Source organism: Aegilops tauschii, chromosome 6 (assembly GCF_002575655.3).
Source record: "Aegilops tauschii subsp. strangulata cultivar AL8/78 chromosome 6, Aet v6.0, whole genome shotgun sequence".
NCBI lineage: Eukaryota > Viridiplantae > Streptophyta > Magnoliopsida > Poales > Poaceae > Aegilops > Aegilops tauschii.
The window spans coordinates 341,290,064-341,362,152 of record NC_053040.3 but is presented as its reverse complement, the minus strand read 5'-3'; the positions used below and the strand labels follow the sequence as shown (position 1 = coordinate 341,362,152).

The window sequence follows — 72,089 nt, the reverse complement described above, 5'->3', positions numbered from 1 at the left end:
GTAGGTCGCGTTTTTTGTCATGCATGTACATCCATGACAAATTTATGACAGAATCAAGATAGTCATACCTGTGCTGTCGTAGAAGTGTTCCATGACATTACCAAAATTATCATCACGGAAGTGTCCACTTCCATGACGATAAATCGCGTCTCACAGAAGTGCTTTCGTCAAGGGTGACCGACACGTGGCATCCACCGTAACGGAACGCCGTTAAGCTATCGGGTCGGGTTTTGGATCCGATAACCCGTTAACAGCCCCGACCAATGGGGATTTTCCACGTGTAAAATCATCATTGGCTGGAGGAGACACGTGTCAGGTCCGCGTTGGCACAGGTGTCACTCATCCAATGGGCGTGACGCGCCTATGATATGTTGACACGTGGACCGGCCCATCAAGTTTAAATGGGCCGGCCCAACTGAAGGCCCACAAGATTTTGTGGACCATAATGGGCCGGCCCAGCTAAAGGCCCACGAGATTTTGCGGACCATAATGGGCTGGCCCAGCTAAAGGCCCACAAGATTTTGCGGGCCATAATGGGCCGGCCCAGGTAAAGGCCCACAAGATTTTTGTGTGCCATAATGGGCCGGCCCAGGTAAAGGCCCACAAGATTCTTACGGATCATAATGGGCCGGCCCAGCTAAAGGCCCACAAGATTTTGCCGACATTAATGGGTCGGCCCAGCTGTAGGCCCACAAGATTTTGAGGACCCTAGTAGGCCGGCCCATTAACTGGCTGCCATGTTTTGGGCCAAATGCCGGCCCATATTTGGTCCGGTCCATTAATGGCCTGCCATGCTCTGGGCCTAATAGTGGCCCATATGAGATCCGGCCCGTTAAAAGCCTACCACGTTCTGGGCCAAATTACGGCCCAGATCAGGTCCGGCCCTTTAAGAGGCTTTGGGCTCAATTATGGCCAATATCAGATTCGGCCCGTCAACTGGACACTATACTTTTGGGCCCACTTGCTAAAGGCCCACTTAGTAATTCGGCATGATATTAGTTTTGGCCTGTTAAGGGCCCGTTCAACATTTCGGCCCTATATTAATTTCGGCCTGTTAAAAGCCCGTCATATAGTTGGGCCTAACTACGGCCCGGTTTGCATCCGGCCTGCTCGCAGCCGATATCTGATTGGGCCAAACAAGGACCGAGACAATTTTGGCCTGTTAAAAGCCCGTGATTTGATTCGCACAATCATGGGCCGGGGTTCATTTCGGGCTGCTGCCGGCCCGTGAGCTGTTCGGCACGTTTCAGGCCCAACCTACATCGTGATTGCATGACGGCCCGATTATGTACCGTAATTTTACGGTTTGGCCGGTTTACTGCGAAGACAGGATATATATACAGTAAAATAACTGCAGCATCGTGAATAAGAAAAAACCTAGACTATACAATAAAGAAATTACGGCATATTACATCCACTGGGCATCAAAGTTCGCCACTATGATAATAAAGCACAAGCAGACAGCAGATTACATACACTGGGCATCAAAGATCGCCACCAGTGCAAATAAACACGCCGACAAAATAATATACAAAACCGACAGCACTTCAATAGAGTTCAAGAAAGGTTAGCCCTGCTGGGGAGCTGCAGCGCAAGCAGCTGAGCAAGATGATGAGACTGCGCTTGTTCAACACTTATATCTTCGTCACTCTGAAAGATAAACAAGCAGACAGATGACAGGTTTTGCACATAAAAGTATCAGTGCTGACAATTCATCACATTTCTTACTGACGAATAAGTGACATAGTTTAAAATTGCATTAACACAATATGGTATTGTTCAGGTCAAGACATGGCAGGAAATGACATTATGAAGGAGTTGGCAGCTTCACGACACCACGGGATTACAGATCAAGAAATCATAAGTATCAATGGTTAGTGTGCTGTCAATTTATACCATTTCAGATTGGCAAATAAAGAGACGGTTTAAATAATAGTAGAATGATATGACATTGTTCATAGTTAAGACATTGCAGAATATGACATTGTGTTGTAGTGGGTAGGTTCACCACACCACTGGATTACGGATGAAGAACAGAAGCATACATGCAGTGCAAAAGAAGATCACTTGCTCTGTATAGTTTAATTTACATGGTATGAAGAAGGAACTTGGTTGTACAACTGAAAACTTAAATTGAGAAAGGCCAAACTTTTGTTTATGAACTACATAATAAACTTTAAACAAGCAATTTGATGCAAACACCAAAAATAAACAGCTGTTGCAGTCATGCCTAACCAAATATATACAACAAAGTTTGAAGGCTTGAGATGGACAAACTTACATTATTGGTGAAGACAGGCTCTATAAAGGCCTTGTCCATGCTGATGGGGGGGCAATTCAAGAAGTTTACCACAGAATCTTCTTCAAAAGCATTGCCTTTATTCTACATTTTGTTAAGAGTAAATATAGATGTGATAATATACGAAAAAATGGAGAATATTTAAGATAAGATGAAGAGTGATGCTACATAACCAAGTAGCTATAAATGTAAGTGTAGCGATATAGGCAAAAGGTACAGCCAAGAGCAATGCACAGCTAAACTTCTTCAGTACCAACCTTATGGTAAGAGTAAATATAGATCTGATGTGTAGAAAATGGAGGGCAAAGGAAAATAAGCTGCAGAGTGATGGTACATGAACAACTACCTGTCATTATAAGTACACTGATAAAGGACAGCATGTACTTACAAGAACAATGCAGAGCTAAAAAAATTGGCATTGCATATATTCTACACTAATGTAACCATTCATACAGATCAGATAATTTGGAGCGAACAATTGATAAGCAAGCTATCATGCATACTGCTGTCACATAATGAACCAGGTATGTATGCAAGTACAGTGATACAGGACAACAGGTACTAACAAGAGCAAAGCAGCGGGCAACATATTTGCGATATCTTGTCGTTCTTGTCAAACCGGAATTCTTCTTCGAGCAGATTTCCTGCAAAAAAGATCCGTAAGGCACATGCGGAAAAGTAGAAGTTCAAATTGTCATGTGATTTCGTAGACAGTACCTCATCCTGGGAACGAGGCCAGTGCATAACAAGGTTTTTCCATTCAATGTCTTCTAAATTTAGCATAGGAGACTTCACCGGAAATTCGTTTATAGACTTGCCATCAAAGTGTGATTTCCTCAGGTAACACCGATACTGCTGCAATGCTTCCTTGAAAAGCACAAGCAAGCTTTGCTCGTCATGACTATCCAGATTGACCCTCGCCTAGTTACAACAATGTAATGTAAATCATTGATGTGTTCAATCAGCAGAAAACAGGAAAATAATAACCATGAATAATAGCACTTACATGTAAGTTGGACAGGAAGATGTGAAAATGGTGTTTGTCTTCACAATAATCTTCCCATGATGGGAATATATGCACATAGTCCCTAACAACATTGAAAGCATTGTCTTTTAAACTGGGAATAAATGGAATGGGGTTCCAATCTGCAGGAATTGGCCGTCTCTGCAGTTGGGATAGGTCTTCGGCCGGTGGACTTGTTGTACTTTTTGCTGGAGTGGGATTTTTCTGTGGTACAGCTGGTGCTATGGCAAATGAAATCGGTATACCTTTTGCTGGAGTGCAGGTCCTGTGTGGTGGGGCTAGTGGTGTGGCCAGTGAAGTATGGGTACAGTCTGCTGGAGTCGGTCCTATGTTTTTGTCACTGGTTGTACAGCCAATATAAGTGGGGTGTTGTCTGATTTCTCCGGCACCACCACGTTTTTCAAGGACTTTGCTGGTGCTCCTTCAGGTTCGGCAATCACCCTCTTCCTTTTTGATGTCTGATGCACAAGAGCAGCATTTGAGTGGAAGAACATGGTATGATGACAGATGGAATATGTATTGATAATGGATGGGCATGGCATCTCGACATATATGATGAGTAAACTAAGCAGATGGCGGTGCAACAAAGTAGAAGAAATGCAAGACAACATATGCAAGATACCCGCAATCAATAAAACATTGCCAAATTAGAACAGGCACCTTGATGGGTGAACAGGACAGGCCATCTGCCTTTGACTCCTCGAGGTTAGAATAGTCATTAGGATCATATTCTAAACAAGAATCAACAGGTGGGGAGCGTATGAGTTTCATTGCATCCAGAATGGCACTCAATGCCTTGGTGCCAATTTTGTAAGTCATTGCAGTGTTTAGCTTCAAGAGTGGACTGCTGCTAGTGCGACACAAAGCAGCTACACAGATCATAGTGTAGATATAACGGGAAAACCTTAAGCATCAGAGTAAAATCAGCAAAGTGGAACTTGCTGGAATATATGTGCTAGTATTGTCGATACGGCTAGAAAGGCTTCGGATACCAGCTCTCTTCAATTGAAGGTGCGGTACTGTTAATATCAGTGTAACTCTCAAAGGCGACACAGCTCCCCGCATTTCCTTGCTATTCTTATAGGATTCAAGTGGGCAGGCCACTACAAATCCTATTCCTATGTTTACAAGATCCTACGAATCAAAGAGGCTCAAAGTGTCCATCACAACCGACCGTATAGACCTCTACACTGCAAATGTCCCTGCTCATCTTCAGTACAAGGAACATACTGTACTACTATCATACTCCCTCCGTTCCAAAATATAAGTCTTGGTAGAGATTTCCACTATGGATCACATACAGATGTATCCAGATACATTTTAGAGTGTAGATTCACTCATTTTGCTCCATATGTAGCCCATGGTGGAATCTATACAAAGACTTGTATTTAGGAATGGAGAGAGTACATATTAAAGAAGAACGGAAGAGGAACATGGTAAAGAAGAGCAAGCAGATTTTGGATAATAAAATGTTGGTTGCGCAGTGCCCACACATGATGAACCAGAGCGCATTAAGAATGCAACTCCCAACTGTCTCTCGACCATTTTAGGCGGTTGGATGAAGATCCTACGTCTCCTAACCCTTCTTCTTCCTCGTCTCTGATTCTTCCCATACAGAACACCGCACGGGCCGTCGGCCGGACCACCGGCGCCCACCGCCTGTGTTCCTCCGCCACCCCCACCCCCACCCCCGCCCCAACCCCCACCCGCGTCGAGTTTTCTTCGTTCGGCGAGGCCCCACAACCACCCGAGCCCCTTCGATCGCACCGGCGAACTCCGGCGAGCTCTGAAAAATCAGCTGACCCAATTTGGAAATTTAGTCTACTGTGATTTAACTAGTGTGGAATATAAAAGGGGAAAACCATAAGCATTGGGAGTATAGTGTTGAGCGTGCCATGGCGGATCTGAAGGTGCAAACCAGACAAAGGCAACTTCGCAACCAAGACAAGAAATCAGAGCAAAGCAGTGGCGATCTATTTTCTTGCTGCGATAAATAAGTTGAGCAGATACGAAAGAGTACCGCCTCTAGTGCGGCGCCGTGTACGCATCTGCTGAGAATTTGACGGTGCTGCGGTAGCGATGGCTGTCGGCGGCGTGGAAGCAGATCTAGGAGGGTAGACGGTGGCGGCGGGGCGCGGTGGACGAGACGGTCGTAGGAGCGGCGCCGGCAAGGTGGACGACGGCGGGGATGAAGAGAGAGGACGAGATGCAAGGATCCCGGTCCGAAGCCGTGGATGAGAGAGGTCCATCTCTTGTAATGGACGGCGGTGTCGGGGTATCAGCTCCGGCATGGTGGAGGAGGACGGCGATGGATGGGGTGGCGGACGGCGGCGGACGGAGGAGGGTGGGGTGGAGAGGGTGTTTTGGCGCCCACGGAGTACGAATGGGGAAAAGGGAGGTAGAGAGGAAGGGGGAACCATGTATTCAGGGCGCGCTTGTCTCAAATGCGAGGAAATTTACAAACTTAGCCCCCGTTTCAAATTTCTACTACATCACAGCAACATTAGTCGGTTGGGGATAGGACGGTAATCTCACATACACCGAATATTTGCCGACGAGAGTTTGTTTTTGGCGCCCACCGTGTATGAATATGAATCGGGGAGGGAGTCGATTTCGGCCGAGGACACACTGTGTTTTGGCACCCACCGTGTATGAATCCGGGTGAGAGGCGGTTACGTCACGTTTGGGTGAAATTACAAACCTACCCCTATCGAAACCTATAGAAATCCAGCAGATAGGCTTTGCGTGGCAGGGATAGGCAGTAGTGATTTCCATCTTGCAGATTTTGGTTTCGGGCGGTTACTGCGACTTTCCCCGCTTCGTTCAAATTTTGCAGAGTGCACGTTTACCGTGCCAACTCAATTCGAATCCCGTTTGTATTCTATTTTTTTCGGGCGGGATCCATTTTCAATTGGAATTATATTCTATATACATCATTTTTTTATATATACTTTCAAAAGCACAACACCATTTATACATAAATATGGTTTACAAATGGCATGATCTCAGATTCATAAGGTTGTATCCATCAATTTGGATTTTCAAATATTTGAAACCACTTTATGTTGAAATCCAATGTATGCATTCCTCGCTAACTGTCTCCAATTAATGTGTGTTTCATGCGGTTTTTTTACTTCTCAAACATGTATAATGTGTTTCACACACGCAACATATAGTGTAATCCCGTTTAGACATTAATTGCATATAAACCATGCATTGTTTGTAATTCAAGAATCTATGGATCACCGATATTGATAAACTATATAACATTACACGTGTACCCAAATTCAAATGAATATGCATGTTTGATACACCAATTTGCGTTATGATATTATCGATGTCGTGATCTCCAGTTTAAATATTTGAATCCCCTTTAATCCAGATATTCGTCTCATATAGCTATCACTCATGCTTATATAGGACTATCTCTCTGGACCTATACGCGTTCATCGTCTCTCAGGTATCTCTCGTGCTACCTGTATGTCGACAATGATCTTTTATCTTCGTAACACACTGACGGTACTCTCTCCCTCGACCTTCATCACTCTATCTCTCTCTAAGTATATCTCGCTCCCTGCTATGTGTCTCTAACTATGATTCTCCATGTGGAATCTCTTTCTCTCACACAAACACAAAACTTTGTCTCCCGGGGTCTCATTTCTCTCTACTATTCCCATGTGTGCCACTCGCACACCCCTCGTACAGAGATGTCTTTCGCTCCTTAGATATGAGAACCTACGACTCTTCCTCTTCAATATCTCTTTCTCACACACAAACACAAACTCTGTCTCCCAGGGTCTCATATTTCTCCATTGTTCTCTTGTATGTCGCTCACACACACCCTCTCTCCCTAGAGATATCTTGCGTTCCCTCGTATGTCTCTCTAGCTATCACTCTCGTTGTGAAATATCTTTCTCTCTCGCAGACACAAAACTCCGTCTCTCTGGATCTCATTTCTCTCTGATATCTGTTTGTATGTGACTCACATGCACCCTCTCTCTATCTCTCTCACACCCACACACATAACCCAGCCTTCTGATCCACTCGACTCCTATCTCTAACACACACTAGCTAGCATCTTTATCTTTCTATTTATCTGTTTCTCCATCAACCTTCTTTCTCGCCCTCACTCTTGATTCCTATCACGCACACTACATATGTTTCTCTCTACATGCAGTCAAGTGCCCTCTCACACACATATATAACTTCACCCTTTGAACCACCCAACGGTGTCTCCAACACCCAAACTAGCGGATGTCCCTCTAGCTAGCATCTCCATCTCTGTATCTATCTGTAGTTTCTCCGTCAACATTTCTTTCTCGCACGGAGTCTTGCTTCCTATCACCCACACTATATATGTCTCTCCATACATATGCATTTATAGGTTGGTCTCTTTTGCACAATCGTTGCGCCTCACTCCCTCTGCTCGCCATAGATGCATGCTCCAGCCCACGCCACTATCTCTTAAAGACAAAAACACATGCTCAATTGTCGGGCCTTCTTCCCTGCATTCTCACATGCATGCATATTGTCATACCGATCCGTCTCTCCCATGTCGTTGATCTTATGACTTATGTCTTCTTTCTTTTATCTCGATCATGCGCGCGCACACACACACATCCCACGTATACATGTATACCTCTCACACATGCACGTTCAAGGTCTCTATGTCTCCATACGTAGTTAATTACCCTCAATCCTAACGCCACATCGAATCGTTCTCCTCTTTTGTGCACATAACTTCCGCCTGGATGGGTAAAACACACACTCACACTTAACAATCTCCTTCTAGCTACCCCCCCAGCCTCTCACTCTTCCCCTATATCCCCGAAACCAATAAGACCATCCCTTTGTTTAATTCCCGCCTACATGCACCATCGATATATAGTAGTCTTCCTCGGTGTCTCTCGAACAAACACGTTCTCTCGATGTCGACTCTTCTCATGCGCACACACCTTCTCTTCCCTCTCTACGGGCATTTTCTCTCTCGCACCCCATCGTTGGTGGCCTCTGCCATACACATCACCTCTCCATGATGAAGCCATGCACACTTAAATTACATCCGCCACAGAGGACCCCGCGACACACACACACACACGCACACACACACGCACGCATGCACCCCCCCCCACACACACACACACTAAGACTCCATCTCTCTCTCTCACACACACACAAACACACACACACACACGCACGCACGCACGCACACCCCCCCACACACACTAAGACTCCATCTCTCTCTCTCACACACACACACACACACACAAACTAAGACTCCATCTCTCTCTCTCCTCTCTCTCTCTCTCAGACACACACACACACACCCCACACACACACTAAGACTCCATCTCACACACACATGCTCTAGGCGGAGCATTTGTTCCTACCACCCTTCATCCAACCTTACCCGTATGATAAAAAATCACCTTTATTTACTTGCATAACATGGAAAAATTCCACTTTACTTTAGTAGTCAGCAAACTTATCATCTGTACCCTTATAAAAAAACGAGTTGGCGGTGATGGTGTGCCTGCCATCTTGTAATACAGACCGTATGATCTATATCTGAGGATAGAAAGCAAACTATGATAATTTTACAAAAGATACCCGCACCTCTCTCCACATCATTATCTCCCGCAACCTCATTGCTCAGCAACTAAAAAAGGAACAAGTCTCTGGAACAATCTAGCATGCATGGTGGCCGATGCCGCCTGCCGGCGTCGTCCATCCCCATTCCTCCGCCCATTCCGACCACCAGTCACCACCATGCTCCACTCCTCCTCGCCTTATCTCTCATCTTTCATTTTTTCGATGACATTCTCGAGATACCAATTTTCCGATAAAATTCTTGAGATATCATTAGTTTTTACACATGGGATTACTCCTGCATGGGTCAATCACAACAGGTGTTCTGTAAAAAAATGCATATTGATGTTCCGTGCAATGCACGAGAATCTTGCTTGTAATTATATAACGCAAATCACGAGCAGGAAGTGACATTTTTTTAACACAACCACGTTAACATGGCCACGTAAATCACTAGCTAAAGTAAATACCATTATACTTATATCCCGATGCAAAAGGTTGAGTACATGTCCGAAGAGTAGAGTCGCACACACGCACTCTGTCTCTCAGAATCTCTCTCACACACACCAGTTACGTGACGCCCACTTAAGCAGACACGTATGTTACAATTTGTGCACCCGCGGGTACACGTGATGCTGCGCATTTATTTAAGCCGGAAGGCGAACCCAAACAGTAGCTGCATTCATTCCCCTCCCGCCGCCTCTTCTCTGGTTGCCGTCGCCCGGTAGCCATGGGCCGCCCGAAGGTAACAACATACGCCATACTCCCGCCGAAGCGGCGCTTTAATATGGAAATTTTAGTGGTCATGCATGCATCTTTTTGTGCTAGCACTCCTATATAAGGGTTGACCGGTCGCTTCCCGCGGACGTGCGCGGGCGGTGGAAGAGGAAGGAGAAGGGAAGCGGGCTGTGGAGTAACGTTTTTTTACCACAATTTCTTAGGAAACTGAGTGCAATAATTGAGTAGTTTTGCAAACTACCAGTACTACACCTGAAACGGTTCAAAACCTATACTCCCTTGCCAGCGCGCGCTTCCCACGTGAAACGGTCAGCGTCGCCCGGGAGTGTCGGTGCCGCATTAATGCCCGACCAGAGCGGAGGCGACCTCTCACTGGCGCCGGCTTTGAAGTGGCACGACGGCCGAGAGAGCGCCGCTTCCCGGTGCACGCGACTGCTCCGCGTCGAGACTGGCCATAGGCCCTATTTGGATCCATGGGTTAGAGTTAGTTTGAGCTAGTTGGGGCTCAAATAGCCCTCAAGTATCCAAGCATGAGGGTTTAAATTGGAGCAAGTTGCACCAAACCCACCAAAAAAACTATCCCACCCAAGAGGTGCTAACTAGAGATAGTTCTCATTGGGACCAATGAAAAATCACTTTTATCTCTCCATGAAGTGCATTTATTGTCAATCTAACCCTGTCACCCAAACACCTCTTTGCCTACAGTTAGTTCAGGGTTAGTCATGAGTTAGTCTAACCTCTAGCTAAGTTAGAGTATCAAACAGGAGCAGTATAGGACATGCAAGTTGCTCAAAGCATACAGGCAAATTCGTACGTGAAAGGATTTTTTTCTTTTTGAAAACGGAACGTGAAAGGAATTTTTTTAGAATACTCTTGGCATGTCGCTAACATGTGATAGTTAACCGACCTCAATAGACGGCAGAAACGCCAGCCCGCCGCACTTTGATAGAGACGAGGAGGGAGAAGCGATACAGGCTGCTGGATTACTAGAGATAGGTGTCGCACGGAAGCCAAGAAATATGGTGATAGCATGGGTTAGCCATGTACTAGTATGATGTAACTACACTGGGCTGCCGTGTTTCGTACTCTTCCAGTCCACTATGGAGATGATTGGTTAATTTTATATCGCTGAATAATATTAAATATTATGAGTGCAGACGCTCCACCACGAGGTTCCTTGCTCCTTCTCGGTCGTCCGGAATCTATGTTCTTCTACTCTATTTTTTTACATGAGCTTTGTTCATCCTTTTGCCAACACGCGAGACATCTAGCATCAAGGTGCACGTGTTATGCAAGGATCGTTCCATCTATATGAAGAACACGTGGGACTGGAACTACGAGACGGACATGTACCTAGGAGTGGACGTATGAACCTGAGTAATGTAGCGCAGTAAGTGAGGTAGAAAGGCACAAATGGTATGAACATGCATGGCATATAGGGTGTGTTTGGTTGCGTTCTCGTCTCATCATAGTTGTTCCCTCTTCATGCATGCTCAACTCAACACCCCTCTTCATGCATGCTCTCTTCATGCATGCTTCTAGTGTATTTGTGCTAAACTAGTGTGGACTCATGCACCCTCCATACACTCTACCAAACACCCAAAAGTAGGTCGAGAAGGGAACTCTTGGGCAGCATTTGTCTCTTACTACGTACTACCACTAAATGTTGTACGTGCAATGCATGGTGATGTTATGGAGTACGTGCCTAAGTACTCTACTACTACTATATTAGTTGGAGGCACATATTAACTTTTATATTTGTTTACGTGTATGCCCCGAGACCTTCCAACTAGACGTGTCTTTCTCTCCAGGTCGCACTTTGTATCGTTCATACCACTAAGTACTACTACGTGTGGTCTCCGACCCAGAAGTGGAAGAAGTGGAGACGCTCTACCACGCTGTTTTTTTTATGCTGGGCTCTACCACGCTGTTCATGTCCCACTCCTTTCGCTGACGTGTGGGACATCCAGCACGTGCCGTGTTTGGCACCCTTCGTCATAAGAATTGAAATGCTAGCATTCATCAGAAATAAAAAATAATTATAAATCGGCAGCGATACTATTTTTTTGCGAACCAATCAGCAGTGATACTATACCACGCGGTTTCCTTGCTCCTCGATATTGGAAAGAATACTTCCGTTCGCCAACATGTGGGACGTCGACCATCCTGGTCCACTTGCCATGCACGCAAAACTCCAAGGGAGAGTCACCCAGGTCGTCGTGCCGCAGTAACAATGACTAATGAGCCGTCAAATCACAGGCCCACTTCCCACTTTGAAGTTGCTCGGACGAAGGAACCATCATGACTTCGTTGAATTCCGCTTCTTGAAGAAAACTACTATACCAGCAGTACTGCTAGCTACAGTAGTTACTCCAACAGAGGCCTCCTTTCGTTCATAGGATAGGAATATGAAAATCATAGGAAGTGATATGACATGCATCTCAATTCCTATAGAGAAAGAGATGACATTTGATGCTTAGGATAGGAATTTTTCCATTTAGTCTAGGCTAATGTACTGGTAATTTGCTCTAAAAACTACAGTAGTAACTAGTAGTATTGGTACATGCTCGTACTCAGACACAGACACACACACTAACTACTAGTACTACTACTTCTCACATGCTGGCCAGACGTCGTCGTTCTCCTTCCCGGCTTTGTCGGCGACACCCCACCGTCCTTGGATCTCCGCCGACCTCTCCGCAGCAGCGCGTGCGTCCTTTTCTTTCTTGCGGCGGTGGGCCTCTCTTTTCTTGAGTGCTTTCTGACTTTTCCGCTCCCTCTGTGCGGCTTTGGCCGCCTCTTGCTCTACCGCCCATTCAGCCTTGGCATCTTCAAATTCCTCCCACATAGTTGTGAGGTCGCGAGCGGCGATGAACTCGGCACGGCGGGATGCCATCGCTTCCCTACCATTTTGTGTGCGGTCGTGGGCGGCGAGGAACTCGGCGCGGCGGGATGCCATCGCTGCCTTACCGGTTAGTGTGCGGCGCGGTGGCATCAACGACGCTTGGTGAGAGCTCTGGGGTGGAGTAGCCGGACAACCGTATAGTGCATTGGTTTGTCAAGAGCTCAAGGACAGAAGACGAAGCAAATTTGGATTCCCCTTCAATCTTGGTCATTTATTACCGAGTAAAATGCATTGGCGGTCATCGAACTTGTCTTGATAGCTCACTTTGATAATTGTATACGAGATATGGTGATTATACAGTCACTAGCTCGGCGTATAGCTCCGTATTTGTCTGGTTGACCAGTCAAACAGTCCGCATGCACCTCATCAGCTCGTGTTCTTTATCTATCTACGCGGGCCTACCTGTCAATGGAGAAAGAAATACTGTAAAAACCAAAATTATGCGTATGTGGGGAATCAAACCACGGACTCGTCGCTGCAACGCACCCTCGTCAACCAAATGAAAATGAAATACTTCGCGTCAGACACTCACGCTCACACTGTCAAAGCATGCTAATGCATGCACGTCGCCCTCTAAATCAAAGTCCTGCTCATGGCGCAACGCAAACGGCGAGCCCATCACCTGCGCGCCCCGGCGGTGCCTGACATTACTGTTTAGACGTTTGATGGAGGCCTACGCGAATGCCGAGCATGTATTCACCTGGCTCAACACCAACGGTCATACTCGGACCGCCTTGCTCATGTATATCGTCCATCACAACGACAATCTATAAAACAGCCTAAGTTAGAGAGGGTACTATGGTAGTATGGTACGGAGTATGTACTATCGTGAGCGACCGATCTTAGTGCCACTGCACACCGAAACCCCTTCCATCGCTAGCGCGCGCTTCCTGCCTGAAACGGTCACCGTCTCTCCAGAATGTCAATGCCGCATTCACCGGACTTAACTACAGGTGCAATTGGTGTGTCACTGACATGCGGGCCAGATGCCCATTGGGCCCACATGTCAGTAACCCAAATGCATCTGCAGTTAAGTCACTGAAGCAGCGTCCGCATTCACGCCCGACGAACCTACTCCGGCGCCAGTTGTCCATCCGTCTGCCGCGGCTCATTGCCATTCGCCCGCTATATTAACTTGAGCCCCAGCTCCCAGCCATAGCCAAAGACCCACACTTATTCTCCTCCGGTCCCTTCCTTCTGTCGGCACCACTTCAACCATGGCCTCCTGGTGCTCCGAAGCTCTCTTGGACGTACTGTCGCAAGAGCAGACGAGGGACATCGGCGGCTCCGCTCCGGGAGCGCTCCAAAGCTCTCTTCAATGTACTGTCGTAGGAGCAAACGAAGGAGATCGCCGGCACCCCCCCGGCCGCCCTCCGCCGCCACGACCACGAAGCCGGCGCGCATGCGCGGGCGTAGCCGGCAGCGAGGAAGAGTAGTACACGGTAGGTCGCCGCCGCTCTGGTCCCGGGAAGGCCACCACTACTCCACTTAGTCGACGCCAAGCTTGGTGGGGTAAACATCGGCGGCCGATTAGCTGCTTGACGGCGACGTGGAGGCGGAAATCTTCAGAACCTTGTGCTCCAGAGGAGGAGGTTATCGAGGCGGATGAGGAGGAGGCAAAGGCAATGGCCGGCTTTCTCGGGTTCATGGCCGGACATGGTGGTCGGGCGCCGGCGATCGTTTAGATTAGTTTTACAGTAGGTTTTAGTATGGTTTGTGCGAAATATGTAATGAATTTCGTCCAGTTTGTAGGAAAAGTTTTAGAAATGTAATGAATTTCATCCGGTTAATTTGAAATTTGCTTTGTTTGCATGAATTTCGTCCGGTTAGTTCATATAGTTGTCGAAAGGTATGCGGGCAGCATCGGATGGCATCCATCAGTGTCCTCGGACAGATGCCGGTGTAAATTTGTGGGCCAGCGCTGGAGATGCCCTAACTATCATGCTATAATCGCTAACAATCCTCCATTATTTGGCAGGGAACAGTTATCCCTCGATCAAAATCAGATCCGCGGTGTTTCGCACTCCTCCCGCGTAAGAGTGTAAACTCTTGCTTACATAAAAATGGAGCTAGTGGACGGCACTGTAGCACGTCATATCACTCGAACTAGCCCGCCTAACGAGCGGGAAAGCACCGCCCTCGTCATTTTGTTCTGGATTTCTATCGATCGATCACGCGAAAATGTTACACTTCGCAAGTTCTAAAGGAAAAGGCGGCACACTTACGACTCGTACGCGTCGCAACCCCGACAGTCCGGCTCGCACGCCGCTCACCAGAGGGGATACGCGTTGTCTTGCAATTTCACTGACATGTGGGACCGTAATTGAATAAACTGTCGATAGCCGAAATCTAATCGCTCGGCGGGCGTCGGCTGAGAAGAGAGAAACGGGGGAGGGAGAAGAGATCGCCCGCCCGCCGCGCACGGACTCCAAGAAATATATGGTGATAATGTGAGGTGGGCCATGCTGGAGTCCGGACCGCTTCCGGAGCCCGCTCTCACCGCCCTGGCCCCTCAAGACGCCAGCTGCCCGCCGCATGCATGCATAGCAAGTAGTACTCCTTATGTGGAGGAGAGAGAGGCATTGACAAAGTCAAGGAGTGGACTCTGCAAGAGCCCGTCTCTACACGTGCTCCTAGGTATAAAAAAATAATTCTAAAAAAGGCATAAAAAACAATTGTGTCTTAAAAAAGAAAGGTAAAAAACATTTGAGAGTAAATAGATAGAGAGAAAGTGAGAAAAAGCTGTAACCTGGGCATTACATGAGGAAGGAGGGAGTGGTGCACATGCCAAGTTCACTGGGCTGCCGTGTTTCACACTCCTCCGTCGTAACAGTGGAGACAATAGCTTTCATCAAAAATAAACAATGAATACACGTTGCTCGTCCTCTATATCGGAAAGAATACTTTCATTCGCCGACATGTGGGATGTCGACCATCCTGGTCCACCTGCCATGCACAAAATTATCCTGGTCTACCCCGGTCGTATCGTAGGCCCAACCTTTCCCACTGTAAGTTGTTTGGACGAAGGAACCATCATGACTTCGTAGAATTCCGCTTCTTCAAGAAAACTTACTGTACCCGCAATACTACTACCACACGCGAAGACTGGACGGCACTGTAGCACGTCATATCACTGAAACCCACTAGGCCAAACTAGCCCGCCTAGGTCATCTATTTTGGAACGGAGGGAGTACGTCTCTGCACTGCTATGATTTTGTGTTGCACGTTCTCTGTACTTTTGCTACGATTTTCCTACCCTATGAACCAAATGAGGCCTGAATGTATGTCGACTATTGTCTGATCGATCGCTAAGCCTACAATTTTAGGAGCTAGGGCTATTGGTCGATCGACGAGGGATAAGTATAAGCGTACGACGAGCTCATCAGCGCCAACGTTTCTCTTCGGTGAGTGTTTTGCAAGTACTATAGCTCGCACAGTAGCTAGCCTACTAACACCAAGAATCATCAAACCAGCCCTGCTGATATGATAAACAGTTCAAACTTACATCTAAGCATGCCATATATTACATCAAAAGCTGGTGAGGATACATCTGTTTCCATAACTCGGAGAGGGTTCGCATGATTCATCGCATGATTCACTATCAAACAAAAGTAGCAAGATCCGCCCACACAAGACAGTGCACTAGCCCTAAGATGGTTTTATAACACGCATCGTTCTGGTAATTAAACACAGGGCAATGCAAACTACCCTGAAGGATTAGCGCGACCAACTATTTCTTGTCATCGATCTCTCGGGCAATGACCACAGCACGGACAGCGGCATGGGAATCGATTTCTGGGGCGATGTCCACAGGACTGACCGCGACATCGAAATCGATCTCTGGGGCGATGTCCACAGGATGGACAGCGGCATCGGAATCGATCTCCGGGGCGATGCCAACAGGACGGGCCACGACATCGGAATCATCAAGGACGTCCACCGGCACCTGCACAACCCTAACATATTAGCAAGCACATTGCAAATAATCAAAAACCACAACTATGGTAATAAGCCATTATTTTTTACCTTGTGCAGCTCACCGGGGGATCTCATCCCTCTGGGGGCCATCTCCTCGTCCTCGATGGGGGCCATCACCTTGTCAGGGGAATACTGCTTCTCAACAGCGACTATCTCCTCAAACTCGGTCTTGAGCCTCACATAGGTGGCAATCAGAGTTCCTGGGGTAGGCACGGTGGGGCCCTTGCTGTTCTTCCAACTTTCTTTGAGGAGTTCGTCCGCCAACGTCCTCAACTCTTTGGCCAGTGCTTGTTTCTTGGAGTTCTTCGTCTCCATGGGTTGGCCCGCCAACATGGTCAACTCGTTGGTCGGTGCTCGCTTCCTAGAGATCGCTGTCTCCAGTGGGTTGTCCGCCGGCAACTCTTTGCCTAGTGCTCCAGGATCCATCAATGAACTGACAAACAAAAAGCAATCGAAAGGAAACCACAATCGCAATGAAAACGGGAAAAGAATAGGATGTGAGAATCGGTCGGTGCTTCGCAAAAAGAAGATTCTTGGAATGAAAATATAGCAGCATAATTGATTCGCCCACCTTTCCTTCATCGGTACAGAAGAAAAATGGCAGAAGTGAGTAGCCTGGAGTGAGGTTTTCTTCAAGAAAGGGAAGAAAGGGCTTGAACGAGCGTTCCAGTGAAATGATGGTTGCTTCGTCCAGTCCAACTTGGAGGCCACCTTACCACTACTGGTAAAGGTGTGGGTTTTGTGATATGACGGGTTATGACGGCCACACCGGGGTGACAGGTGAGTCTCGACTGTAGCACCTCGCTGTGATTTGGTGGATGGCACGCGGGCTCGGATGCTTTGAAATGTCCCGCATGTAGATAGAGCGGCTAGTCATATAGGAGTGCTCAATATTGTGCACCGCGACCAAGGCGGAGAGGAAAACGAGAGAACTACGTAATTAATGCATGAGTTGAATTAGGGTAGTTTTGTAAAGTACGAGATACATTCCTCCAATCGCAAAATGCCTTGGTTCATGAGATTTGAGATTTGAGCCCTATAAACCGGAAGGGAGGGAGTACTGCACACGGTGTAGTCTAGTCACTTGTTGAAATCTCTAGAAAGGCAAATACTCCTTTCCGGTTTACAGGGCTATACTACTCCCTCCGTCTAGGTGTGTAAGTCATCTTACGAAAACCAAATAGTCCCAAAACACTTAGGCGTGGTGCATTAACTTCTACCTTGTTTCTTGTTTCTTGACATATCAACCAATAAGAGATGAGAGGTGTGCATGCTTTTAATGACTTGCAATGGCTAGTTCATTGCATGCAATGCTATTAATTAGCAAATAAACATTGGTGACCCCAGGAGGAAACGGTGCTAAGCGCGTGGACCTATGCAGAATGAGTATCAACCAATGGATAATGGAGTTTAATTGTTAAACAATAGCAATTTTGTCTCATGCAAGAGCCTGGCTAGTACTCCAAGGAACCGCACCACGCGAGCGTTCGCAACTGCCACGTTCGGGTTGCACTTGGCTCTTCGCCTCTTCGAGAAGACGAACAATGATGTTACTCCTACTTCTACAGTATCGAATCCACTGCTGCATGTCCGTCCACCTCGTGCGGGAGGGATAGCATGTAGCAAAAGCTTCTATTTGCTGCTCCTGCCTTTGCGTCTATGACAGGTGGGCCCAACAGGTGGTTGGCCCTCCTGTCATGCAGCCAAAGGCAGGTGCAGTTAAGGCACCGGAGCTCAGTCCGCGAGGGAGAGGGCGTTGTAGTAATCAAATTTCTCGGTCTTGTACGAGTTGACGCGACACATCAAAGCACTGCACTCGATATAAGTCTTTTTACACATTTCAAATGGGCTACTTCGTATGTAGGAGTAGACATATTCTGCTTCGTATGTAGTCACTTGTTGCAATCTCTAAAAATACTTATATTTGGAAACGGAGGGAGTACAACGCATGCATGCATGCCGTGACTTTCCTTTTGATACTTGCATGTGTTGATTTGATGCACCTTGCCAAATTTTGACTATAAATTTAACTAACCAAATTTTCATGCATGTCACCAAAAATTACGGGGCTGTTTGGATTGTGACTATGTTTGTCTTATGTTTCCACATTATTTTTCCCACACTTGCCACACTTGCCTAACCTGAGTTGCTCAAATTGTTAGACACACTTGGCTTGCCTAAGGGAATCTTGCCACAATTTTTGTGTCTATGACATGTGCGGTTCACTGCTAATAAAAAAATTCTTGTCTTAGGTGTGGCTAATAAAAAAGACTTATATTTAGGAACGGAGGGAGTAGAAAATATAAATAATAATGCATGTTGGGGCAACCCACGTTTCCGCTAATTTTAGCCGTGGGCTTGTTCACAATTTTTACGAGGGGGTGGTTGTTCATTTAATGGAGGGACTTGTAGTACCAGACTTGAACGATACAAAGTGCGACCTGGCACACCGTAACACCACTTGGAACAAGCGGGTAGCTATCTCAAAAAACAATCAACAACTAAAAAACCCGCGACCTGGCATGTAGTAGTACACAATTTTAAACGATTGTTTTGATGGGGTGAAAAAGGAAAAATACCCCACTACGTATATATAGGTCGGAGCCTCCGCGCTTGCTTGCTAGGGTTAGTCTATTCACACACTCTCATCCTCTCCAGATCTAAACAAGATAGGGGTAGTAACACTATCTTTCTACCTTCAAAAAACACTGGCTTTCTATCCTCACCGCTGGTTACAGATCAGGACGTATCCCCCTCCGCCGGTGAAGGGGAGGAGGGGCAGCGTTTAGGCCGTCGTCGACAGCGAGGGAGGAGACCCACTGCCGGCCGCACCGTTATCTCTGGCCGAGCGCCGGCGCGGGAGGTCCTCCGATCCCTTCGTCGTTGCTTGTGGGCGGATCCGGCCTCCCGCCGCCCACCTATCCACATCCCGACGACCTTCAGGTATATCTTCGTTCGAAACCGCCTTAGCTCTACTTCCCTAGCTCGCTACGCGGCTGCATGTGCATCATTTTCTACCTCTCAGCCCTTCTTGATCGGATGGTCCAACGTCACATATTTTTGTTCTTCTATTGTTAGAGGTAAAGCTACTTCATGGAGTCGAATCTTGTACTCCCTCCGTCCGAAAATACTTGTCATTGAAATGGATGTATCTAGATGTATTTTAGTTCTAGACACATCCATTTTGATGACAAGTAATTCCGTACGGAGGGAGTACTTGGTTCAAACAAGAAATAAAGTGGGGGTGGGGGAATTTAGTATGTACATCGGACTTGGTACAAACAGGAAGGAAAGGGGGTGAAAGTAGTACAGACTGGTCATCCAACCGGTCTCTTGGTCGAAAAGAGAAATATAGGGGTAACGCTGTACACAGTGGTATGACCAGGACTAGATTTGCTATCCACACATAGGAGTAGGTGGCTAGAGTGAACAAAAATGGGACCAACCCAGATATTTTTCTTGGATGTTTGTTTCTCGGGGCAACAAACTATGAATCACCACTTTATGCCCCTGTTTACGTACATGGTGCTGGACTGCTGGTGCACCCACTGTCCCATGCCCTTATACCAAATATTTAGGCTCCGTTCGGAATAAAGGGGCAAAAAACATAGGTCTTGACGAAAATAGAGGAATAGGAAAGGAATGTAGGTATAAAACTATGGAACAGCGAACCGGAGGAAACTCTCAAGAGAATGTGTTCGGATGGACTACGAAATGTACAGATTTGATTTTTTAGAGTAGCATGCTTGGCAGTATGAGATGCTATTTGTTTATTCAGCTGCACAGTGACTACTCTTGTCCTCACCTCACGTACCACACATAGGTTGATTTTTTTATTCCGGCAACACAGCACAGCAACCTGTCTAACGCATGGCAGCGAGCGCCTGCCTCAGGCTTCCGCCCAAAAAATGAGCAGCGTGTGGATGTTTCTAATCCTATGGAATCAGTACTACCATACCAGCTTTCCTATGAAACACTATTCACCTTTCCCGTGTTCCGAACAGTTGGAAGGGAAAGAATACCGTAGGAATTATGTTCCTACGAAAATCCTGCACCAAACCTGTGAACCGAATGCAGCCTTAGTTGTTCTTAATCTAATGTCCCTGGTAAAAATGAAGCCATGCACTGTTATAAGCCATGACAAGTTTAGCCAAATGTTTTTGCCTGTAATTGTTTGAGACTCTGACTGTTTCCTCTGTGCCTTTTTGTGCAAACAGGGATATCCAATTCACCTGGTTGCTGTTGTGACCTTTTGGTGCACTGCACAAAACTCTTCTTAAAAGAAGTGAATTTTGTGCTGTTTAACTGGAATGTCAGAATGGAACAGTTGGTTCATTTTGGTGGAACTGCACAAAGGGAGATCTGTGTTCCAATCCTCATCATCCATATTGGCGCCATAACCTTCCTTTAGGTAAGAATGATATTTAATGCATGTGTTCATCTCTATTTTCCGACTGCCATGAGAAAATAATGCTGTTTTTTACTAGTACACTTGTACTCCCTCACTGACAAAACCAATTCTGAATTAGAAGGCCAATCATGTACTTGGTTTCACCAACTGGTGAGGAGAAAGAGAAACAGAGCATGAAGAGGAAGAAGAAGAAGAAGAATAAACAGTGCCAAGGCGATCTTGCTGAAGCCAGAGGCCTCAGTCGAGGCCATTCAAGGGCTCCGGCAACGACTACCTTACATGTGAGACGATCCTCCAGGGAGCCCTTCCACTTCTGCTGTCTCACTTAATTAATTAGGAGTACTTAAGTACCACTAATTTATTACTGCCTAATTTTCCTGTTGGAGTTAAACAAATCTTTAGTAGGACCCTATGCTGAATCATGTACGTGTGTATGTTTGTCTATGGAGGTGAATCATGTGGTGTAGCAGGGAGGGAATATTATTAGTGTCATGACATAATAGTGCTATTGTTTTGCATGTCAATTTATTGCCATTGGTTCAATGAGGCAATGTTTTGCGTATTGTCCATCATGAATTTGATGCTACTGTTTGAGTAATATGCTAATGTCTTCCTATCCTTTCTCACTAAGCTAATGAAGGTTTCACCTTGTTCCTACTTGTGCAAACAGGGATCATGTTGTGCCAATCATACATTTTAGTGGAACTACACAAGACAATACAATGAACTGTATCCCAGCCAGTGCTTTAACTCTGCTGGAAGTTCTTGATAATCTTTCGATATAATCTCAGCACTGGTAAACAAGAGTGATTTCAACCATACATTTGAAGTGCACAAAAGTGTATACTATTTTGTGATTCCAGTGAGTGCTTTATCATCTCTTATGGGACTACATGAATAAGCTTTTTTTCTCAGGTTGGTACGGGCCTAAGGCCTTCATCCATATTAGTTTGCTGTCATCTCTATTTGTATCGTGCTACTGTCATGAGAAACTCCTTTATCTTTGCACGTTAAAGTTTTGCAACCTATGATAAATGGCAATGCTTTGAGTGTTGAGTTGAGCTAATTGGCACTGATTAAATAAACTAATACCTCTCTTTAAGCAAGACTACTATGTTGCTAACTTTACCCATTAAGATAATGAGGGTGCTTCTATTTGTTAGTGTATGTTTCATCAACTAGTCCCACTATTACAGTAATCTCACTCTCTCAATATATGTGCCAACAGGGATGCTCGATTTTGGTAGAACTGCACAAAAACTTTGGGTGCTTCATTGCCTCGACAGCTTCCGTCCTTTCCTGTCAGTCGCTAATCTCCGCTTGCTTTCTTCCTTTGCTGTCAGTCGCTTGGCTTATCTCGGCTTCCAGTCAAAGGAAATAGTAATTGATATGCTACCTCACACAGGTTGGTACTGGTCTTTATCCTGATTATTGTGCCTGTCATATGTATTGGTAATTTGGTATTGTGCTATGGTTTGCCGATTTCATAAAGGAGTAATTTGGAGCCTGAACTCGCAGGCAAATCATTACATCGGGTGATTTCAGTAGAACTGCACAAAATGATCAGATGGACAGGTACTTATGCTGCTGCTATGTACTCCAAAGTTCACTCAGACAAGCATCGATGTTGACAAGAAGTGCCTATATTCATTCGAGTATCAACCGGCGTCAACCAATTGTCAAACTCCAAGTATTAGGAGAGTGAACGCCAAAAATATTGCTTGGTGCATAGCCCAGAAAAACGCAGTCCAGTCTTTGGTCCCAACTTGTGCCTTTTGGTTATCGGCACATATGATAGCGAACTATATGGCATGGAGTCTAAAGATTCCAGACAAGTTGGTTGACGCGTATATTCATCTGGCACTTAATCAGTCTGCACGCCAAGGATGCTCCATTTCAGTTGAACTGCACAAAAAAGTTGGGTGGTTCATTTTCTCAACTGCCTCCTTTCTCGTCTGCAATGTAGAATTTTGGCGAGATACAGGACCAAGATGAGCCAGTAAACTAGTTGGATGAAAGTAGTGGCCAAGTTGCTCAAACCTCCCTCGGCACGAGGCCACTATTTGAGGATAAACCTACAAGCAAAGTTCAGATTGTCTATGCTGCCTCTTATGTACTCGAAAGTTTACTCGTACAAGAACTAATTTTAGCAGGAAGTACCTCCGATTGAACACCATTTACCAGTCTGTACCCTAGGTAATTAAAGTTCGTCCATGGATCATATTGGCTGTGATCTCAATCATTTGGATGCATAAACATACTGAACATGTGTATATCTAAATCTTTTTATGAATTATGTATGAATATTGTCGTGTGGTCTATCAATCATTTGGATGCATAGATATGCTGAGCTTGTGTATATATGAATCTTTTGAGTTGTTGATAGTGAATGTTGGCTATGAATATGAACGTGTCCTGTGAACCTGAGTTTGATATGAATGTTTACCTTTTCTGTTGTATTTGTGTGTGAACTTGTTAGTATGCCTACTATGGGGTATAAAACGCAGGTCTCTTATAAAAGTAATGCTGTGTCCAATTTATGCTTTCCCTTCTAACCACATAATATATATTTATATTATTACTATTATCGTATATTTTATAGAGACTTATGTATACATTATAAAAACATCCCACGTGTTATTAACTTATAAAAGTAAATGTTTAACGGAAGTTGGCAAGGAAAATCCTGGTTGTTTTTGACTCACAGGCAAGGAAAATCCTGGTGATTGCGTACAAAAGCTTGTGAAGATTTTAAGGACCAATTTAATAATAACGCGCTCATTTTTATTTTGAGCAATAACTCGCTAATTTCTTAATTATATATATATATAATGTGCCTCTCTGGTTTATTCTTTGATATTAATTGCTCCTTCTAACATAACATTATATATATAACGAGCCCACCTAATACGTGTATTTCAAGGAAGTGCAAATGGGCTAGGATTTCTTAGAAAATATAAATGGGCCTGATTGACGCGAAATTATTTGTTCACCCAGCCGAGCAAATGGACTGTACATTCTAGAAAACATGGGTTAAATATATGCCACAATTTTGCAGGCTGACATGTGGGCCAATAGGTCGAAGCCTACGCAGGGCGTTGTCAACTTGGTCAACAAATGATTGTGTCATCCACAGCCATTGGATTTATATCCAACGGCCTGCATGCACCTTCAATCTCTCATCTTCTTCCTCCAGCGTTGCCGGGACCGCCTGTTCCGGCCTCCGGCGGCTAGCGGCTCTGCTTAGCACGCATCGCTGCGAAGCGCTACCCCACCGCTGGCCAGGCTATCCCTCCACCCCTCGACACCTCCTGTTATTCTCCATAGACTACAGCCCCACGCCGCAACAGAACCAGTTATAACTGTTCTCCTCTCAATCTGCGACTCCACTGCCGCGTTTTCCCATCTCCGAGTCGTTCCCGTCCGGGGCCTCGCCGTCGTCCACCGCCTCGCTGCGTTCGGTGCGGCGTGGTCAACAAACGAGAGTCGTCGGAAGAGGACTGTACGTGGAGAGCCTGACGGCTGGGACCCACGAGGTCCATGGTCGCACGCAAGGAAAGTTCCTCCTTATTAAGCTGAAAAAAATGTTTCCTCCACCTAACAGCTGGGACCCACCGGCTGTATCTTCGCACGGAAGGAAGTGCCTCCTTGTTTTGCGAAAAAATTATTCATCCCGTTGACAGCTGGGACCCGTCAGATTTGGTGACTGGCTTGTGGGCCTACTAAGCGGACGTGTATGCACGGCTTTGTCAAATTAATCAATAAATGATTTTAGCAGCTGGACCGTTGGATGTTAATCCAACAGCCATGCTCCTTCTTCAACCTCTGTTCTTGCTCCTGTCTCCCGTGGGTGGCACCGCGGCTGTGCTGCCGCACACCCGAACCAGTGAAGTTCCCCACTCCTCTCCATCTGCGACTCCACTTCCCCGTCTTCCACATCTCCGGGTCGTTCCAGTCTGGGTGCGCTCGGTACAGTGTGGTCAACATGGTCAACAACTGAGAGTCATCGGAAGATGACTGTACGTGAGAGGCTGACAGTGGGGATGCACCACGCCCATGGACACATGCAACGGAACGCGGCGAGGTCAACGTGGTCAAGGAACGACTTCCATCGGAAGTATACTGTACATGGAGAGTCTCAGCTGGGTCCACGGCCGCAGCAAGTAAGTGCCTCCTTATTACGCGGAAAATAATGATTCCTCCAACTGATAGCAGGGACCCACTGGACGGGCCACCGTATTTTGCGAAAAAAATGTTTGCCCCCTGACTGCTGGGACCCACCTGACGGGCCACCGTGTTTCGCGAAAAAACGTTCCCCCTGCTGTCAGCTCGGACCCACCGGAAGTGCCTCCTTATTACGCACAAAAAAATGAATACTCCCCCGGCTAGCTGGGACCCACCTTGGTGGGAGGCTGTCTTGTGGGCCTACTAAGTTGATGGGGACGAAGGGCTTTGTCAACTTAGTCAATATGAACGATTCTAGCTCCAGTGACCGTACGATGTCCTTCCAACGGCCGTAGTGCTTCTTCAACCTCTGGTCTTCTTGCTCCAGCCGCTCAAAGCAGCGCCGGTCGTGCCGCATGCTCCTGCCTCACGTGGCCGGCTGTGCTGCCGCGGAGGCCTCACCGCCCCCTACTATTCCACCGCTGGCCAGGCCCTGCGGCAACACCGCAGCCGAACCAGTGAACCCTCGTACTCCTCTCCGCGCGGGCTTCCACTGCCGCATCTTCCCCGGCTCCGCGTCGTCCCCTTCCTAGGCCTCGCCGTCGTCCACCGCCGTGGTGCTCTCCGCGCGGCGTGGTCAACGTGGTCAAGGAACGACTTCCATCGGAAGAGTACTGTACGTGGAGAGGCTGACAGCTGGGTCCACGGCCACAGCCCAGTTTTTTTGTGATTTGCCAAGTAAGTCGCTTTGTCAGGCCTGTTGGGCTGCAAATCTTTCAAGACGAGGAGAGCTTTCATTCGGCTGGCCGAGAAAATGGCCCATCAGTAATGAGAAATGGACTCTACATTTTTAAAACACATCAAACCGGCAATTAGTTTCAAATATCTTTTTTTTCATTTTGAGATTTTAAATTACATTAATTTTTATGTGTGGAGAATTTGTTGGATTTTATATTGATATACATTTATTTTTAAAATCAGTTTGAATGTGAGTCGAAATTTCGGGATTAAAAACAGTTCGGACCGCACCGAAATATGCAAAATTTTGTATAATTTTTTAACCGTGGCCACAATATGGGCTGTAATGCTAACAAAAAGAATATGGGCTCCAAAAAGCCCTTAATAATTAGCAAATGGGCTGTAAATTATTAGAAATAATGGCAGATGGGTTGTATGCTGTTTTCCACAGATTTGAGGCTTTCCTAAAAAAGGTTGACGCACAAGCAGTGACTGTTGGATGGCCATCCAACGGCCGTCGTGCTTCTTCAATCTCTGCTCTTCCTGCTCCAGCCGCTCAAACAAGCGCCGGCGGGACTGCCTGCTCCCTCCTTCCCGCGGCCGGCTCTGCTGCCACGCAGGCCTCACCGCCCCACCGTACTCCCATCGCTGGCCTAGCCATCCCTCTACTCACCCACACCTGCTATTATTCTCCGGCGACGGCAGACGAACTAGTAAACCCTCGTACAGTCGTACTCCCCTCCGCGTGGGAAACAACTGCCGAGTCTTCCCTGCCTCCGTGTCGTTCCCTTCCTAGGCCTCGCCGTCGTCCACCGCCCTGGTGCTCTCGGCACGGCCTGGTCAACGTGGTCAATGAGCGACATGCATCTGAAGTGGACTGTACGTGGAGAGGCCGATAGCTGGGTCCACGGCCGCACACAAGGAAATGCCTCCTTATTACGCGCAAAATAATGATTCCTCCACCTGACATCAGGGACCCACCGAAAGGGCCTCTGTATTTCGCGAAAAAAACGTTACCGCCGCTGACAGCTCGGACCCACCAGCTATATCTTCGCACGCAAGGAAGTGCCTCCTTATTACGCACAAAAAAAATGAATACTCCCCCTGTTAGCTGGGACCCAGTATAGTGGCAGGCTGACTTGTGGGCCTACTAAGTTGACGGGGACGGAGGGCTTTGTCAACTAAGTCAATATGCACGATTCTAGCTCCAGTGACCGTACGATGTCCATCCAACGGCCGTAGTGCTTCTTCAACCTCTGGTCTTCTTGCTCCAGCCGCCCAAACCAGCGCCGGTCGTGCCTCGTGCTCCTGCCTCCCGTGGCCGGCTGCGATGCGGCAGAGGCGTCACCGCCCCCTACTACTCCCACCGCTGGCCAGGCCATCCCTCTACTCACCCACACCCCCTGTTATTCTGCGGCGACGGCAGCCTCACACCGCAGCGAACCAGTGAACCCTCGTACTCCTCTATGCGTGGGCATCCACTGCCACGTCTTCCCCGGCTCCGCGTCGTCCCCTTCCTAGGCCTCGCCCTCGTCACCGCCCTGGGGCTCTCGGCGCGGCGTGGTCAACGTGGTCAAGGAACGGTTTCCATCGGACGTGGACTATACGTGGAGAGGCTGACAGCTGGGTCCATGGCCGCAGCAAGGAAGTGCCTCCTTATTACGTGCAAAATAATTATTCCTCCACCTGACAGCGGGGACCCACCGGACGGGCCACCGTATTTCGCAAAAAAAACGTTTGCCCCTGACTGCTGGGACCCACCAGCTACATCTTCGCATGCAAGGAAGTGCGTCCGGGCAAAAAAAAGATTCGCCCCCTGACTGCTGGGACCCACCAGCTACATCTTCGCAGGCAAGGAAGTGCCTGACAGTCGGGACCCACCTGGTCGAAGCGTATGTAGCGTTGTCATTCTGGTCGCGAACGTGTACGTACATATATACTGGTCGATGTAGAGGCGCGCACGTGTCGTAGTAGAGGCGCGTACGTGTCGTAGTAGAGGCGCGCACGTAGCATGTACACGTACGTACAGCGGCCAGGGTGCAAGAAAGAAAATATGGCCACATATGTGTACATACGGGCGGGGTCTCGAACGCCTACTCGCGCATACGTACGGCCAGGGCTCGTGTACATGGCTGGGTCGGAACGGAGAAATAGCGTCGTCGTCGTGTTCATGGGGAGGCAACGGAATGCGTCGTGTTCATGGGGAGGCAACGGAACGCGTGGGAGCCAACCGGCTGGGTTGGAATGCGTGGTCGTGTTCATCGGGAGGGCTTGGACGGAACAGGCGATGGAAACGAGGCCTGGCGTACCGCACAACAAAGGAAACGGACCTCCTACGTTCGGAACGGGGTCCTGTTGATCGGGAGGGGTGTGGCGTACCGCAAAACGGACGAAACGGACCTCCTACGGTCGAAACGGGGGTCCTGTTGATCGGGAGGGGTGTGGCATACCGCAAAACGGACGAAACGGACCTCCTACGGTCGAAACAGGGGTCCTGTTGATCGGGAGGGGTGTGGCGTACCGCAAAACGGACGAAACGGACCTCCTACGGTCAAAACCGGGGGTCCTGTTCATCGGGAGGGGTGTGGCATACCACAAAACAGGACTCCACGGTATACTATTCATCTCCACCGTCGACCTCCTCTAGCCTCCACGGGCTACCGTCGACCTCCTCCAGCCTCCACGGGCTCCTGTTCATCCAGCCTCCACCGCGCGCTACCCCACCGGCTACTGTTCAACCACCCCTCCACGGGCACCCCTCCACCGTCTACTATTCATCCAACCCTCCACACCACGGGGTCCTGTTCAACCACCCCTCCACCGTCTACTGTTCATCCAGCCCTCCACCACACCACGGGGTCCTGTTCATCCAGAGGCAACACTACCGCTCACTGTTCATCCAACCCCCCCCCCCCCCCCCCCCGCAACGCTCACTGTTCATCCCAGAGGCAGCATCGATCGGCTTAAGTTAGCAGCAGTAGCAAAGGAATCGCTCGATTGGGTTCAGTTAACAACCATCGATCGATCGCTCGGGTTCAGTAACGCGTAGCCTGCAGTGCAATCGCTCGGGTTCAGTTAGAGCCCAACACCTCGCTCGGGTTCAGTTAGAGCCAACGCCTCGCACACACGCGCGTACGTGTATGAGAGAAACGCGCATCGCTCGGTCCCCGACCTCCCACCGTAATCGGGAACTCCCCGAAATTTTCCTCGCCCTCGCTTCTACCACGGTTTTTTCCGTCATGGACGGCCCAAAGAATGTCATGCAGCTGCGTCTCCGGCCCGCCGAGGACGAAAAGCCCATTTTCTGTCATGATTTTTTGTCATAGAAGTAGGAGCCCACCACATCTATGATGATACTGGGTTTTGTCACAATTATTGGCATAGAAGTGTCATATGTATGACAGAATTTTTTTTCGTTCGGCCCAAAATGTCACGGATGTGTCTTCTTTTTGTAGTGCTTGTTCAAGTAAGAACAATACCCAAGCACCGGTCCACCCACATATCAAGTTATCAAAGTAGCGAACGCGAATCAAATCAACATGATGAAAGTGACTAGATGAAATTCCCGTGTGCCCTCAAGAACGCTTTGCTTATTATAAGAGACCTTTTGGTCTGTCCTTTGCTACGAAAAAGATTCGGCTACCTTGCTGCACTTTATTTACCATTACCCTTACTTTTCCGTTACAAATTATCTTGCTGCCAAACTACCTGTTACCGACAATTTCAGTGCTTGCAAAAATTACCTTGCTAAAAACCACTTGTCATTTCCTTCTGCTCCTCGTTGGGTTCGACGCTCTTACTTATCGAAAGGACTACGATTGATCCCCTATACTTGTGGGTCATCAGACTCTTTTCTGGTGTCGTTGCTGGGGAGTGAAGCGCTCTTGGTAAGTGGAAATCGATAAGGAAAATTTTATATTACGTGCTGAAATTTATTGTCACTTGTTACAGTGGAGAACCATTATTTGAGGGGTTTGTTCGGGGTATCTTCACCTCGACCAGAAGCACAAAGAATTTCCCCTCAACCTCCTGCACGTACTGAAAATATTGGTTATGAAATTCCTTCAGGTATGATAGAACAACTGCTAGCTAATCCTTATGCAGGAGATGGAACCAAACATCCTGATATGCATCTGATACATGTGGATGAAATTTGTGGATTATTTAAGCATGCAGGTTTACCCAGAGATGAAGTTAAGAAGAAGGTTTCCCTTTATCTTTGAAGGGAAAATCATTCACATGTTATAGGCTATGCGATGATATTGGATCTTGGAACTGGAATAGATCGAAATTGTAATTTCACCAAAAAATTGGTCCTATGCATTTAGTTCATCATGATCGTAATTATATGTATAATTTTTGGCCTCGTGAAGGAGAAAGTATCGCTCTAGCTTGGGGGAGGCTTAAGTCAATGTTATATTCATGCCCCAATCATGAGCTCCCGAGAGAAATTATTATTCAAAAAATTTATGGTCGGCTTTCTCGTGATGATCAATCCATGCTCGATACTTCTTGTACTGGTTCTTTTATGAAGAAGACTATTGAATTCAGGTGGGATCTTTTAGAAAGAATTAAACGCAACTCTGAAGATTGGGAACTCGACGAAGGTAAAGAGTCAGGTACTAAGCTTGAGTTTGATTGTGTTAAATCTTTTATGAATATCGATGCTTTTCACAAGTTTAGCACTAAATATGGACTTGACTCTGAGATAGTAGCCTCTTTTTGTGAATCATTTGCTACTCATATTAATCTCCCCAAGGAGAAGTGGTTTAAATACCATCCCCCTATTAAAGAAGAAATTAAAGAACCGGTTATAGCTAAAGATGAAATAATCATTTACAATGTTGATCCAGTTGTGCCTACTGCTTATATTGAAAAACCACCTTTCTCTGTTAGGATAATGGAACATGCTAAGGTATTAACCGTGGTTCGCAAAAGTAATATTAAAGCACCTAAACCCTCTGAACAAATCAAAGTAGAACCTAGTGTTGCTATGGTTAAAGATCTCTTGGTTGAAAACATTGATGTACGTGTTATTTATTTTTTAGATGAAGCTGCTAGATTGCCAAAACCGATAAAAGAGATAAACATAGACCTGTTGTTGGCATGCCTGTTGTCTTAGTTAAAATAGGAGATCATTGCTATCATGGTTTATGTTATTTAGGTGCTAGTGTGAGTGCTATCCCTTTTACTTTATACCAAGAAATTATGAATGACATAGCACCCGCTGAAATAGAAGACATAGATGTCACTATTAAACTTGCTAATAGAGATAGCATCACACCACTTGGGGTTGTTAGAGATGTTGAAGTCTTGTGTGGGAAAAAATACCCTACCGATTTTCTAGTTCTTGGTTCCCCACAAGATGATTTTTGTCCCATAATCTTTGGTAGACCTTTCTTGAACACTGTCAATGCTACGATAGATTGTGAAAAAGAAACTGTCAGTGTTAGCTTCGGTGATGTGTCTCATGAGTTTAATTCCTCTAAATTTCATAGACAACCTCATGATAAAGCATCGCCTAGTAAAGATGAAATAATTGGTCTTGCTTCTGTTGCCGTACCTCCTACAGATCCATTAGAACAATATTTGCTAGACCATGAAAATGATATGCACTTGCATGAAAGAAATGAAATAGATAAAATATTCTTTGAACAACAACCTCTCCTTAAACACAATTTGTCTATTGAAACTCTAGGAGGACCTCCTCCACCTAAAGGTGATCCCGTGTTTGAATTAAAACAATTGTCTGGCACCTTGAAATATGCTTATCTTGATGAGAAAAAGATATATCATGTTATTATTAGTGCTAACCTTTCAGAACATGAAGAAGAAATATTATTAAAAATTCTTAATAAGCACCGTGCTGCTATTGGATATACTCTTGATGATCTTAAGGGCATTAGTCCCACTCTCTGTCAGCACAAGATTAATATGGAACCTGATGCTAAACCCGTTGTTGATCACCAATGATGATTGAATCCTAAGATGAAAGAAGTGGTAAGAACTGAAATACTAAAGCTTCTGAAAGCAGGTATAATATATCCTATAGCTGATAGTAGATGGGTAAGTCCTGTTCATTGTGCCCCTAAGAAAGGAGGTATTACTGTTGTTCCTAATGATAAAAATGAACTTATTCCACAAAGAATTGTTACTGGCTATAGAATGGTAATTGATTTTAGAAAAATAAATAAAGCTACTAGAAAAGATCATTACCCTCTGCCTTGTATCGATCAAATGTTAGAAAGATTATCTAAGCACACACACTTTTGTTTCCTTGATGGATATTTTGGTTTCTCTCAAATACCTATTTCATAACCTGATCAAGATAAAACCACTTTTACTTGTCCTTTTGGAATTTATGCTTATAGACGTATGCCCTTTGGTTTATGTAATGCACCTGCTACCTTTCAAAGATGTATGACTGCTATATTCTCTGATTTTTGTGAAAAGATTGTTGAGGTTTTCATGGATGGTTTCTCCGTTTATGGAACTTCTTTTGATGATTGCTTAAGCAACCTTGATCGAGTTTTGCAGAGATGTGAACAAACTAATCTTGTCTTGAATTGGGAGAAGTGCCACTTTATGGTTAATGAAGGCATTGTCTTGGGGCATAAAATTTCTGAACGAGGTGTTGAGGTGGATAAAGCTAAAGTGGATGCAATTGAGAAAATGCCATGTCCTAAGGACATCAAAGGTATTCGTAGTTTCCTTGGTCATGCTGGTTTCTATAGGAGGTTTATTAAAGACTTCTCTAAAATTTCTAGACCTCTTACTAATCTTTTACAAAATGATGTTCCATTTGTTTTTTATGATGATTGTGTAGAAGCCTTTGAAACACTTCAGAAAGCCTTAATTTCTGCACCTATTATTCAACCACCTGATTGGAACTTCCCTTCTGAAATTATGTGTGATGCTAATGATTATGCTGTTGGTGATGTTCTAGGACAAAGGGTTGATAAGAAATTATATGTTATCCATTATGGTAGCAAAACTCTAGACAGTGCCCAAAGAAATTGTGCTACCGCTGAGAAAGAATTTTTAGCAGTTGTGTTTGCTTGTGATAAATTCAGATCCTACATCGTTGATTCCAAAGTACTTGTTCACACTGATCATACTGCTATAAAATATCTTATGAAAAAGAAAGATGCTATACCTAGACTCATTAGGTGGGTTCTTTTGCTACAACAATTTGACTTATATATCACTGATAGGAAAGGAGCTGAGAACCCTGTAGCTAATAACTTGTCTAGGTTAGAAAATATTCTTCATGACCCACTACCTATTAATGATAGCTTCCCTGATGAACAACTAGTTGTAATAAATGCTTCTCATAATACTCCTTGGTATCCTCACTATGCTAATTATATTATTGCTAAATTTATACCACCTAGTTTCACATACCAACAAAAGAAAAAATTCTTCTATGATTTAAGACATTACTTTTGGGATGACCCACATCTTTATAAAGAAGGAGTAGATGGTATTATTAGGTGTTGTGTACCTGAGCATGAATAGGAACAAATCCTATGGAAATGTCACTCTGAAGCCTACCCTTTTCAAGGATGCTCATAAGTTTGTCTTGACTTGTGATGAATGTCAAAGAATAGGCAATATGGTAAGAGTCAGGAAATGCCTATGAATTATTCACTTGTTGTTGAACCATTTGATGTTTGGGTTCTTGATTATATGGGACCTTTTCCTTCCTCTAATGGGTATACACATATGTTGGTTGTTGTTGATTATGTTATTAAGTGGGTAGAAGCTATTCCAACTAGTAGTGCTGATCATAACACCTCCATTAAAAGGCTTAAAGAAGTTATTTTCCCAAGGTTTGGAGTCCCTAGATATTTAATGACTGATGGTGGTTCACACTTTATTCATGGTGCTTTCCGTAAAATGCTTGCTAAATATGATGCTAACCATAGAATTGCATCACCCTATCATCCTCAATATAGTGGTGAAGTTGAACTTAGCAATAGAGAAATAAAATTAATATTACAAAAAACTGCCAATAGGTCCCAAAAGAATTGGTCTAAGAAACTTGATAATGCACTTTGGGCCTACAGGATAGCTTACAAAAATCCTATGGGTATGTCTCCATATAAAATGGTTTATGGAAAAGCTTGTCATTTACCTCTTGAGTTAGAACATAAAGCATATTGGGCAATCAAAGAACTCAATTATGACTTCATACTTGCCGGTGAAAAGAGGTTATTTGATATTAGCTCACTAGATGAATGGAGAACCCAAGCTTATGAAAATGCCAAACTGTTTAAAGAAAAAGTTAAAAGATGGCATGACAAAAGAATCCAAAAGCGGGAATTCAAAGTTGGTGAACATGTTCTATTGTACAACTCTTGTTTTAGATTTTTTGCAGGAAAATTTCTTTCCAAATGGGAAGGACCATATATCATCAAAGAAGTTTATCGCTCTGGAGCTATTAAGATCAATAATGCCGAAGGTACTAATCTGAAGGTGGTCAATGGACAAAGAATTAAGCACTATATCTCAGGTACGCCTATTAATGTTGAAAGAAATATTATCCGAACCATGACACTGGAGGAACACATAAAAGAAACCTTCCAGAACACTACAGAACCCTAAAAAAGGAGAGGTAAGTGATACGGTAAGTAAACGGACTCCGAAAGATCCACAAAAATATTTTCTGTCAGTTTTGGAATATTAGAAAAAATAGGAAAATAAGAAATAACCGGGAAGGCAACCCAGGTGCCCACAAGACACCAGTGCACGCCTGCCCCACGTGCACTCTTGTGGGTGGTGGGCCCCTCGAGCACCTTCCGGACTCTATTTTCCTTCCGTATGCTTGTTTCCCAAGATAAAAAATCTTTATATATTCTCCCGGATGATTTGACCACCGTATCGCGGAGAAATCCTCTATTCTTGTTTCATGCTGTTTTTCTAACAGAACTAGATTGTCATGGCTGCACCAACCTCCTCCAAGGAAAGTTCTTCGAGAGGGTAATCAATCCCTACTTGTCGGAGGTCATGAAGAACCCTCAAGCCATTAAGATGCGTGAGGGGTTGCTCCACATCCAGGATCTTCAAGGGCACAAGAAGACGGGAACCGTGGAGGCCAGGCTCGAGGCGGTGGAGTAGGAGATCTTCAAGTGCCAAGGGATGGTGGAGCGTGGACTCAGTGCCAATCACCTCATGATTACGGAATTCACCCATGATCACAAGGTGGATGGCCGGTCTATGAAGGACATCGTCTTCACCTTCAATGACCAAATAAATTTTCTTCAAAGCCAAATTTATGATCTTCAAAATCAAGTCTTTGAGTATGAGGAAAGATTTAAAGGTATGAGTTTAGCTGCCTGTTGCAGGACTCAGGGGACTCGTGCTTCCTCCTATGATGGTGAACCGCTGCCATGGAAGTCGGAGGATAAGCTTGCTACTACCTCATCACCACCACCATCATCATCTTCCCCACCAAAGGAGACTTGAGTACACGGGTATGGGCACTCCCCTTGGCTTTTGCCAAGCTTGGGGGAGATGCCCCGGTATCGTATCACCATCTCTTTTATTACATTTACCAATCTTAGTTCGATCTTTAGCTATTTCCTGATTTAGTGAATAAAAGTTTAGTATGATCTATTTTTGAGTGCTAGTTTTGTGATTTATCTATCTATGTAATCGAGTTAGAGCTATATAATAAAGTTTAGTTTGAGTTTCTGCTTCTTTACTTTTTTCGTTTCAATCAAAATAAAAGGAAATAATGAAAAAGATCATATGCTAATCTTGTGGTAAGTAATGATATCACATAAGGAAAAGTATAAGTGGTAAAATTTATTGGAATTTGAAAAACATAGCATTGGTCAATAATGCAATTCAAGAAAGAATTAGTAAGGGGAGAGAGGATTCACATGCAAATACACTATCTTGGACATCTTTTATGATTGTGAGCCCCCGCTAAATATCTTATGCCAAACTGTTGACGTTGGACAAGGAAGACAATGTAATGACTTATGTTTCTTCATATTCAGATAGAAGTTATATTGTCATAGATCCTTCAACATGTGGTGCTTGTTCAATATCTTTGCTAGCCAAAATTCCGCACTAAGTAGAAATACTACTTGTGCATCAAAAAACCTTAAACCAAACTCTTGTTTTTAGAGTCCACCATACCTACCTATGAATTGAGTAAGATACTTCAAATAAGTTTTCATCGGTGCAATAAGGCAATAAAAATTGCTTCTAAATGTGTTTGATCATTTAGTGTAAGAGAAATTAAGCGTTGTACGAACTTGTGATGGCAAAGTAATAAAAGCGACGGACTGCATAATAAAGGTTGCTATCATAAGGGGCAATATGACGTGAAGTTCTTTTGCATTAAGAGATTGTGCATAAAAAACAAAAAGCGCATGACAACCTCTGCTTCCCTCCGCGAAGGGCCTATCTTTTACTTTTATGTATTTACTTTTTATGCAAGAGTCAAAGTATTTTCCTCCATTCTTTTTTATATTTTTCTCTTTGGAAAGCATCATGTGGTGGGGAAATATCTAGCCACATATATCCAGTTGGATGTGAGTGATCATGAGTTATTATTGTTGACATCACCCTTGAGGTGAATAAGTTGGGAGGCGAAACTATAAGCCCCTATCTTTCTATGTGACCGGTTGAAACTTTTTGCTCACATATATGTTGTGAGTGTTAGCAATCATAGAAGATTAAATGATGGTTGAGTATGTGGACTTGCCAAAAGGCTCCGATACGTGACCCTTCCTGAAAAGATGATGAATTATAGTTGCAAAGTTGACTGAGAACATAATTTGTTGGTTTTCAATAAAGTTTATGCTTTTTTACTTCGATGTTGTGATAAACTATTACTTGTTCATGACAAGTTATATGATAGAGCTTTATGATAAAGTTTGTTTCTATTATAATAATAAGCATGATGCTACTATGTTTGTATTTTGTTTTTATCGACACCTCTCTCCCTAAACATGTGGACATGATTTTCGATATCGGCTTTCGCTTGAGGACAACTGAGGTCTAACCTTGGGGGAGTTGATACGTCCATTTTGCATCATGTTTTCCTACTATTATTACAATATTTTTATGCTTAATAATGATTTATGGAGTAATTCTAAGGCCTTTTCTCTCATAATATGCAAGGTTTACACAAAGAGGGAGAATACCGGCAGCTGGAATTCTGGACCTAAAAAAGCTACGTCAGAGATACTAATGACCCACAAGTATAGGGGGTCTATCATAGTCCTTTCTATAAGTGAGAGCGTCGAACCCAACGAGGAGCACAAGGAAATGACAAGCGGTTTTCAGTAAGGTATTCTCTGCAAGCACTGAAATTATCAGTAACAGATAGTTTTGTGATAAGATAATTTTTAACGGGTAACAAGTAACAAGTGTAACAAAGGTGAAGCAAGGTGGCCCAATCCTTTTTGTAGCAAAGGACAAGCCTGGGCGAACTCTTATATAAAGCAAAGCACTCCCGAGGACACATGGGAATTGCTTTCAAGTTAATTTTCATCATGCTTCATATGATTCGCGTTCGTTACTTTGATAATTTGATATGTGGGAGGACCGCTGCTTGGGTGCTGTCCTTACTTGGACAAGCCTCCCACTTATAATTAACCCCTCTCACAAGCATCCGCAACTACGAAAGAAGAATTAAGATAAATCTAACCATATGAAACATGTGGACCCAAATCAGCCCCTTACGAAGCAACACATAAACTAGGGTTTAAACTTCTATCACTCTAGCAACCCATCATCTACATATTACTTCCCAATGCCTTCAAGTAGGCCCAAATCATGATGAAGTGTCATGTAGTTGACGTTCACATAACACCACTAGAGAAAAGACAACATGCATCTCATCAAATATCGAACGAATACCAAATTCACATGATTACTTATAACAAGACTTCTCCCATGTCCTCAGGAAAAAACGTAACTACTCACAAAGAATATTCATGTTCATAATCAGAGGGGTATTGAATATCATTAAGGACCTGAACATATGATCTTCCACCGAATAAACCAACTAGCATCAACTACAAGGAGTAATCAACACTACTAGCAACCCATAGGTACCAATCTGAGGTTTTGAGACAAAGATCGTATACAAGAGATGAACTAGGGTTTGAGAGGAGATCGTGCTAGTGAAGATGTTGATGAAGATTGACCCTCTCTCGATGAGAGGATCGTTGGTGATGACAATGGCTTCGATTTCCCACTTCGGGAGGGAAGTTTCCCCGGCGGAACAGCTCCGCGGAGCCCTAGATTGCTTTTGCCCAAGTTCCGCCTCGAGACGGTGGTGCTTCGTCCCGAAAGCTTCCTTACGATTTTTTCCAGGTCAAACCCCTCAATATAGCAAAAGATGGGCACCGGAGACCTGACAGGGGGCCCACAAGCCCTAAGGGTGCGCCTAGGGTGTAGGGCGCGCCCCCTAGGCTTGTGGCCACCTGGTGGGTCCTCTCTGGTGTTTTCTTCGCCCAATATTTTTTATATATTCCAAAATAATTCTCCGTAAATTTTCAGGACTTTTGGAGTTGTGCAAAATAGGTCTCTTAGATTTGCTCCTTTCCAGTCCAGAATTCTAGCTGCCGGCATTCTCCCTCTTTATGTAAAATAAGAGATAAAAGGCATAAGTATTGTGCCATAATGTGTAATAACAGCCCATAATGCAATAAATATCAACATAAAAGCATGATGCAAAATGGACGTATCAACTCCCCCAAGCTTAGACCTTGCTTGTCCTCAAGTGAAAGCCTAAATCGATAATCATGTCCTCATGTTTAGAGATAATGGTGTCGATAAAATAAAATACGAACATGAGGGCATCATGATCGTCTTTAGAACAACAATATATATTGTCATATAATTTCTTATGCTAAAGTGACAATTCTATCACAAGGTAAAGTATGAATCAGAAACTTTATTGAAAACTAACAAACTATGATCTCAGTCATTGAAGCAATTGCAATTTATCATAATATCGGAGAGAGTCAAAGTAAGAGCTTTTGTATAGCAAGTCGACATACTCAACCATCTTTTAGTCTTTCACAATTGCTAACACTCACGCAATACTTATGAGTTCAAGGCCTCATTCAGACACAGAGAAAGACAGGGGCTTATAGTTTCGCCTCCCAACCTTTACCTCAAGGGTAATGTCAACAATAATACATTATGATAACCTACATCCGAGTGGATATATATATATATATATATATATATATATATATATATATATATATATATATATATATATATATATATATGGATCTTTCCCCAACATATAGTGCTTGCCAAAAAGGAAAAAAGTGTAAAAAGGAAAGGTGAAGATCACCATGACTCTTGCATAAGGGTAGAAGGTAAAAGTAAAAGATAGGCCCTTAGCAGAGGGAAGCAGAGGTTGTCATGCGCTTTTATGGTTGGATGCACAAGATCCTAATGCAAAAGAACGTCACTTTGTATTGCCGCTTGTGATAAAGAACTTTATTATGCAGTCTGTAGCTTTTATTTCTTCCATATCACAAGTTCGTATGAAGCTTATTTTCTCCACACTAAAAGATCATACATATTTAGAGAGCAATTTTTATTGTTTGCACCAATGACAACTTACTTGAAGGATCTTACTCAATCCATAGGTAGGTATGGTTGACTCTCATGGCAAAACTGGTTTAAGGGATGTTTGGATGCACAAGTAGTATCTCTACTTGGTGTAAAGGATTTTCCTGGCGTAGGAGGGAAATCAAGCTCAACATGTTGGAGGATCCATGAAAATATAACTTCTATTCGGATATAAGAAATAAAGAAAACATAACTCATTATGTTGTCTTCCTTGTCCAACATCAACTTTTTAGCATGTCATATTTTAATGAGTGCCTACAATCACAAAAGATGTCCAAGATAGTATATTTATATGTTAAACCTCTCTTTCTTTATCACTTCCTATTAATTGCAACAATGACCAAAACTATGTTTGTCAACTCGCAACAAATTTTATTCATCATACTTCTTATATGTGAAGTCATCACTCTCCATAAGATCATTATATAATCTTTTTATTTCTTTTATTCTTTTTCTTATCCCTCAAGATCAAAGTACGAAAGCAAGCCCTCAACTCAAAACTACTCTTTATTATACAACTCTCGGACTCGATTACATAGAGGGAACATAAAGCAAAACTCAAAGCTACATCATACTAAAACTTTATTCTGCTAAATGGAGATGTAAACAAAAGGATCAAACTAAGAAAAAATGATAAAGGTAAAGATGTGATGGTGATACGATACCGGGACACCTCCCCAAGCTTGGCACAAGCCAAGGGGAGTGCCCATACCCATGTACTCAATTTTCCTTCTTCGGAGGTGGTAGTGCAATGTTCTTGGCAATAATACCCTTTAGGACGTGATTTTCTTCCTCGAGCCTATTGACTTGCTATTTGAGATCCATTATTTCTTACGGAGTTTTCCTGTGACGGCCAGAGCTACGATCACCCATGGATGCTTCCTGGCTGCGGGGGAAAAAGCAACACTCTTTTTCATATTATCATAAGAGAGAAATCTAGCATTATGAGGTATGACCGAATTCGGTATTGCTGAGCTCTGGAGTTCCTCCAATATGAATCCAGATCGAAGGCGAGAAGTAACTTCTTGATCCTCCTCCATGGCATCCACTCTTTTCAGGACAGCCTCCATCTCTTCGCTATTTGCTCTTGGGTCCGGTATCGGGTGAGAAACGCGACTCTCCCCGACCGACTCTTGCGAAGACATCTTGCTCCAAATCTGTTGCAGAATTAGCTAAATACAAGAACAGAGGATTTTGCCGTGGCACGGTGGTCAAAACCTTCGGGAGTTTATATAATGAATTTTTATCAACCAAAAGGAGTGTACTACAAGAAAATGGAGTCCGGAGGGCACACGAGGTGGCCACAAGCCTGGTTGGCACGCCCGGTAGGGGGCGCCCCCAAGGCTTATCGCCTCCTTGTGCACTTTTCGGACTACTTTTTATTTTCCTAAATTTTTAAATATTCCAAAAAGGAGTAAAATTGCTTTTGGAAAAGTTTTGGAGTCGGTTTCTTACCGTACCACATACCTATTCCTTTTCGGAGTCTGGAACGTTCTCGTAGATATCCCTTATGTACTCCTCCGGTGTTATGGTATTAATAATATTGGTTTCAACATTTATGGGAGTACCTGAGATATAGTGTTTGATCCTTTGCCCATTTACTACCTTCGGGTTATTGCCTTCGGCGTTGTTGATTTTGATGGCACCAGAACGATAAACTTCCTCGATAATGTAAGGGCCTTCCCATTTAGAGAGAAGCTTTCCTGCAAAAAATCTTAAACGAGAATTGTATAGCAAGACATGGTCACCTACATTGAACTCATGCTTTTGTATCCTTTTATCATGCCATCGTTTAACTTTCTCTTTAAACAATTTGGCATTCTCATAGGCTTGGGTTCTCCATTCATCAAGCGAGCTAATGTCAAATAACCTCTTCTCACTGGCAAGTTTTTGAAATCATAGTTGAGCTCTTTGATTGCCCAAAAATCTTTATGTTCTAGTTCAAGAGGTAAGTGACACGCTTTTCCATAAACCATTTTATATGGAGACATACCCATAGGGTTTTTATAAGCAGTTCTATAAGGCCATAATGCATCATCAAGTTTCTTAGACGAATTCTTCCTAGATCTATTAACAGTCTTTTGCAAGATCAATTTTATTTCTCTATAACTCAACTCTACTTGACCACTAGACTGAGGATGATATGGAGATGCAATTCTATGGTTGACATCATACTTAGCAAGCAATTTACGGAAAGCACCATGAATAAAGTGTGAACCACCATCAGTCATTAAATATCTACGGACTCCAAACCTCGAGAAAATAACTTCTTTAAGCATTTTAATAGAAGTGTTATGATCAACACTACTAGTTGGAATAGCTTCTACCCACTTAGTAACATAATCAACAACAACTAAAATATGAGTATACCCATTAGAGGAAGGAAAAGGTCCCATATAATCAAAACCCCAAACATCAAATGGTTCAATAACAAGTGAATAATTCATAGGCATTTCCTAACGTCTACTAATATTACCAATTCTTTGACATTCATCACAAGACAATATAAACTTACGAGCATCCTTAAAAAGAGTAGGCCAATAAAAACCAGATTGTAATACCTTGTGTGCAGCTTGGTGTCCTCCGTAGGCATCGGTGAGACACTTGCGTAGGATCTGGTCCTGTTCATGCTCAGGTACACAACGTCTAATAACACCATCTACTCTTTCTTTATAAAGGTGTGGGTCATCCCAAAAGTAATGTCTTAAATCATAGAAGCTTTTCTTTTGTTGGTATGTGAAACTAGGTGGTATAAATTTGGCAACAATGTAATTAGCATAATCAGCATACCATGAGTACTATGAGAAGCATTTATGACAGCTAATTGTTCATCAGGAAAGCTATCATCAATAGGTAGTGGGTCATCAAGAACTTTTTCTAACCTAGACAAGTTGTCTGCTACGGGGTTCTCAGCTTCCTTTCTATCAATAATATGCAAATCAAATTCTTGTAGCAAGAGAACCCATCTAATAAGTCTAGGTTTAGCATCTTTATTTTCCATAAGATATTTAATAGCAGCATCAGTGTGAACAGTTACTTTGGAATCAACAATATAAGATCTAAACTTATCACAAGCAAACACAACTGCTAGAAATTCTTTTCCAGTAGTAGCATAATTTCTTTGAGCACTGCCTAGGGTTTTACTAGCATAATGGATAAAATTCTATTTCTTATCAACTCTTTGTCCTAGAACAACACCAATAGCATAATCACTAGCATCAGACATAATTTCAAAGGGTAGGTTCCAGTTTGGTGGTTGAACAATAGGTGCAGAAATTAAGGCTTTCTTAAGTATTTCAAATGCTTCTACACAATCATCATCAAAAACAAATGGAACGTCTTTTTGCAAGAGATTAGTGAGAGGCCTAGAAATTTTAGAGAAGTCTTTAATAAATCTCCTATAGAAACCAGCATGACCAAGGAAACTTCTTATACCTTTGATATCTTTAGGACACGGCATTTTTTCAATAGCATCAACTTTAACTTTCTCAACTTCAATACCTCTTTCGGAGATTTTATGCCCCAAAACAATACCTTCATTAACCATAAAGTGGCAATTCTCCCAATTCAAGACAAGATTAGTTTCTTCACATCTCTGCAAAACTCGATCAAGGTTGCTTAAGCAATCATCAAAAGAGGTTCCGTAAACGGACAAATCATCCATGAAAACCTCAACAATCTTTTCACAAAAGTCAGAGAATATAGTAGTCAGACATCTTTGAAAGGTAGTAGGTGCATTACATAAACCAAAAGGCATACGTCTATAAGCAAAAGTACCAAAAGGGCATGTAAAAGTAGTTTTTTCTTGATCCTCTTGTGACACGGGTATTTGGGAAAACCCAGAATAACCATCTAGAAAGCAAAAGTGTGTCTGTTTTGATAGTCTTTCTAGCATTTGATCAATAAAAGGTAGAGGGTAATGATCTTTTATAGTAGCTTTGTTTAGTTTTCTAAAATCAATTACCATTCTATAACCTGTAACAATTATTTGTGGGATCAATTCATTTTTATCATTAGGAACAACAGTAATACCTCCCTTCTTAGGGACACAATGAACGAGACTTACCCATCTACTATCAGCAACAGGATAAATTATACCTGCTTCCAGAAGCTTTAGTATTTCATTTCTTACCAGTTATTTCATCTTTGGATTTAAGCGTCGTTGTGATCAACAACTGGTTTAGCATCAAGCTCCATATTAATTTTGTGCTGACATAGAGTGGGACTAATGCCCTTGAGATCATCCATAGTATATCCTATAGCTGCACGGTGCTTCTTCTGAGTTTTCAATAATTTGTTTTCTTCATGCTCTGAAAGGTTAGCACTAATAATAAGAGGATATATCTTCTTCTCATCAAGATAAGCATATTTCAGAGTATCAGGTAGTCGTTTAAGGTCGAACAAAGGATCACTCTTGGGTGGTAGAGGATCTCCAAGAGTTTCAATAGGAAAATTGTGTTTCAAGACAGGAATTTGTTTAAAGAATATTTCATCTAATTCCTTTATTTCATTCAAAAACATATCATTTTCATGGTCTAGAAAATATTGTTCTAAAGGATCAGTAGGAGGCACAACAATAGAAGCAAGACCAATAATTTCGCCTTTACTAGGAAATTCTTTGTCATGGGGTTGTCTACGAAATTTGGAGAAATTAAACTCATGAGACACATCCCCAAAACTTACACTAACAGTTTATTTCTTGCAATCTATTTTAGCATTAACAGTGTTCAAGAAAGGTCTACCAAATATAATGGGACAAAAATTATCTTGTGGGGAACCAAGAACTAGAAAATCAGCAGGGTATTTTATTTTCCCACACAAGACTTCAACATCTCTAACAATTCCAATTGGTGATATAGTATCTCTATTGGCAAGCTTAATAGTAACATCAGTATCTTCTAATTTAGCAGGTGCAATATCACTCATAATTTCTTGATATAAAGTAAAGGGAATTGCACACACACTAGCACCCAAATCACATAGGCCATGATACCAATGATCTCCTATTTTAACAGAAACAACAGGCATGCCAACAACAGGTCTATGTTTATCTTTATCATCGGGTTTAGCAATTCTAGCAGCTTCATCACAGAAATAAATAACATGTCCATCAATATTATCGACCAAGAGATCTTTAACCATAGCAATACTAGGTTCAACTTTAATTTTTTCAAGGGGTGTAGGTGTTCTAGTATAGCTCTTACAAACCACAGCTGAAGCTTTAGCATGATCATTTATCCTAAAAGGGAAAGGTGGCTTTTCAATATAAGCAGTAGGAATAACAGGATCAACACTATAAGTAATAATTTCTTCTTCAACTTTAATAGGTTCTACTAATTTCACTTCAATGGGAGTATGATACTTAAACCACTTATCCTTAGGGAGATCAACATGAGTAGCAAATAATTCACAAAAGAAGCTACTATCTCAGAGTCAAGTCCATATTTATTGCTAAATTCATGAAAAGCATCGGTATCCATAAAAGATTTTAACACAATCAAACTTAAGGTTTATACCTGAATCCTCACCTTCGTCGAGTTCCCAATCTTCGGAGTTGCATTTAATTCTCTCCAGTAAATCCCATTTGAATCCAATAGTCTTCTTCATAAAAGAACCAGTACAAGAAGTATCGAGAATGGATTAATCATTACGAGAAAGCCGAGCATAAAAGTTCTGAATAATAATTTCTCTTGAGAGCTCAGATTGGGGCATGAATATAACATTGACTTAAGCCTCACCCCAGCTTGAGCAATACTCTCTCCTTCACGAGGCCAAAAATTATATATATAATTCCGATCATGATGAACCAGATGCATAGGATAAAACTTCTGATGAAATTCCAATTTCAATCGGTTGTAGTTCCAAGCTGCAATATCATCACATAGCCTATACCATGTCAATGCCTTTCCCTTCAAAGATCGAGGGAATACCTTCTTCTTGACTTCACCCTCGGGCAAACCTGCAAGCTTAAATAATCCACAAACTTCATCCACATAGATTAGATGCATACCAGGATGTAGTGTTCCATCTCCTGCATAAGGATTAGCTAGCAGTTTCTCTATCATACCCGAAGGAATTTCATGATAAATATTTTTAGTAGGTTGAGGGGCAACCCTTTGCTCCTCCGGTCGAGGTGAAGATCCCCCGAACAAACCCCTCAAAGGATGATGTTCCATAGTAACAAGTGACAGTAAATTTCAGCACGTAATATAAATGTTTCCTTACCAAAGGCGCTTCACTTCCCGGCAACGATGCCAGAAAAGAGTCTTGATGACCCACAAGTATATGGGATCTATCGTAGTCCTTTTAATTAGTAAGAGTGTCGAAACCAACGAGGAGCAGAAGGAAATGACAAGCGGTTTTCAGTAAGGTACTCTCTGCAAGCACTGAAATTATCGGTAACAGATAGTTTTGTGATAAAATAATTCGTAACAGGTAACAAGTAACAAGTGTAACAAAGGTGCAGCAAGGTGGCCCAATCCTTTTTGTAGCAAAGGACAAGCCTGGACGAACTCTTATATAAAGCAAAGCACTCCCGAGGACACATGGGAATTACTGTCAAGTTAGTTTTCATCATGCTCATATGATTCGCGTTCGTTACTTTGATAATTTAATATGTGGGAGGACAGGTGCTTGGGTGATGTCCTTACTTGGACAAGCCTCCCACTTATGATTAACCCCTCTCGCAATCATCTGCGACTATGAAAGAAGAATTAAGATAAATCTAACCATAACATGAAACATGTGGATCCAAATCAGCCCCTTACAAAGCAACACATAAACTAGGGTTTAAGCTTCTGTCACTCTAGCAACCCATCATCTACTTATTACTTCTCAATGCCTTCCCCTAGGCCCAAATCATGGTGAAGTGTGATGTAGTCGACGTTCACATAACACCACTAGAGGAAAGACAACATACATCTCATCAAAATATCGAACGAATACCAAATTCACATGATTACTTATAACAAGACTTCTCCCATGTCGCTCGTGAAGAGTGACGCGGCGGCCCCCAGACTTTTAGGACATCAAGCAGATGGCCATTGATTTCGGTGTAGCAGAAAAAAAACAGATGTTCAGTTCTCCAAAATGAAGATGTGCAGATTGGTTGTTGTTAGATACATCACAAATTTAAAACAACTAATTTGGGACGGAGGTAATATATTAAACTCATAGCCTAGCGGACATTTTTTTTTGCAGGGAAAACTTCCGGTCTATTCATCAACTGTCAAGATAGTACAAAGAACACCAGAAGTAAAAAAATACATACATGTCCGTAGACCACCTAGCGAAGACTACAAGCACTGGAGCGGGTCGAAGGCGCGCCGCTGTCATCACCGCTCCCCCATTGGAGCCAGGCAAACCTTGTTGTACTAGACAGTCGGGAAGTCATCGTGCTAAGGCCCCATAGGACCGGCGCACCAGAACAGCAACCGTTGTCGATGAAGAGAAGCGTAGATTGAAAGGATCCAACCTGTAGACATATGAACATAGACGAAGCAAAGGCCGGATCCATGTGGATCCACCGAAGACAAACACCGACCGAATCCCACGAGATCCGCCAGAGAAAAACCTCCACACGCCCCCCGACGATGCTAGAAACACCATCGGGACAAGGGCTAGACGGGGAGAATCTTATTCCATCTTCAGAGAGCCGCCGCCGCCATCGCCTTCTCTCCAAGCAGGACACAAACCCTAATAAAACTCAAAAAAGTATCAAACAATGGAGCCCTCCCGCCGGCAAAGGCCGGGATCCATGGCGCCTCCATGGCCCTAAGACACAGAAGATGAGGTAGACCGCCGGCGGTGCCGGCGGAAGGCACAAGAAACCCTAGGGCGGTTGGGTGCACAGGCAAGCCGCCAAAGGGTGCTTTGAACGAACCGCTTTTGTTATCGTTTCATAATGTAGTGCATATAATTTTTTTCAAAGTCAAACATTACAAACTTTGATCATATTTATAGACAAAAATATGCACATTTAAAGTACCAAATGTATATCATTAGATACATCATCAGTTATATTTTTCATGTTATATATGTTTGGAATTGTATATATAAACAGTTGTCTCTGTTAACTTGGTTAAAGTTTGCTTAGTTGAATTTTTTAGACAATTCATACGCACTACACTATGGAACAGAGGGAGGGAGTACCAATCGTCCCCAGCAGACATTATTTAACTACCATAGTTGGGGTACTCTTTTGTTTTAGGGAAGATATCCGATGACTAGTTTGGCGCATAGAAAAGCAAAAGCACGTGGGGTCAAAGCCATCCCTTCGATTTGCAATTGCAACCCCCACCCGTCTCCTCTCCCGTCGCCATCGAAGACCATTTCGTTTGACTGATACGACCACCCATCACGCATGCCTAGTTAGTGTAACTGTAACTCCGTTCACAAACTTGGCACGTAGTAGTAATCCGTAGTCTTCACACACATCGTTTTCTGCTTCTTCTCTTCCTACCCTTCACAGCGTAAAACCAACATTTAAGTTCAGAAACAACAGCCGAAACTTAAGTTGGAGGAAGGTTGGTGAAATTCATCGTGTGTTCTCCTTGGTGGCGCCATGCAGCCTGCCATTCTCTTCTCGCGTCAAACCATTCCGCGTCGGTTTTATTGACTTTACCAGTGGCGGCTTTGTGCCGCGCGGTGCCTCCTTTCCCCTCGTGGTTCGAGCTGCCGAGCGAGGTGGACGCACGCGCATGGAGGAAACAAGGCCGCCACGAGGCTGAAATCGTAGCAGAGCTTTCGTTCTCCGGGGAAATGGGTTGCCTCGGCCGCTTCAGGAGCAAGATCAGGGCAGGCAAGGGCAAGAGACCGCACGGGAGGCCGGTGCCGGGGCCGGGCGCGTCGTTCACTTCCGAGGCCACCTGCTCGACGGCGTCCTCGTCGGCCGCGGCCACGGCCACGAGCCAGTCCCAGTCCCAGGACTCGGGCGCGACCGTGCGGCCCGGCGGGAGCAAGTCGTCGGGGTCGGCCTCGTCGGCGCGGAGCATCCCGGAGCTGTACGAGGAGCGGGGCGCCAGCAGCCTGCGCGAGTTCGGCCTCCAGGAGCTCCACGCCGCTACCAGCGACTTCAGCCGGCTGCTCAAAATCGGCGAGGGCGGGTTCGGGAGCGTCTACAAGGGGGTCGTCCGCCTGCCCGGTGGCCCCGCCGGCGGCACCGTGGTGGCCATCAAAAGGCTCAACACCAGCGGCCACCAGGTTCTCCATTTCTGTTTCCATGGTTGAAATTAGGAATTTCATTCGGCGGTGTTATTCTCTTGTTTCATGTTCTTCGTCGTCATAGGCTGATTCAGTGTAAGATCTAGCCCGGATTTAACCCTACAGTTTACTAGTACTACTTGCCAATTGCGATTTATAGTAGCAGCTCTTCGCATGCTGGCTTCCACAATTGTTTCAGTTGTTGGAGTAGTTCATTGATCTCTGTGGCTGCAATCCTTCTGATGATATGCAATATGAGAATATAATGAAACATCTGTGCAGTGTGAATTCTGCCAACTATATATGTGGTTGTATGCCTTCAGTATTATTGCATTGTAGTATCATTGTATTATCTGGCTATTTGCTACTAGGAGCCAAGGATTCATTCAGTATTTGTATTTGACTTCCTTTTGTCTCACTACCAAACTTGATCAGGGCCATAAGCAATGGCTGGCAGAAGTTCATTTTCTAGGGGTTGTCGAGCACCCGAACCTCGTCAAGCTCGTTGGTTACTGTGCTGCCCGTAACGAAAGAGGTCCTCAGAGGCTGCTTGTCTACGAGTTCATGACGAACAAAACCCTGGATGATCATCTATTCAATCGAGCGTACCCTGTTCTTCCATGGGGCGTCAGGCTGGAAATAGTATTTGGTGCTGCTCAAGGTTTGATGTATCTCCATGAAGGGTTGGAGGTTCAGGTACAGTTTGCCAACTTTCCACAACATTCTTTCTGTGTGAGAAATGAGAATACTGCATTATTGTAGGACAGGAGTGAGGCCAATGATGTATGACTATCTACAACATATTTTGGAACTTGAACGATACCTGATTTGCAAATAACAGGGAGTGAAAAATGCATAAATTCGTGCAGTACCACATCATATCGGTAAATGCTGGAATTTTTGTAATTCAGTTAATTCATCATATTAATAAATCTAATCGATCTGATCATAACTTGGATGGATACAGTACTCATTCCTTTTGCTTCAACTACCTTTGCAAGTTAAAACGTTTGTGCTAAAGCATTAATTTCTGGATTGAACAATGTTGTGCAGTTATCAACTAATTGAAGCACATAGTTGAGAGAAAATGGATGCCATGAATATTATTTCCTAGTACTATTTTTGAAGGGAAGGATTTTCAAACAAGTGTTATCTCCAACCTTCAAGGTTTTGATTTTGCTTAGAAAAATAGAATAGACATGTCATCATTTTTATGATTATATTTCATGGAAATTTTTAGATCATATATCGTGATTTCAAAGCTTCCAATGTTCTGCTGGATGAGGAGTTTAGACCGAAACTTTCAGACTTTGGATTAGCGAGGGAAGGGCCATCAGCAGACCAAACTCATGTGTCTACAGCGGTACGTGTTAATTTTACTTCAGAGCAAGATAACAGAGTTTCCTCATGCTCCATTCACGCATTCAAGAATAATTCCGTATGATAACTCGCTCTATCGTAATCAGGTTATGGGGACCTATGGTTATGCGGCTCCAGACTACGTTGCGACAGGTCATCTCACCACCAAGAGTGATGTTTGGAGTTTTGGAGTAGTACTCTATGAGATCCTCACCGGACGACGTTCTATGGAAAAGAACCGCCCCAAGAATGAGCAGAAACTGCTGGAATGGGTAAAGCAGTATCCTGTCGGAAGTAAGCAGTTCAGCAAGATTATAGACACAAGACTCGAAGGCCGTTACTCTAGGCAGGGAACTAGAGAAATTGCCAAGTTGGCCAACACCTGCCTTGCGAAGCGCTCAAGGGACCGTCCAACGATGAGACAGGTGGCTGACAGCCTAAAGCAAGTGATGCAGCTCAAGCAGTTGGATGGTGAAAGTGTCGCATCAGGGGGCAACTCGCCACCTCATGATGTCCTGGGTAAGCCAACAGCAGACGATATTGCCGTGGCTTCAGCAAGGCGGCGGATGCTTCACCTTGCTGCTCTAGGTGAAAATGGAAACAGCATCGCAAGGAGGAGATTCATGTTCATGAAGGCTGCCGCTGCTCCAACTCCGACGTGATCTTCTGTAACAATTAATGGCCTAGACTCCGTGTACATTGTAATGCGTCTATGAAGAAAAATCCATTAATGGTGATTTTTCCTCCTTATCAGTGTACACAACCTTTAGAAGATCTAATGTTTTGTTTACTTCTCTTCATACGTAGTTCTTTAGGTTGAGTTGCATATTTGGAACTTGAGAGTTCCTGATGTGAAGGGTTGTTTATAGTACCAATGTAGGTATGAAATGTAAGTCTGGTTTCTATGTTCTACCGTGTATCCAACCTTGCAAGGTAGACATTGAAAATGGTGGCGTCTTGTTTCTGCAGTTGCTAGCCATATATTTGAGGTCCGATATCGGTAAATGGCACTTTGCAGATGGTACCTTAGGTATGAAAAATAATTTTGTGCTATATTATTGACTGCTTATTTTCAACATGCCAACATGTGAAAGAGATATTATGTATATACCTCCTCCTTCAACATATGGATTTGTCAATTCTTCACTTTTGACAAGTAAATTAACCTAAAGATTAATGAATAAGCGCTTTGAGTTCCTACTTGTACAAGTTCATTTCATGCTTCCCATTCTTGATAGCATAAAACAAAAACTTATGTGATGTTATTTTGAACTCTTATGCCAAAGTAAGCATGCCCTCTTCGACATGTAAAATGATATTTCTTAATTAACATCTGGCATAACTTTTATTTTGTCTGCTAGAAGAAGAAAGGAACAGATACGAAGTACTTCCTCTGTAACTTGATGTAATTTGAACTGCAAAAATGTCTTACATTAAGTTAAAGAGGTAGTATTACCCAACGACAAAATATATTTTAAATTAGCATCCTGTAGTCATGTCTTGATCAGAGAAACATCACATTTTTTTCAGTCGAGGAAAATGAGTTGAATATGTACATCAGTAGCTTAACAAAATGACCAGCAATCTAGAAACAGAGACTGCTGGTCTTCAGCATGTGGCCACCAAAACCATCAATGTTCTGCGACAGGGAAAGCTGATCCGATCTTGTTAACCCCCATCCTGTAGCACTTGATGTTCATCGCATATGGACCCACATGGACATGGTTATTTTCCTCTCCAGCGAAGAAGCAGAGTGTGTAGAGTGCAATCTCAAACTCAGGACTGACACCAACCAATGTGCTGGATACAGATTTCAGCAAGCCATGCCACTCAAACTGACAGGTGAGTAGCTGCGTCTCAGAGCCTGGCTGCAGACAAGCAATTCAGCATATGATCTTTTAAGACCCATACGAGTTATGATATAAACATATGCCATGTATGTTCAGATCATAGACTCACCAGGTCCCCGCATTTCCTTGGAAATATGTACCCTTGGTAATCAACATTGCCTTTGGATTCTTCCAGGTAAAACTGCATATTAGTCACGCAACACCATGATAACATGTCTTTCAGATAATGGAACCGTGCTGCTGAAATAATACAATAGCTTGCCTGAATCCAGTTGTGGTGTGGAAGTATGTGACCTCTTTCTCACCTCGATACCGCCCCTTGATCTCTCCTACAAAGACATGCTCAAAGGCAGAAGAGCTACCAGAGCTACCAGAGCATCCACCCCTTCCATACAAATCAACATTTTCTTGAAGTCCTCCTGGTCCTGAGACGTGGTTCCCTTCAGCACCAGATACCGGTCTAAGTATTTGATTGGTGCACTTCTAGCAATCTCCTCAATAAGAGCAGCTTCTTCATTCTTGTCCTGCTGGGTGACTAATTCCTTGTATCCTTGGCGTGGGTTGTAGTTGTGAAGAAGTGCACAAAAGCGAGAGTATGTAGGCCTCCGCAGCACGTCATCCTCAGCCAGCTGAACAAGTTTTCAGATGCCATGTCACCCTTCTGATAAACCTTCTTCCCTTGGCCACATTCGATTCTGTAGTCGTTACCAGGGAGGAGACGGTTCAGGTCAAGCTCCCATAGCCGACAGCATGCTTTTGACAAATGATTGAGCTCCTCCCTGCTAGGCTCTACATTTAGACCATGGCGGAGCTGACTAACATCCTCAGAGTATTCTTGTTCAGAAGGTGGTCTTTTGTATCGCTTCCATTCCTCGGAGTTCTTCATACAGTCAATAGAAGTTCAGTATCCATGAAAGAGAATCTTATAAATTACTGATATAGCTACGACTCCCATCCTTCCAATCAGGATTTTCAAATGGTATGCAACTTTCAGTTGATACTATCAGATTTTTTTTCGAACACGCGTCATTTGCATTAGAAGAAAGGCTGCCAAAATGGGGCTAAGCTACACAACCACCAACAGTGACGCCAACCGAACTGAAAAAGCAGGAACAAACGTCAATAGAAACTAGAAGGCCGACTAAACTATGTACAAGGGACAAACCAGCAATAAAGCTCTAGAGCAGATTGATCTCGGGCTGGGCATTTTTTCTTGTTGTTGTTGAGGAATCTCGGGTTGGGCATGATATTGTTAGTCTAACTATTTAACGAGAACACTTGTATAGCAATATAGATAGGGGAATGATTAGAATCATCCGGTCGATTCTACGCCATGCGTCCGCCACGTCCACTGCTAACCACATGTCAGACCAGTCCCACACACCGCAAGTCTTAGGATTTTGCAACATCGTTCATGTGTCTGAAATATGGGGAATATTGCAGTGGTAACACCACGGTGCCGATGCGGGTGATATTTCTTTTTGCAATATATGTCTTCTGCAACACAAACTTTGTTACAAATGTCTTCTGCAACATGAACTTTGTTGCAAAAAAGTTCTAGAACACAATCTATGTTGCAAAAGTGGCAAAAGTGAAGAACGACGCTCGGCGCTAAATTGTGCCAGATCTGATGGCTCGCGAGACGGCAGGTCTTTTAAGAAGATCTGCTGGCCGACGCATAGCACGCCACATATAGATATTATTATAACTTATAAGAATATCTATAGATATTATTATAACTTATAAGAATATTTTTAATTGTTTTGGTAGGCGTGAACCAGGCCACTTTGCCTTCTCCCTTTCTCCTCTTCATCCTTTTTTTTCTTCGTTTTGTCTTTCATTCCCTTTCCTCTAAGGCTCTAACTGTGTTGTTCTCAGGCCTTTCTTCAGACTAATATGTTAGAAGTGCCTAAGGATGAGACATAGAATGTAGGCGTGTGTAGGTGGTAAGTTGAGCCTTAATCCCTGTAATACCAAAGCCTGAAAAACTTTCTCTCATTCTTAACGCATTAACACGCAAAACTCTTGCGTGTTCCGAAAAAAAATACTACTCCAAAGCATGTCCGAGATCGGTCCAACTTGAGCTTCTAACATATAAATATTGACAATTGAACATTATAACCAATAAGGATCTGCAGCAAGGGGAAATTAATGTTGGAAAACCAACCCGTTTCCTTTCAGTAATGACTAAATTTATTTATATCAGCAGAATAAGATAGGAGCAAATCGTATGTCGAATATTAACTCGCTAGAAATCAAGCAATAGGAGAGTAAAACGGGCAAATAATTCTCATACAGTAAACATAATTAATTGGGTACCTGTTGTGCTCTTCTACATTTCAAGGTCTGCTGATGCAGCTTGCGGTCCTGCCAGACTCCGCCCTTCGTTTCACCCGTCTCACCCTAAACATGACGAACACATGACAATCAGACAATGGAATGGGAAGGGCTCCTAGGCCCTAGCCTCTAAGTACTCGAATGCCAAAGCAAAAGCAGTGCAACCAGAATACCAGATTGTGCTGTTGAGTGGATGTGGGCGTATAATGCCGGTGCTGCGTGGGTCTCCTATCATCTTCCGCCCTCTCCCGCCTCTCCTATTGCTTCTCCTCGGATACTACATGCAACAAGCGAATAAGAGAACATATATAGCCCGACGACCCCACAACCGAACTCTCTTTCCCTACAGCCTACATAGCCATTATATCAAACAGCACGCGAGTACCTCGGCCCACGTCGGCCGGGCTCTCTCCTGGCGGTCCCCTTCCCCTGGAGCGGCAGCGGCACGGTTGGCCGCCCTAGACGCGGCGTCCTCAGCCCCGCCGTGCGTGGCGCCAGACAAGCCATTCACGAGACCGTCACCGTCCATGGCACCCGATCTCCCGCCCTGGCTCCCCGTCCTTCAGCGCTATAGATTTGAACCGAGGAACGATGGGAACGAGTGATATGATTGGTCCCCGGAATTTCCATGGGAGGGAGGGGACGTCACCCATCGATCGGTGGGCGGTGGATGCATCGGGTGATTCTAGTTTGAGGTAGCAAGGGGGAAGGCGCGGACGTCGGGCGCGCGCGCAGCCGCTTGTATCTTGCGTCACACATCCACATATCTCAAATCCAGATTCTCAATGCAATCCATGCATGTTGACCATATGATAAAAATTGTCCGAATTCAACGGCTCGATACAAAACAAAGTAAATCATAATTCAACAAATCGGGCATGCCAAAATGAATTCCATGTCCGTGTGTGATGGATGGATTGCTTGTCGGATCACTGTCCGGACGCCATCCATGCCGCCTGCTTCGAGGCCATGCTTCCTGCTCCGCCTGCATCCTTGTCGCATGCTCCGCATGCATCCTTATCGCAGTCTTCATTGCGGCGGTCGGGGACGGGCTGGACGACATCTAGGGCGGCGGGTTGGGACTGGTGGTGAGGAAGGGAAGCAAGGGTGGCGGACTGCGAGGGCTCGTGCCCTGGGAAGGTAGGAGGACAGCGGGAGGAGGAGAAATGGTTTGATGGATTTGGTGCAATTGTAGTGGGGTAGGGCTGTTGGGCGACGTGGCGGGCATGCCCGGCGCCCCCATATTCGCCCCATATTTGGGCTGGATACGAGGGATGCCGGTCAGTGCGGTCATTTGAGGCCAGTTTAAGGAGCCCGTCTGGGTCGATTTTTGTGACCGGTCAGTGACCGGGCCGTCCGCCCGGGCGTTTGAAGCGGGTTTGAGGCCCCCACTGTAGATGCTCTCAGGCTGTTGCGGCCAAGGAGGCCAAGACGTTCCGTTTTGGCTCGTTTGAAAGCTAGGAGAATGTCTTGGTCTTTGAATTTGGTCACCCTTGAAAACGCGAATCCTATTTTCCCTCATGTGATTTCCTGGAAGCTCTCCTTCTCAAACTAGAGGATATCAGGGGCGTTGCTGCGGGAATTGGTTGATGAAACTTTGGGTTGATAATATGAAAACCAAAATGACTTATTTATATTTAGTTGTGTATAGTCGTAAGAATATTTATTGAATACAAGTAGAAATTTGGTTGAGAAACATTTCCCCGTGGTTGAATGTTGTGTTGAGTCATTTCTCATGCATGATTCATGTTGAAGTAGGCCTTAACCCATTATTAATTGTATGGTGAGGTGATGTGCTTGCTTGTTGAGATAAACAAGTTAGTGGGGCTGATTCTCTTAGGTATATAGGATCCAGAGAGCTGTTTTAGAGGGACGCGACACTTTTTCTCAAGATATAATTTGACACATTGGTAATGGCCAAACCACCCATATATGGCAACAAAACTGGTTACCCAGAGGTCAGAACATGCAACCCATTACAAATGTTGTTATTAATCCTTCACAAATGGTGGGTGAACTAATACAGGCCAATGCGGAGTGGGACAGGCCTAGAATTTATGAGGTATTTATACTCACAGATGCAGAAGCCATCCTACCAATTCCACTGATGCGTCTCCAACGTATTTATAATTTTTTATTATTCAATACTATTATATTATCTGTTTTGGATGTTTTATATGCGTTAATATGCTATTTTATATTATTTTTGGGACTAACCTGTTAACCTAGAGCCCAGTGCCAATTTCTGTTTTTTCATTGTTTTTGAGTTTTACAGAAAAGGAATATCAAACGGAGTCCGAACGGAATAAAACTTCCGCGATGATTTTTCTTGGACCAGAAGACACCCAGAAGACTTGGGGAGAGGGCCAGAAGAGTCCCGAGGGCTCCACAAGCCCTCAAGGCGCGCCCCCTGGCTTGTGGGCCCCTCGGGAGTCCACCGACCTCCGTCTCAGCTCTATAAATCCTAAAATATTCCATAACCACCAGAAGCGTTCACCAAAATACTTTTCTGCCGCCACAACCTTCTGTTCCCGTGAGATCCCATCTTGGGTCCTTTCCCGGCAATCTGCCGAAGGGGAATTCGATCACGGAAGGCTTCTACACAACTCTATTGCCCTTCCGATGAAGCATGACTAGTTTACCACAGGCCTACGGGTCCATAGCTAGTAGCTACATCGCTTCTTCTCTCTCTTTTGTGAGAACTCGGAATTTACTTCCAGACCCTCCTGTGTATATTTGTCAACCCCAGGATCATTGTTGACAACACAGTGAAATGATATCGTTGCAGAATACGTAAAAGCATTACAAGTAGTATATTTGTCACAAGACATACCTAGTGAGATGTCTCATGACATTTACAACTAGAAAACAGCGGAAAGTAAAATGCGTAGTGACTCCATCTCAGCCATAGGCAGTCGATGTAGTCCACGTGACCTCACTCCTACGGATCGCCATAGTAGTCGTAGTCATCACCTTCGTCTTCATGGATATCTGTTGTTCAAAAAAAATTATTGCCATGAGTACATTACGTACTCAACATGCCTCCCTCGGGGAAGGTCCTAATAGCTACATGTGGCTTCAAAGGAAGGTTGTATGGCTCATTTGCATAAAGCTAATTTTGTTTGACAAATAAAGTAGTTGGATAAAAGCAGTTTTAGATGAAAACATGTTTATCTCCAGAACAACTTTCATCAAGTGAGGATCCTCGCTCAACTCACGTCCTTCATAGGTTTCAACAATAGGGCAAAGAGGGAATAAGCAAGACAGGTCATGTATGTCAAGAAATATTCATGTGCCGTCCATGACCGTGGACACGACTATTCGAATAGTTTTACACTCTGCAGAGGTTGTACACTTTACCCACACGACACAATCCCGACTTGTTGCCACCAGTGGCCGCTGGCGTAGTACACCATTTGGTATACCAGCAGGAAGATTGTGACGAGGTCTTTCATTAGACCAAACTTATTGTGCCAAGCCCACTAGGTTTCAACACGGAAGTAACCGCAGTTCACAGTCCGGGCCCCCCTTTTGTGCCGAGGATACTCCTCGCAAGGCAGCTATCCCGTCTGCGATACGGCGATGACGATAGTAAGAGTGAACTAACTAATTAACCAAGCCAGTGCCCATATAGCATGTGGCTGTACTGTTATCACAATCTTCAAATCCAAGACTTATTAGGCCTCATGCGGCACGGACGACTGATTGCCCCCTTCAACTCGTGAAGGGCGGCCAATCGCTCCTTCAATCCTTGATTCAGCTGTCGCCCGCGCCAGTACTCAGATGGTAAGTTTCACCCAGAGTAGAAGAGGATAGAGAAGGTCAACAAGGGCCAACAGGCCTAGCTCAGCGTTAAGTTTCAACTGTCAATGACTCAGAGGTCATTCAACAAGGCACCTATAGGGTGATAAGCATGGCTAAGCATTTCTACTCTAATGGAACCTTATACTTCTACTCAGGTGTCAAGTAAATAGGCGACAAGCGGATCAAGGTAATGTGTCAATCGACACGCTAGCTATGAGAATTAAAATAGCATGCACATAACAACAATAAAACTCAATGCAATTTTGTAAACCATATGATAAGTATGATCAAAGAAGGAGGCATGCCTTCGTTGTTGAGTCCTTCTTCGATAACCTGATTTTGTCCTTCTCCAACATCGTCACTCCCTACTCTTCGTAACGATAGCATATGAAAATCAAATAAATACCAAAGCAATAAATTACAAATTAATAACATCCAAAACAACAATAGGAGTGGATGGATAGCAAGATATTGATCGGATGGTGATTCCAAAAGGAGATAGCGTGATAGGGAGGTAAGATAAAGGATTCAATGAAGTGACATGGTTTAGGTTAACACAGATAAGGAAGGCTTGGCGATCAAGACTAACGTTCCAATACGAACTATGGTACTAACCACTAGTAGTACCCACTACACATCACACCTAACTATATAACAAAAGCAATGGTATCAACACACATGAAAAGGAACTGTCCTATGCATTTAACTACACAAACACAACATGACATGATAAACCTAAAAGTTAACCACAAATAAATATTTAGATAAAATATGATCACTCAATTATACCAAACCATTTCGTTTGTCAAACAATTAACAAGAAACTATATAACACATGGAACAGATGGATGAACAACTATCCTAGACATGGTATGATTAAGCGTAATAATCGACCACAAATAAATATTTGGATGAATCCAAATATGTATAATGGTTAACAACAAGCAAGTACTAAACCCCAACCATAACTGCTATTGGTAAGCATTTGTATAACAAAAGATAAACCAATAACTATGGTACAAACTGATTAAACAACTTAACAATAATACACATCTCACCCACGGCATGTGAGTATAGGATCATAAAGATATATTTACTAATAACACAAGCATTCAACATACAAGTACTCATGAGAAAATACAAAACTATTACATGGTCTTAATAATAAAGAACAACTGATATCAATAACCACTAGCATTAATATTATCACCACATGCTTACAATAACAAAGCATGATGCACACACTGAGTGTGTGATCAAAGCACAACTTAATCACATGACCTATGACTCGTCCTAAGTATATGAGTCATAGCAACAAGTATTAAAACACTCAAAAGACTAATATGTAATGAAGTTAAACATCTATAAGGAAGAACTAAACTAAGCAACTATAACACACGCAACATCATAAGACATGAAAGATTACTTGCATGAAATATGTCTAGGCATATCATAATGCAATAGAAAGGTAAACAAAATATATCAAAGGCTAGGCATACAACAATGCAATAACAAGATACAAATGTATAACGCTAAGTATGAATGATCATCACACGGAATGCCAAAGTATGAAACCAACAGAATACAACTCACAACAATAAGATAACTTAGTTGATATCAACTAACATGAATATCAAGAATGGCAAGAGCACATAAGCTTACATACTAGTTATGACAAATAAGCACACCGAGTAAGCAATTAGCATGCAAGCAAGTGAACATCTATGCCATGGCATCAACAACATCAAGCAATGAGATATCATAGCAGGAATAACAAAGATGACTTGCATTACCTATCTAGTACCACTTACACTTGCAACGACATAGGATACAGAACTACGCGTGATATCATCAAACTACTATCATGTATACCTACCAAGTAAGGTATAACCAAAAGCATAAATATAAGATGAAAGCTAGCAACTGTATAACACATGGTAGGCATATAATCAAAAATATGCATTCTACTTTGAGTAAGTACTAACATGGCATCTCAATCAGCTAAGTATGAACAACTATCATTCTAGGTAATTAAACACCTAGGATAATTAACATCCAATGGTAAAGTAAATCATAAATTTGACAATACCAACATAACACCAATTTAAGAAATGCAACCTTTAACTATATTGGATGCCAAACATCTATAAAATAAGAGGAACACTATGCAATAATGTGTCACTCTCATATCATACAAAATAATAATTCCACGCCAAGCAATTCACCACAAGCATGACAATGTTCTAAGTTAATATACCAATTTATGACTACTAGTATAAACGACTAGATACCACACACAATTAAAATAAGAGAAAAGTATGTTTTTGGTCCCTCAAGTTCCCACAAAGTATAGAATTGGTCCCTCAAGATTTTTTCGCATACATTTGGTCCCTCAAGTCTCAAAACCGGATAAGTTTGGTCCTAAACCAGATTTTGAGCACGTTGACCGGTTTTGACCGCCACAAAACCGCCCGATGAACAGTAAATTTGAAAAAAAACTTCAAAAAAATCTGATTTTTTTTGGATCCAATATGCTTACATGCACAAGGTGCGACCAACTTTTCATGCTCTTTCGACACTCTAGGAGCTGGTGAAAAATGAAACAAAATTTTGCTCACAAAAAAGTAGCCAAAATTGTTTCTTTTTGCTAGAGCCCGTCCGATGTCATTTCATGACAAAATTTTGGTCGGACCTTGCGCATGTAAGCATATTGGACCCCAAACAATTTCAGATTTTTTTATTTTGTTTTGATTTTTTTGAATTTACTCTTCATCAGGCAGATATTTTTGTTCTTTTCCACGAGCTCCTTGAGTGCCGAAAGAGAACGAAATTTTCTTCACATCTTGCGTACGCAAGCATATTCGACCCCAAAAAATTTCAGATTTTCTTGAATTTTTTTTATTTTTTTGTTGAATTTACTGTTCATCGGGCGGTTTTGTTGCGGTCAAAACCGGTCAACGTGCTCAAAATCTGGTTTAGGACCAAACTTATCCGGTTTTGAGACTTGAGGGACCAGATGTATACCAAAAAAATTTGAGGGACCAAGTCTATACTTTGTGGGAACTTGAGGGACCAAAACATACTTTTCTCTTAAAATAAACATCATATCCTACAACATGGCATGACATTACAACTATACAACACACATGCAAAAATATTTAAACATCTATCTTAGACAAGGCATGATTTAAAACCAACATGTGACATGGATGAAAATGAATATGTAAACCATATCTATGATAACGCAATGCTAAACAAAATTAAATAGTCAAGACATTAAGTATTTCACAATTAAAGAAATCAGGCAAAGACAATAATTCTACAAGGTTCTATGCATGGAGATATCACCAAAAATTTGTACTCATTCTCAATATAGAACAATAAACAACACCAAATACTACTAAAATAATAAATAAAATATCTCACTAATAATGATCTAAATGTAATTAAAATAATAACACCCGCCAAGCACGTACGAACAATGATAATCAAATACACCAATCAACTTCTACGCGTGGTAAACATTCACGAAAACTTGTACACTCGCATAACACATGACTACAAAATTATATGATATTTAGTAACTCAAAATCAATCTATATTAAAAACACAAAATACTACACATGACTATAATTCATAAATATTAGTACGCATGCATAAAAGGGAAATACGTGCTACCACAAATTATCGAGCCGAAACGATGTACAACTATTTTAGCAATTTAAACAAGAGTAAACTAAATCTAGTAAACCATATGACACACACAAATTATGAGATAGCTAGCACACACTCCTACCCGTATCAAGAACACAAGAAAATAACACATTAATAAATAGTTCGATCAACAACCAAAAATCTATAATAAAACTCGATTAACCAAGCAAGTAATCTAACTCCACTACGGAATTGCTACAACCATATAAAACATTTCTTCTATTGTGGTCAAGATCAAACGATGAACAAAGGCGATGGAAATATGACCATGACCTACGATTTATGCGACGGATAACATAAACGCGACCAACGATGAAAATATGAGGAATCATGATGTCTAGGAGATAACTTGTGATATTTTAAAGGTGCACAAAAGGAATTGGATAGAAGCTCACCGAGCGCGATGAATCAATCCGACGAACTCGATGAACAGTGCAGACGAACATACTGAATTCTTCGCGTGTGGTCTACGAGACGCGTTCGTTCTTCTCTGAATGGATTCGTGGTGTGGATATGGACCTTGGGGTGCAAGGGTGCTGATGGAGATGGTCTACGTCACCGGGAACGAGCACCGGCGTCCATGGAGCACCATTCTTTGGAGAGAGAGTTTCTGTAGAGAAAGAGAAGGGGGAGGGCAGGACAAGTGGTGGGATTGGAAGAGTAGATCAAGACACACTTCTACATAGCTTGAGAACTTGAAACGGTTGAGAGTTGAAGGAACTGGAGGAGGGGTGTGTGTGGTGGCTGTAGGTTTTCTCTTCTGTTTTGTAGGTTGAGAACGAACTTACAAAGGGAAGAGGAAGGAGAGGAGGTTTCGCTCGATGGAGATGGGGCAGTTTATTTATCTTTGGAAACGGTAGCAATTAAAGGGATTTAGTGGGTGGCTTCCTTCATGGTGTAAGTTTCCTTTCTTTCTGTAGTGGGAGCGTACAGAAAAGATGAGGATGAGAGGATAGTGGGAACGTTCAGAGAAGCTGAGGAGAGGCGTCCCTTGGGGTAATGGACCAGATCGGCCAGGCCCAAGTGGAATACTGGGAAGAGAGAAGAGAGAAGAAAAAAAACAGAGACGGGCTTGGCCAATTCGGTTTGGAAGAAAAATATGGATGCACCCTAGAAGAGAGAGAGAGAGAGATGTTGGTCCAAGGGAAGTGTGCTCGTGATTGAGAAAAGGTAAAGAAATTGATTTTCCTTTTAGGAAAATCTAGAGAAGGAAAAGAAGCTCAAATAAATATCTAACGGATTTCAGAAGACCAAAGAAAATTCAAAGGCGCATATTTTAATATGCCGAAGAAGGGAAAATAAAATTGATTAAAAGAAAAGAACTAAACACAAATTTTAATTCAGGTTCACATTAGTTGAAATTAAATCCTCCGAATTATAAAAGTCCAATTTAAGCTTTGTTAACCAATAAAGCAAACGAAATTTTCTCGCCTTGATTTTTGGAAAACTTTTTCTTAAACATTCCGAGAATCGGGATGTTACAGATCTACCCCCCTTAAATGGAATCTCGTCCCCGAGATTCAGGCCGACTAAAAATAATGGGTTTGGGTAAGTTCGTCTTCGACACGCATCTTCTCAGAAACTTGTGGAACCACGGTCGATTCTGAACTTGCTGACATGCAACTTTGGGTCTTGGTTGTGGATACTTCTGTTATCGAAATTCATTCTAGCTTGATCTTGGGTTGGAAGCAATCCTTCGGTCTTGGTGACGGTAATCTGATAGCTTCTGTAACTGGTTGAACATTCTTCAGTCTTGCCCTTCTTCTGTTGGTGAAGCTTTGGTCCGGCTGGACTAATTGATCCTTCAGGTTTGGACGTTATGGTAGGTGTAGTGAAGGTCTTCAATCTTCTTCTTCCTGGCGAATGAAGGTCTCCAAATCTTCAATCATGACACAATCATTGTCTACCCCCCTTAAAAGAGGTTTTCCATAAGGTTCACTTTTATAATAGACCTCCAAACAGTTGTTGTGGCTTCATTGCTCTCAAAGTGTCTTCTAGGGTTTATAGAGAAGAGAGAAAAGCATAAAGATGATTAATAGAATCCTACACAAGGTGGAGATACCCCAGAAGATTGACAAAAGAAAACACCCAAATAATCATGAAGCTATCGAAATAAAACACAAAAGCAACTCATTTTGGCAAATAGGGTTTTGGTATGACTGCATAGGAAAACACCAAAAAATATGCAGACAATACTCACACAAGAAAGGCTCGCATCTAAAGCTACGAGTTCTACCATTACAAGGGTGCAAACCAACCTAATCCTATATGGCTGGTCACATCATAACTTGGTGTAGATCTTTGACAATGACGATTGGAGCATGATCGACAATTTTTCCCTTCTTGAGGTCTCGAGGTGTCTTCTCTTGGCAAAATGTTGCTACTAAGAGCTTCAGGGCTTGAAGTTATGTTGAAATTCTTGGCACGTCTTCTGAAGCTTCTGACTTTTCAACACCATGGGCAAGGGAAGGGTCTCACATACTATAAATAGAATGGTAGAGAAGTAGAGTTTAAACCTTATTTGAATAAGATAAGATAGGAAGAGAAATAGCGAAGAATATTACGAGAATGATTCTTTTCAAAATAGTTTTCTTACCAAATTGGTAACTAAGGCTTTCCATTTCTAACTAAGCCACACGACTAGGTCGACATCAGCTCTGATACCACTTCTGTGAGAACCCGGAATTTACTTCCAGACCCTCCTGTGTATATTTGTCAACCCCAGGATCATTGTTGACAACACAGTGAAATGATATCATTGCAGAATACGTAAAAGCATTACAAGTAGTATATTTGTCACAAGACATACCTAGTGAGATGTCTCATGACATTTACAACTAGAAAATAGTGGAAAGTAAAATAGGTAGTGACTCCATCTCAGCCACAGGCAGTCGATGTAGTCCACGTGACCTCACTCCTACGGATCGCCATAGTAGTCGTAGTCATCACCTTCGTCTTCATGGATCTCTGTTGTTCAAAAAAATTGCCATGAGTACATTACGTACTCAACATGCCTCCCTCGGGGAAGGTCCTAATAGCTACATGTGGCTTCAAAGGAAGGTTGTATGGCTCATTTGCATAAAGCTAATTTTGTTTGACAAATAAAGTAGTTGGATAAAAGCAGTTTTAGATGAAAACATGTTTATCTCCAGAACAACTTTCATCAAGTGAGGATCCTCGATCAACTCACGTCGTTCATAGGTTTCAACAATAGGGGCAAAGAGGGAATAAGCAAGACAGGTCATGTATGTCAAGAAAGATTCATGTGCCGTCCATGACCGTGGACACGGCTATTCGAATAGTTTTACACTCTGCAGAGGTTCTACACTTTACCCACACGACACAATCCCGACTTGTTGCCACCAGCGGCTGCTGGCGTAGTACACCATTTGGTATACCGGCGGGGAGATTGTGACGAGGTCTTTCATTAGACCAAACTTATTGTGCCAAGCCCACTAGGTTTCAACACGGAAGTAACCGCAGTTCACAGTCCGGCCCCCCCTTTTGTGCCGAGGATACTCCTCGCAAGGCAGCTATCCCGTCTGTGATACGGCGATGACGACAGTAAGAGTGAACTAACTAATTAACCAAGCCAGTGCCCATATAGCATGTGGTTGTACTGTTATCACAATTTTCAAATCCAAGACTTATTAGGCCTCATGCGGCACGGACGACTGGTTGCCCCCTTCAACTCGTGAAGGGCGGCCAATCGCTCCTTCAATCCTTGATTCAGCTATCGCCCGCGCCAGTACTCAGATGGTAAGTTTCACCCAGAGTAGAAGAGGATAGAGAAGGTCAACAAAGGCCAACAGGCCTAGCTCAGCGTTAAGTTTCAACTGTCAATGACTCAGAGGTCATTCAACAAGGCACCTATAGGGTGATAAGCATGGCTAAGCATTTCTACTCTACCGGAACCTTATACTTCTACTCAGGTGTCAAGTAAATAGGTGACAAGCGGATCAAGGTAATGTGACAATCGACACGCTAGCTACGAGAATTAAAATAGCATGCACATAGCAACAATAAAACTCAATGCAATTTTGTAAACCATAGGATAAGTATGATCAAAGAAGGAGGCATGCCTTCGTTGTTGAGTCCTTCTTCGATAACCTGATTATGTCCTTATCCAACATCGTCACTCCCTACTCTTCGTAACGATAGCAGATGCAAATCAAATAAATACCAAAGCAATAAATTCCAAATTAATAACATCCAAAACAACAATAGGAGTGGATGGATAGCAAGATATTGATCGGATGGTGATTCCAAAAGGAGATAGCGTGATAGGGAGGTAAGATAAAGGATTCAATGAAGTGACATGGTTTAGGTTAACACAGATAAGGAAGGCTTGGCGATCAAGACTAACGTTCCAATACGAACTATGGTACTAACCACTAGTAGTACCCACTACACATCACACCTAACTATATAACAAAAGCAATGGTATCAACACACATGAAAAGGAACTGTCCTATGCATTTAACTACACAAACACAACATGACATGATAAACCTAAAAGTTAACCACAAATAAATATCTAGATAAAATATGATCACTCCATTATACCAAACCATTTCGTTTGTCAAACAATTAACAAGAAACTATATAACACATGGAACAGATGGATGAACAACTATCCTAGACATGGTATGATTAAGCGTAATAATCGACCACAAATAAATATTTGGATAAATCCAAATATGTATAATGGTTAACAACAAGCAAGTACTAAACCCCAATCATAACTGCTATTGGTAAGCATTTATATAACAGAAGATAAACCAATAACTATGGTACAAACTGATTAAACAGCTTAACAATAATACACATCTCACCCACGGCATGTGAGTATAGGATCATAAAGATGTATTTACTAATAACACAAGCATTCAACATACAAGTGCTCATGTGAAAATACAAAACTATTACATGGTCTTAATAATAAAGAACAACTGATATCAATAACCACTAGCAATAATATTATCACCACATGCTTACAATAACAAAGCATGATGCACACACTCAGTGTGTGATCAAAGCACAACTTAATCACATGACCTATGACTCGTCCTAAGTATATGAGTCATAGCAACACGTATTAAAACACTCATAAGACTAATATGTAATGAAGTTAAACATCTATAAGGAAGAACTAAACTAAGCAACTATAACACACGCAACATCATAAGACATGAAAGATTACTTGCATGAAATATGTCTAGGCATATCATAATGCAATAGAAAGGTAAACCAAATATATCAAATGCTAGGCATACAACAATGCAATAACAAGATACAAATGTATAACGCTAAGTATGAATGATCATCACACGGAATGCCAAAGTAGGAAACCAATAGAATACAACTCACAACAATAAGATAACTTAGTTGATATCAACTAACATGAATATCAAGAATGGCAAGAGCACATGAGCTTACATACTAGTTATGACAAAAAAGCACACCGAGTAAGCAATTAGCATGTAAGCAAGTGAACATCTATGCCATGGCATCAACAACATCAAGCAATGAGATATCATAGCAGGAATAATAAAGATGGCTTGCATTACCTATCTAGTACCACTTACACTCGCAACGACATAGGATACAGAACTACGCATGATATCATCAAACTACTATCATGTATACCTACCAAGTAAGGTATAACCAAAAGCATAAATATAAGATAAAAAGTAGCAACTGTATAACACATGGTAGGCATATAATCAAAAAAATGCATTCTACTTTGAGTAAGTACTAACATGGCATCTCAATCAACTAAGTATGAACAACTATCGTTCTAGGTAATTAAACACCTAGGATAATTAACATCCAATGGTAAAGTAAATCATAAATTTGATAATATCAACATAACACCAATTTAAGAAATGCAACCTTTAACTATATTGGATGCCAGACATCTATAAAATAAGAGGAACACTATGAAATAATGTGTCACTCTCATACCATACAAAATAATAATTCCACGCCAAGCAATTCACCACAAGCATGGCAATGTTCTAAGTTAATATACCAATTTATGACTACTAGTATAAACGACTAGATACCACACACAATTAAAATAAACATCATATCCTACAACATGGCATGACATTACAACTATACAACACACATGCAAAAATATTTAAACATCTATCTTAGACAAGGCATGATTTAAAACCAACATGTGACATGGATGAAAATGAATATGTAAACCATATCTATGATAACGCAATGCTAAACAAAATTAAATAGTCAGGACATTAAGTATTTCACAATTAAAGAAATCAAGCAAAGACAATAATTCTACAAGGTTCTATGCATGGAGATATCACCAAAAATGTGTACTCATTCTCAATATAGAACAATAAACAGCACCAAATACTACTAAAATAATAAATAAAATATCTCACTAATAATGATCTAAATCTAATTAAAATAATAACACCCGCCAAGCATGTACGAACAATGATAATCAAATACACCAATCAACTTCTACGCGTGGTAAACATTCACGAAAACTTGTACACTCGCATAACACATGACTACAAAATTATATGATATTTAGTAACTCAAAATCAATCTATATTAAAAACACAAAATACTACACATGACTATAATTCATAAATATTAGTACGCATGCATAAAAGGGAAATACGTGCTACCACAAATTATCGAGCCAAAACGATGTACAACTATTTGAGCAATTTAAACAAGAGTAAACTAAATCTAGTAAACCATATGACACACACAAATTATGAGATAGCTAGCACACACTCCTACCCGTATCAAGAACACAAGAAAATAACATATTAATAAATAGTCCGATCAACAACCAAAAATCTATAATAAAACTCGATTAACCAAGCAAGTAATCTAACTCCACTACGGAATTGCTACAACCATATAAAACATTTCTTCTATTGTGGTCAAGATCAAACGATGAACAAAAGCGATGGAAATATGACCATGACCTACGGTTTATGCGACGGATAACATAAACGCGACCAACGATGAAAATATGAGGAATCAGAAAATAGGAGGAATCATGATGTCTAGGAGATAACTTGTGATATTTTAAAGGTGCAAAAAAGGAATTGGATAGAAGCTCACCGAGCGCGACGAATCAATCCGACGAACTCGATGAACAATGCAGACGAACATGCTGAATTCTTCGCGTGTGGTCTACGAGACGCGTTCGTTCTTCTCTGAATGGATTCGTGGTGTGGATATGGACCTTGTGGTGCAAGGGTGCTGGTGGAGATGGTCTACGTCACCGGAACGAGCACCGGCGTCCATGGAGCACCATTCTTTGGAGAGAGAGTTTCTGTAGAGAAAGAGAAGGGGGAGGGCAGGACAAGTGGTGGGATTGGAAGAGTAGATCAAGACACACTTCTACATATCTTGAGAGCTTGAAACGGTTGAGAGTTGAAGGAATTGGAGGAGGGGTGTGTGTGGTGGCTGTAGGTTTTCTCTTATGTTCTGTAGGTTGAGAACGAACGTACAAAGGGAAGAGGAAGGAGAGGAGGTTTCGCTCGATGGAGATGGGGCAGTTTATTTATCTTTGGAAACGGTAGCAATTAAAGGGATTTAGTGGGTGGCTTCCTTCATGGTGTAAGTTTCCTTTCTTTCTGTAGTGGGAGCGTACAGAAAAGATGAGGATGAGAGGATAGTGGGAACGTTCAGAGAAGCTGAGGAGAGGCGTCCCTTGGGGTAATGGACCAGATCGGCCAGGCCCAAGTGGAATACTGGGAAGAGAGAAGAGAGAAGAAAAAAAAACAGAGACGGGCTTGGCCAATTCGGTTTGGAAGAAAAATATGGATGCACCCTAGAAGAGAGAGAGAGATGTTGGTCCAAGGGAATTGTGCTCGTGATTGAGGAAAGGAAAAGAAATTGATTTTCCTTTTAGGAAAATCTAGAGAAGGAAAAGAAGCTCAAATAAATATCTAACGGATTTCAGAAGACCAAAGAAAATTCAAAGGCGCATATTTTAATAAGCCGAAGAAGGGAAAATAAAATTAATTAAAAGAAAAGAACTAAACACAAATTTTAATTCAGGTTCACATTAGTTGAAATTAAACCCTCTGAATTATAAAAGTCCAATTTAAGCTTTGTTAACCAATAAAGCAAACGAAATTTTCTCGCCCTGATTTCTGGATTTTTTTTTCTTAAACATTCCGAGAATCGGGATGTTACATCTTTGATCTTCAATACAATATTCTCCTCGATGTTTTTGGAGTTTTATCAGATGTAATATTCTTTTGCGGTGTGTTTGTCGAGATCCGATGAATTTCTGATTTATGATCAGATTTTCTATGAATGTCAAGTAATTCGAACATGAGCATGTTGCACAATCTTGGGAAAGGATGAAAATGATGCTAAGGAATTGCCCAACTCTTGGGTTAAATCTTTGGATGATCATACAAAAAATTTATGCGGTGTTGAATTTTGTTTCTCGTAATCTTTTAGATTCCGGTGCGGGTGGTACTTTTATGGAAATTACTTTGGATGAAGCCACCAAATTGCTTGATAATATCATGGCAAATCATTCACAATGGCATAGAATTTCAACAACAATGCTTATAGAGGAAATTTTAATCCTTGACCTTTTCCTAGTAATTCCTCTAATAATTATGGTAATTCCTATGGAAATCAATCTTACAATAATAATAGGAATACCTCTGATCTTGAGAATAATATTAAAGAATTTATCAACACTCAAAAAGTTTTCAACACTTCCATAGAAGAAAAATTGAATAAGATTGATGATTTGTCTAGAAGTGTTGATAGAATTGCTCATGATGTGGAAAATCTCAAGTTGAAAATTTTTGTGCCTCAAGTTGATGGATCAATTAAAGCTCTTTATGTTTCTATGGATGAAAGTAAGAAAAGAACTGCTATGCTTACACCTAAAAGAGAGTTTTTAGAGAAAGCTTTTTCTAGTGATTATTCTTGCAAAAATGATGAAGATCTTAAAATGATTGGTGTTTCTTCTATTGATTCCTTGTTTAGTAAAGATAATATTGATGAAAAATGGACTGGAGAAGAGTCAACTTTAGGTAGAAGGTGTCCCAATATTTCGGAGGGTGAAAATCTTGTTGAGAAAATTGATAAAAGTGGGTTTGGAGAGGTCAAAACTTTAGTTAGTGATGCACCCACTATTTTGGATTACAAAGACTTTAACTATGATAGTTGCTCTTTGATTGATTGTATTTCTTTGTTGTAATCTATGCTAAATTCACCCCATGCTTATGAACAAAACAAAAGCTTTTACTAAACATATTGTTGATGCTATGATGATAGCTTTGGAAGAAAAGTTGGAATTAGAAGTATCAATTCCTAGAAAATTGCATGATGAATGGGAACCTACTATCAAAGTCAAGATTAAAAATTATGAGTGTTTTTCTTTATGTGACTTGGGTGCTAGTGTTTCCACAATTCCGAAATCTTTATGTGATGTGCTTGGTCTTACCAATCTTGAAGAATGTTCTTTGAATTTGCACTTGGCGGATTCTACTATTAAAAAGCCTATGGGAAGAATTAATGATGTTCTTATTCTTGCAAATAGTAATTATGTGCCCATAGATTTTATTGTTCTTGATATTGATTGCAATCTGTCTTGTCCAATTAATCTTGGTAGACCGTTTTTACGCACTATTGGTGTCGTGATTGATATGAAAGAAGACAATATCAAGTTCCAATTTCCTTTGAGGAAAGGTATGCAACACTTTACAAGAACAAAAATTAGGCCACCTTATGAATCAATCATGAGGGCATATTATGGATCTCGAACCAAAGATGACAAAACTTAGATCCTTGCCTTACGCCTAACTAAGGGCGTAAAACTATAGCGCTTGTTGGGAGGCAACCCAATGAATAAAATTTATTTTTGCTGTTTGCTTTCTGTTATTGAGTGTTTGCACAATTATTCTACTGGTGTGATTGTGTTTTTTGTGTTTAAATTAGTGTTTGTGCCAAGTAACGCCTATAGGATCTTCTTGGGTGATAGTTGTTTGATCTTGCTGAAAAAGACAGAAACTTTGTGCTCACGAAAACAATTTTTGAAAATCACCAGAACAAGATAAAATGCCAATTATTTTTGCAGAAGATTAATATACAAATTACCCAGGACTTCATATTTTTGTAGAATTTTTGGAATTAAAGAAGTATTAGCAAAAGTCAGATTACTACAGACTGTTCTGTTTTGACAGATTCTGTTTTCTTTGTGTTCTGTGCTTATTTTGATGGCTCTATGGTTTTCTTTGATGAGTTTTTGCCATAGAAAAGTTGGAATACAGTAGATATAATACAAAAACAAAATATGAATTGGTTTGATACAGCACTTATAGTAGTAGTTTGCT

At 42.7% G+C, this 72,089-nt stretch overlaps 1 protein-coding gene and 1 pseudogene across 1 annotated transcript; one reads left to right on the top strand and one right to left on the bottom strand.

The window, feature by feature from the left end:
* The first annotated feature begins 47,971 nt into the window (after positions 1–47,971).
* Positions 47,972–50,970, top strand: LOC109769917 (probable serine/threonine-protein kinase PBL19). Its single transcript, XM_020328621.4, has 4 exons — positions 47,972–48,664; positions 49,100–49,360; positions 49,905–50,027; positions 50,131–50,970. The coding sequence occupies exons 1-4, from the start codon at positions 48,224–48,226 to the stop codon at positions 50,683–50,685; spliced, it is 1,380 nt and encodes a 459-aa protein (XP_020184210.1). The 5' UTR covers positions 47,972–48,223; the 3' UTR covers positions 50,686–50,970.
* A 563-nt stretch (positions 50,971–51,533) lies between these two features.
* On the bottom strand, positions 51,534–55,007 carry LOC109769918 (uncharacterized; annotated as a pseudogene).
* Between the last annotated feature and the right edge of the window lie 17,082 nt (positions 55,008–72,089).

Coding starts and splice junctions, on each gene's coding strand:
- LOC109769917 (XM_020328621.4), top strand. CDS start 48,224: ATGGGTTGCCTCGGCCGCTTCAGGAGCAAGATCAGGGCAGGCAAGGGC. Junction 49,361..49,904: donor ATGAAGGGTTGGAGGTTCAG/GTACAGTTTGCC, acceptor GGAAATTTTTAG/ATCATATATCGTGATTTCAA. Junction 50,028..50,130: donor AAACTCATGTGTCTACAGCG/GTACGTGTTAAT, acceptor TATCGTAATCAG/GTTATGGGGACCTATGGTTA.